The sequence below is a fragment of the Podarcis cretensis genome (assembly GCF_951804945.1).
Source record: "Podarcis cretensis genome assembly, chromosome: 4".
NCBI classification, from domain to species: domain Eukaryota; kingdom Metazoa; phylum Chordata; class Lepidosauria; order Squamata; family Lacertidae; genus Podarcis; species Podarcis cretensis.
In genome coordinates this window covers 103,638,026-103,710,114 of record NC_137173.1, presented here as the reverse complement: position 1 = coordinate 103,710,114, position 72,089 = coordinate 103,638,026, and the positions used below count along the sequence as shown (strand labels likewise).

Sequence of the window (72,089 nt, the reverse complement as noted above, 5' to 3'; positions counted from 1 at the left end):
ACCATGATCCAACAGCCAGTCCAGAGGCAGTGCATTGCTGCTCTTGTGCTAGCATTCCCAACTGGCATTGCAAGACATTGAAGACAGCTGCACCAGAACATGATAAGTCAGTGTGGAACTCTGAAAAAAGGGATATTATGTGAAGGAAGCTCATAATTAGTGGCTCAAATAAAACTTGAGCATAGTGGGATCCAATCATTACTATTTATTTATTTATTTAGTATACTGCCCTTCATCCATGGATCTCTAGGCAGTTAACAGCAGAAATATACAAGATGAAAACAATATATATATCTATATATCTATATATCTCTCTCTCTATATATATACAGTTGTACCTCGGGTTAAGTACTTAATTCGTTCTGGAGGTCTGTACTTAACCTGAAACTGTTCTTAACCTGAAGCACCACTTTAGCTAATGGGGCCTCCTGCTGCTGCTGCGCCGCTGGAGCACAATTTCTGTTCTCATCCTGAAGCAAAGTTCTTAACCTGAAGCACTATTTCTGGGTTGGCAGAGTCTGTAACCTGAAGCGTATGTAATCTGAAGTGCTTTAAATGCTTTAAATGTAACCTGAAGCATATGTAATCTGCAGTGCTTTAAATGAATGGAGCATGTTGTAGACGTGCTCTCTCTTCCAGCCTAGAATGTGGTTGAGTTGTTGCAGGAATCTAAGTCACTGCATGAAACAGAGGCAACACTTTTAAAAAAAAGATAACAAAAGGGGGGAAAGAACCAATTATCAACCTTGTATTAAGGTAGGAGACCCTCAGAAAGGCCTGAATCAATCTTTGGGACATGGGTGTAGCCAAGGAGGGGCAGGGGGGCAGCTGCCCCCAATATATAAAAATCAATAAAACTCTGAGGTTTTGCTTCCCCCTAACAAAAGCCTGCCCCCCCAAAGTCCTGTCTACGCCCATGCTTTAGGAGGCATTTTAGCCCCACTTCAGCCCAGCTTTCATTCATCAGCCTCTGCTTTAGCCAGCCATCTCCTGAGCTCCTTCTCACTCAGCTTCCTATAACATCTTTGATCTGCTTTTCCTTCTCCTCTTGCCTCTGATCCCCTTGGCTTGCTGCCAGGAGCTGGTGGCATCCACTGCCCTCCATAAATCACAGTTCCCTTCAGTCCTACCACACTGACCTCTCATTTCTGTCACAAAAGATGCAATGTTAGCTGATTGTCTGACAGACCCTTCTCAATGAACCGCTAAGATGTTTGTGAACACACCATTAGATCCATGGCTGGCCCTGCCCTGAGGCAAAGTGAGGTGCCCACTGCACAATGCAAATGCTAGGGGTGGCAAATTTTGTCCACAGGCTAAGGCTGAGTGTGATGATCTCAGAGCGGATGCACTCTTGAGAGGCTTGCAGGCGGCAGAGAGGTGATGGGGTCTCTAGCACGACTCACTTGTTTTCCTTTCCTGCTTCATTAGTAGTAAAACTTGGGCAGGACATATCATTAGATTAGATTTACACTGATGATGCAGTTTATTTCATCTCTTTTATAAAAAATAAAATAAAAGAGAAACCAAACACATCAACATCAAGTCAATAATACATAGTTCTCCATTTATAAGCTTTTCAAAAAAAGAAACAGGATAATACTCCCCTGGTGTCTGTATAATAAAATGTAACAGCACAAGCACACCAGACTGGTAACCATTACATGTTTCTTTTAGTGCCACTGTTAAAGAGCTCCTTTCTTTCTTTGTTAAGCAATTTCTATGACATGCTTGTTCCGTGTCCATCCACTTGTTATTGTGGGTTTACAGGGATTTCTAACAAACTCAAAAGCCCCAACAAAGGAAGAGTGCTTGCTACAGTGCTCAAATGCTTGTGGCCTCTACTGCATATAACACAATAACTTCATTCAATGCCAAATCCTAGATATCATTGAATTCTCATTTTTATTTCATATATCACCATCTACCTGAACTGCAAACGCCGCCACCTCAGCATCAGAAATGAGAGACCGTTGCTTGAGCTTTTGTATATGTTTGCTCTAATTCAGAGACAGCTCCCAATAGTACTTAATAGACAATGGTGTGTGTGTGTAAGAGAGACAGAGTAAAACACGGTTCAGAAACTGCAAGGACAAATTTCTAGTGCCTGCATAACTCCATTGAGTTGAGTCTGAATTGTCTCATATTTTGTTCCAAATTTATGTCCAGCTCTGCTATTTTAAAGATTCAGTTGTTCTGCCAGTATTCAACTTTTCACAATCTTGGAAAAGATATTTGTGCCTATTTGTTTATTTTCCCTTCTCTTGCTCTCAGTCTTAATTGATTTCACTAACTCTCAGCAACAACATAGTGTTGCCAAATCAGATTGGCTTTATAAAATGATGACTTTGGCACCTAGTTTTCCTATAAGATTCCAGATTGGCTGGGATTATGTAAGCAAATACTCCCGGAGGGTGAAAGAAGCATCAGTCAGGTGTGTGGACTGCCCCTCAAGCCAGAGGAGTTGGCAGCATTTAGCAGGATTTTTTAAAAAGGTAAACATTCACATAAAGTATTTTTTCAGAAACATTTCACCATTTTCTACATGCAGATACTGTAAAAACTGGGCAATATTCACTGCATTGCTTATTATCTCCTTTCACAAGGGTTTTGCAGTGGAATTCCAAGCAGAAGACTTTTTTTTATAATACAGAGTAGATAGCATATGTGACAAAGCAAGTTTAAAAAATAGATTACTTAAATGGTTATGTCACAATTGAGGAAAAAGCAGTTTTCAACACTGATATTGTACCTGGCTTGCAAGAGATATTTCAGGAGATATAAAAGATTTAAATAATGGATTCTTGGCACATTTAGTTCTAATGTTTCAGTATAAAAAGCCCTTTAAGCTCTCAGCATCAACCAAGGAAGTGTTTCCTAATGGGATAAGTTTGTTTCAGCCAAATTCTGTTTCACCATATTGCAAAATATTTTGGTGAACTCTTCTAAACCTTTAAAAATACTCTTCAGCTTCTACTCAATACAAAACAGGGAGAGGAATGTGAAACCAAACATTTAGATATTCTACAGTTAGTGTCAGGTTGTTCCAAGGAAAAGGCAGGAAATTGACATTTATTAAAATAGTTATAAAAAATTATAGGTGACAGCCAGTGTTTGTCAGAGTAGGCCCATTGACTTGGATATAATCCTACAAGAGGGATATGCTGTGCATTAAGAAATAAGTATACTTTCCCCTCTCTGTACTAGAAGAACCAAGCCATATTGTATCACTTTATAATAAACTGGAATGGGATGATTATTTTAGGTTTATGGTATTTTGGGAGCTGATAGTCCTTAACCACATTTTTAAAATATTGCTGATTCTGTAGAAACTGTCATAGAATTAGCATTTGATTGAGATTAGAAAAAGCAGATTTCCAGAAAGTCACCCTATTTTGTCCAAATTCCAATTGCTCAGTTCTCCTTCATCCCCTTCCAAACCAGGGTAGCTTCAGTAAGTAGTCGCTATCAGCCATCAAGAGCCATCAAACTCTTCAGATTGACGCAGAAGTACTGCTGGCACACGTGATCTCAAATGTGGGGTAGCAGCTAGCTCCACATTTTCCAGTTGGCACTCTTGCATATCATTTGGTGTGTGCCTGAAGAAAATGTGCGGGAATCCAGGTTTTGAATTATGTTGGTACAGTCATCCCTCAGGTTGTGAACGCTGCGGGTTGCGCGTTTTTGGGTTATGTACTGCGCTGAACCCGGAAATACCGGAACGGGTTACTTCCGGGTTTCGGCGCATGCGCAGAAGTGCTGAATCATGTCATGCAAGTGCGCAGATGCGGAGCTGCAGGTTGTGAACGCTGCGGGTTGCGAACGTGCCTCTTGCACGGATCACGTTTGCAACCTGAGGGATGACTGTATATAAATGCCAGTGAGTTTTAGAAATTTTGATTCCATGTCCATCACAGGTCAGTTCTGATAAGAGCCCAGCTTTGTCAAAGTATCATCACTGAAATAAAACCAGTGTTCTATCAGGCAGTGACCAATACCCTTAAAACACACAAGTGTGATTTATGTTCTGCTGTGTCAAAATTGCAGGCTGATTTTGTGACACATACCAGTGACAGCTACAATGAGGATAGATGAGAGCAAAACATATTCCTTTAGAATCACTTTGAATCTTGATTGTTCAGATGAAATGCTAGTTGCAATTTAACCTACCTTTCCATTGGCCTATTTTTCCTTGACAGCTATTTACCCTGATTTTCCCCATTTGATTCTTTCTTTCCCCTTCCTCCCTAATGTGCACTGTCTTTTCTTTAAAATGTATGACTGTGTCATTTCTAACCTTTGTGCCTAACAATTTTAAATGTATTTACTATTATGTGTATTGCTATCATCAGATCTCTCCATTTGAGTGACTACTTCTCAGCAGGTCTATCCAGGGGATTCTCAAAATTATGCCATTGAGTCTTGGTAAGTACAGTAAGGAGAAAAGTTCTGCTTGGGTTTCTGTAAGTACAGTGGTACCTCAGGTTACATATTCTTCAGGTTACATACGCTTCAGGTTACAGACTCCGCTAACCCAGAAATAGTGCTTCAGGTTAAGAACTTTGTTTCAGGATAAGAACAGAAATTGTGCTCCGGCGGCGTGACGGCAGCAGGAGGCCCCATTAGCTAAAGTGGTGCTTCAGGTTCAGAACGGACCTCCGGAACGAATTAAGTACTTAACCCGAGGTACCACTGTACATATCTTTAGGAAAATTTCTAGCTAGGTTGCATTCTGAAATATAGGTACTTTGCCACTATCGTATCTGCTGCAGTAACTCCCAGTCATGAACGCTCAAGGAATTTGGTCTCCTGTGCTTGACCTATCTGCACTATCAAGCTTGACCTTGATGACACAGAGATCTTCATCATGGGTGTGTGCATGTGCATGTTCAGTTTTATCTGAGCACAGATTCACTATATCTAGGACCTCTTACAATATATAAACCTCTCTGCACTTGCTTGTATGGACACACATGTGAATCCATCACAATGATGAATACATTTCAGAATATAACTCTTGCTTAAAGAGTTGGGGGCAGAAAACAACAATCCAGAGGATCTGAACTAAATTTCTGTTGTCCGCTATTACTTGGTTTACAGCCTACTGCTTGTTGTTTCTCTTATTTAATTAAAGATTCTGGTTCAGATAAATGTTGCATGGGAGTGCTATAGTGTGTTTTGCAGTGCAAAGATTGACTCAATCCCATTTTTTATTAAACTAGACAAAAAAAACATGCTTGGTAGCTCTCAGGTTGCTAACTGGATATTGTGATATTTAATGTATGGTGTGCTTAGTTTTGTGTCAACTCAGCCAACAAGATTGCTTTGGCAGATGCACTTTCACAGGGCATCCTTAAAAGCAGGGAGTGGGAAGATTTTGAACTTACATTACCATATCTGTGCTCTTTTGACAATAACATTTGGACAATAATTTCTGTCAGGACACCCTGGACTTTATCAAAGTCCAGAGAAATGTGGTTTTTATTATTGTGTTTCACAGGCAATAGAGAATGCCGGGGGGGGGGGGGAGAGATAATAATTTGAGTTGAGTTTGAGCATCAACCTATTGTGAATTGCATGGCCCCACTTTATAAAGCATCTGAGCATGTATGGAATGCACCTCCCACATTGCTATACTCATCCGGCCTCAACTGTAAATGTTCTGGTGACTACAGTAAAGTGCTGTACAGTATTGGGGTGGCGACGGGGGGGGGTGTCACCCTTGAAGATGGTCCTGAGGCTCCAACTAGAGCAGAATGTGGCTGCTAGCCAAGGCAACCCATGTGACCACGTGTCACAGGTCCTGAAAGCCCTGCTCTGGCTGCCAGCCAGCTCCTCTGCCATTCATGGTATTAGTACTAGCATAGAAACACCTTAATGACTCAGGAGGACTCAAGCACCTAAAAGTGGACCTTCTCCAGAATAAACCACCTCAGCCCTAAAATCATTCAGAGAGGCACTGTTGCCATCCACCCATCAGACAGCCTTCTCAGCTGCAGTTTCCCCATTTGTGGAATGCCCTCCTCAGTGAGGTGTGTCTCTTTTCCCCATTCTTAAATTCTGAGAGAAGTTTAAAATATTCTTGTTTACTCAGGCATTTGATAGCTGAAAGTTTCTGTTCCTGGCGTGGAAATCGATTGACATTTTAAGCTGGGAGAGTGCATTATTATTTTACATGTCTTTTAGATGATTTAAATTGTTTTAAAATCATTTTTAGATTATTTAAGTTGTTTTGAAACAATTTTTAATTGTTTTATCCCTGATGCATTTGCTGCCTTGAGCTCCTTTGGGAGGAAGGGCAGCATAGAATTCTAATAAATAAATACTTGTAAGGTGAAGGAGCAAGAATTCAGGATTTGAGGGTAGAGCTGCCAGGCAGTCTGAGCCCCAGGACCTCTCTTTTTCATTAGAAAAAAAGTCAGTTTATTTTTAGTAAGGTCAGAATAATAAATTTCCACATCAAAACAAAACAAAATGTTAAAGTACATTCAATACAAGAACTATACATGAGTAGGCAGACATAGTCACAATGACCTTCCTCTGTTAAAGATCACCATAACAACATGCTACATTTGATTTAACCACATTAACTCTGATCATTGCTGCAGCTGATGCAAACTGAGTAACTTTTATGGGGTTACAAATTTGCCAATACTGTTTAAAGGAGATTCAGTTTTCTAAAGAAACTAAACATTAGAAACCTGATTCAGCACAGAAGCAACTAGTTCCCCCACAATTTTTGTTTTTATCTGTAAACCACCCTGAGTCCCATCAGGGAAAAAGGTGGAGTATAAATATAGTTGTTATTGTTTTTATTATTATTATTAATAATAATAATAATAATAAGTCCATTGTTTGCATGACCTGCCAGTGCACTGCTGTAAATGCTTTTCTTAACTCGTATAGATTAACAAAACAAAAAACAAAAACCTAGCCTCACAGCCAAAGCAGTCTGTCTGATCAGCTTATACCTTGGCGATAAGTGCAATGTTCACACTACCAACAGATTTGCTTGAACATTAGTGTACCCAAGTTTGCTTTTGGACTGGTATTTTACAGAAGAGAACCCCTGGACCTTCAGATATATTATTGTTATTGTTGTTGTTGTTTCTATGGAATAAGCACAATTCTCCATTTTTCCAGATGCAGGGGTCTCACTCCACTAGCATCAGAATCAGCCTTTTACTGAGTCAGACCACTGGTCCATCTAATGCAGTGCTGTCTGCATCAGGGACAGTCAACACCATGCTCCCTGGATGTTGTTGAGCTTCATCTCCTTTCACCTCTGGCCATTGGCTGTGCTGGCTGCAGCTGATGGGAGCTCTAGTCCAGCACTATTTGGAGAACAGCACACTTGCTACCCCTGGTCTCCATCAGCTGCAGTGGCTCTGTAGGATTTCAGGTTGGAGTCTTTCTGAGCCTTAACTGGAGATGCCAGGGATCAAAGCTGGGAGGTTTTGCAAGCATGTTCTCTTGCATTTAGGCACAGAATTTCTGCTATTGCTTTGGCTCAAAAAAGTGCAGGATCCCTTGCTTCACATGTTTCTGTGCTGTAAGAAATGCCACAGTCCCCAAAAGGAGGCGAGCACTTTATGTAAGTGTACCTTTGAAAAACACGGGTAAAATCAGCAAGAACATTTGACAGAAGAGCTGCCTTGCAGGTCTAGTAGTCATGTCCATTTAGCACAACATCATCCCATCAGTACTCATGCCCATTTTTAACCAAACTATTCCCAGAGGAGATAATTTTCACAGCTAGGTTTAGTGCTTTGCTATCAGCAGTTATGAGATCGATTTACTAGACTGCCATGGAACTGAGATTTCTTACAAAAGAAGTTTAGTTGAAGACTTAGACCATGTTCTCCTGAACTGCAATTTTTATAGGGATTTAAGTTTCCCCTTTTTATCTCCCCAGTATTTTCTCTCTACTTGAAGAACTCAGCTGAATTCTGTATCTTAATTTTAATGGCAAACTCCAACCCTGAGATCACAGAAAAATAGGTTACAATTATTAAAGAGATTTCTGAATCAAAATTGTCTGAATATTTATTTCTGATTGTTCACTGGTTCTGTTATACTCTCATTCTAAAGGGAAAAATTTGCCCTCCCTCTCACTAGGGGTGCCTTGATAACTGTGCGCTGTATTGGAGGTTTATGGATTGTTGACCAAGTAAACTGAAATAGTCATTGCTGAACAGAACTGATTATGAAATAAAATATCATACAATTGACTCTGAGCTTGCACTGAGCACACTGTCACCATCAGAGAAATGTCTAAACTGTACAACTTAGGGTGGTACTTCCACACCACTACTAAGACATGCATGCTGCAGCTCTGTACCTTGTGGCCATATAAACTCATTGTAACCATGGGATTTAGGAGAGGGTAGGGAACACTGGTAAGCAAACACAGTTGACCAGGACTGGGGAACCTCTGGGCTTCCAGATGTTGTTGGACTTCAACTCCCATTAGCTGCAGGCAGCATGGCTGGTGGTGAGAGATGATGGAGTCCAGCTACCACCTGAGTGCCACAGTTCCCCCATAGACCACACAACAGACTATTTACAAAAGCATGCCAACTTTTAGAGACAGCTTCTATCCACTTTATCTGCACATTTTGCTCCATTTTAGCCAATGCATCGTGCCTCCTATGACACAACCTTGCTATGCCTTGTTCCCTTGGTTTGAAACTTGCATTGTGGATGGCCCCCAGCATTTTAACACTCTCTCCAGCATCTAGCATCCGAGAGTGCAAATGCTGATACCAGGAACAGCTGTATCCCAATGTAGGCTATAGCAGGCCCTACCAACATTCTCTTTAGCATAAGAGCTCATTGCCCTGGATTGAAAACTAGCTAAAGATCAGTTGATCATCTTGAATAGTACCTACAAAAGGAACAAAGGCAATGCTGACGCCCAATGCAGAGCTGTAAGTAACAGTCCAATCCTAATTACATGGAAGCTCCTCCAATCAGAGTGAGCCTTATTCCCAAGTAAGGGAATATAGGATTGCCAAGTTAGAAAAGTTCCCTTTACACATTATATGTGTGAAGAGGGCTCTATGCCCTGAAAGAGCCTTGCTGCTCGCTCTGCTCTGTTATTGGGTGTGGTTCACTGACCTCAACCCCAAAGTCCACATATCAAGACCTAGGAATGTAGAGCTTTGCATAAGCTGGAACCCTGAACAAGTGGAAAACCAGTTGCGTGGAAGCCTCCCAGCACACAGAGTTATCCCACAGTCAACATATGTGACGTTTATAACCAACTGATGTCATGACCCATGTAGAATAATAGAACTGAAAAGGACCGAGGAGCAATCTATCGAACTTAGGCCCATTGCTCAACATTTCATAACTGCAGTCTAAATCAGTAACTTAGATGTGTGAACTGAACCATCAGAGTCAAAAACTACAGAGATAACTTCCGAATTATCTCACTTCATTTTGCACACAATTCCTTTTCACTAGAATCAATTCATACTTCCAGCTTTGCATTCTCAGGTGATGGGAAATCAAGGGGCATAGCTGAATGTGTGCACTGGCTCTTGGAAACATCCAAACCTTGTGCTGCTCCAGCAGCTGCTATTCCTACTGGTGTTTCAGTGCCACCCTGCACTCATAAGCCCCACAGCTCTAGCATGTAGGATGGTGTAGAGAGATGACTGACAAATCCAGTTTTCTGCATATTTATATTTGCTTGATTTGTCCAAGACCATAGTAAATATTCTGACAGTTTATCTAAACCTAGCTCTTTGATTTCACAGACTGATGTATAAGAAAATAATATTTATGGAAAGTTACATTGGATTGCATTCACTGACATTTCATATACTGCAAAGTACATTGTAAATGTGTGTGTGTGTGTATACACACACAGAGAGAGAGAGAGAGAGAGAGAGAAAACATGAAACATCTAGGGCTGTAAATACAAAAGAAGGGAGATGTGTATCTCAGAGATGCTGGAAAGGCTGAATGTTCACTATTATGGTAGCCCAACATGTTTCCGCTCAAGAGAACCTATAAAGAAACAGATGAGCCAGGCCCTGAAGAGGCTCCCTTGAACTTAAACATGTTGAGCTAACATAATACCAAACTTTCATCCTTTCGAGCATCTCTGAGATGCATATCCCCCCTTTTTAATGTATACATATCCACATACATAGTGTGTAGGTAGGTAGGCATCTAGGTTCCATAAAATAACAGATAAATATTATGAAAATATAGAGTTTTTATTTGCAGACATATAAACACTTTTGGTACAGTACAGACATATTGTCAGAACTCAAGAAAAGTGTCAGTTCTAAGCAGAGCACTCATTTGCCTTGTTTTACACAGCTAGATTTGATGGAGACATCTGGCATGGAAGTTTTGCAGCTTTTGCAATCATTGTTAAAGGTGTGAATTGCTGATAACCCCTCTGCTGTGTAGCTGCAGAGACAGGCAGGTGTCATTTCTGGGAAGATATGTCACTGGCTTTAGGAAGGAAAGTTATGGGCATGGTCGAAAAGACTAAGCAAATGAAAAGGAAGGGAGCCAAGAGTCAGTAATTAGCTGCTGTTCTCTCACACAAAATACCCATTGAGAGAATAGCAAGAGCCCAAATTTTAAAAAAACAAAGGTTCATATGACCAATAATTTTTGTTTCAATATGAGATATCTAATTCAGAAACATTGCTTTTAAAAAAAATAAAAAATAAAAATTATACAACCAAAGTGATGGAATACTACTGATAGATCATTGAAACTACAAAGCATTATTAACAACAACTAGGGATCACTAGATCAACAACAACAACAACAAAATTAGTTGGGGTGGTGGTAGATGGAACTATAATATTCTGAAATGGAGGGATATTGATCGTGGGCCCCAGTCCAGAGATATTTGCAGGCAGTGGGAACTGCACACAAGGATCTCTCCTGCAGGCCTCAGTAGATGAGAAGGATTGCAAGCTCTGCCTCTGACACCGTTATTCACCTATTTGGAGCAAGAGGGGTGTCTGGAATCAGCAGTTTACTAGTGAGTGGATGAGCGGAATGTAGAATTTCTCCCTGCCACATATTTTGGATTTAAGGTTCAGGGCCCATAAGGACAATGCATGCATGGAAACCATTTTCCACATGCAGATAGTCTTGATGGAGTCGGCATGGTGGTTATCAGACTCTCTTACTCTCACGTAATAGAAATTAATCCTTAGAAATAACTGGCATTTCACTGTTCCTGCACTTTGCTGCACTTAGTCTACAGCCTTGTGCACTCTTACTTGAGGAGAAAGCCTCATTTAGCTCTGGTAACTACGCATAGGAACAGGCTGTTGTACTTTAGATTCTAGTGGCAGGTACTCAAACCTCTTGAAGGCTTGGGGAAATCTTGCACAGAGGCATCCCAAAAGTTTCAAGAAGTGTTATGTCAGGGAAATTGGCAACAGAAACCCTTTTCTGCCCTGTGTACACCAGGACTCATTTGCATCCCAGATGGCATATTTCTTTTATTTGTTCCAAGAGATACTGATCAAAATATTGCTGAAGCAATTTATAATGTTTGTTCTCCATATTGAGGTGAAAGTGAACATCTACTTTCTGTCCATAACCTCACAAGGGGATAATGGGTACCCTCAAGAAATTGCACTTCTTGTTAATGCCGTTCCTATATAGAGGGAGATTTATATATTTAAACATCTGAGGTAATAAAACATTCTGTTTGATTTACCAGTGCATATTTTCTTGTCAACTTCTTGTATATACAATAGAGCATATAATTATTATACCTCAAACCCATACTTTTATTTTGTTTATTTTTCCCCTTTAGAAAAACAATGTTTTAAAATATACTTTTCATTTTCTTTTAAACAGACTCATTTACAGGAATGGCAGATGTTGCCCTCTTGTGGTAAAAAATGACTTAGGAATGAAAAAGAATTTAACAATGAATTTGTCATTGTCTTACCTTTCACTTTATGAATACTGACTTAATTTATGGGTGGGTCTTGTGATGACCAAGTCTACACAGACAAGTTATGAGCTGTTAGCACTATGGTTTCATAAAAAAGCTGTACAATGAATTTGATTTTCTTTTTCTTTTCAATGAAAAAAGCTGTAGACAGCTACAGTATTTACAATTATAATAAGTTATAAATCAGTAGTCCTTCATTGTAGCTACTGCTGACAATCCTGTATCTGGGAACTTTATCACTATTCAGAATTATTAGGTTTTGGTTGAGATTATCCATTTGAAGCCATCAGATATTGGAAATTTCCACAGGCCTTTTCTCCAGCATATGAAGATCAATTGTTCCATTTAATGGGATTTGTACTTCCAAAGTTTCGTCTCCTCTGTGGTACTTTCTTCCTCTCCTTAGGCAGATGTAAATACCCATTCCAGTTACCAGTGTTATTGAACACAAGCTTATGACTGACAGGACCACTAAGGTAGGCATACAAGATGCTGATTCTACTCTTTTGTGTGTGGGTTCTATAGAGATTTGTGGTTCTTTTTCCTCGACGTTAATATCAGGTTCCTTTCTTAAAAGGCTTTCAATGTAGCTCTCGTTGCTCACAGTGTCATTGACAAAGAGGTTCACCATAACTGTGGAATGCAGAGGTTCTGGGTAACCATGATCACTAACCTTAACAAGAAGCCGATAAAGGCCATAGTCGTTTTGCATTAGTGACTCCTCCAGAGTGATGTTGCCTGTCTTGGGGTCAATCTTAAAGGAGTCTGGCCGGGGACCTCTTCTCCCTATGATGCTGTATGCTATGACTGCATTCATGCCGGTATCATTATCTACAGCATAAACTTCTGTGATAGGAGATCCAGGTAGAGTAGAAGGGAGGACTAGGAGGTAAGACATGTTGGACTGCGGAAACAAGACCAAGGGTGGGTTATCATTGATGTCCAGCAAAAGGACAGTTATTTTTGCAGTCGAGGAGAAGGCAGGATCACCTCCATCGACTGCTTCAACCCATAAGATGTATGAGCTCTGCTGTTCCCTGTCTAGAGAGACCTTAGCTCTTAGCACTCCTTTGCCGGTGTCTATAACAAAGATGTCGCTTCCATTTACAACAGAAAGTGCTACCCAGCCATTTTGCCCTATATCTGCATCCGTGACACTTATAACTCCAATTTCCCCAAAGCCTGGAAAATTCTCTGGCACAAAAAAACTAAAATCCTTGTTGATAAATCTTGGACTGTTGTCATTTTTATCCAGTACAGAGATGGTAACTGTGGCTATTGATTCTCGGGCTGGTACTCCAGAATCTACTGCTTTAACTGTGTAGCGGTATTTCTCCCTCTCTTCTCTGTCCAGCTGGGTGGAAACTGTCAAAACTCCTGTGACTTTATCTAAAGCAAAATATGAAGGGGCTTCAGGCCCTAGGAAATAAGACACTTGCCCTCTTTCTCCACTGTCAGCATCAGTTGCATGTAGCTTGGTCAAAAAAGCATTGGGGACATTATTTTCTTCAATTGATAATTCTATCAGTGCTTGAGAAAAAACAGGTGAATTGTCATTATCATCCAGAACCTGCACTTTCACTATTTTATTGACATGGAATCCTTCAGTATTCCATGCGATCACTGATACTTCATAGAACTGCTGAGCCTCATAATCCAATGGTTTTGTAGTCTCCAGCAAGTACTCATTGTGATATGGTTTGTATGGTGTCAACCTGAATGGGCCGTCACCATCCAAATAGCAATCCACTTTGTATTTTTCGTCTGGATCTTTTATGGTAAAAAATGCTATTGGTGTGTTAACAGGCTCTAGTTCCCTCAGGTAAACCACCCCTTCTACTTCATTAGCTATAAAACGAGGAATCACTTCAGGAGGTCTCATTGTGACTTTGATGATGGATATTAACACAGTGATCACTGCAGGGATACAACCGGGACCGTTGGCTAATACGCTCAACCGGTGGAGACGAGGAGTGTCACCATTAATCCTCTTGGAGAGCTTGATAACACCTGTGCTTTCATCAAGGTAAAACAAAGTGCGGGATGACTGAGAAACCTTCTGGCTGTAGGAATATGTGATCTCTGCATTGATTCCCTGATCCACATCCACAGCATGGACAGAGGCTATGGGCAACCCAATACTAGAATTCCCAAAAACTGTGACATTGATCTGGGTCTCATTGAACTGTGGGCAGTTGTCGTTGATGTCACTGATGCCAATAGTGAGGGTGGCACTGCCCACCAGTGGAGGGACTCCTCCATCCTCTGCAGTTATGAGGGTAATATATTTGTCTCTGGCCTCTCTGTCCAAGGCACCCATGACAATCAGGTAAGGCGTTCTTTCCCCACTTTCATTTTCCTCCACATCCAATGTAAAAACCCCAAAGTCATCTTGCAGGTGGTATGTCTGGACCCCGTTGCTCCCCATGTCTGGGTCAACTGCCGGGTGCTCTATAGCTAAACGGGTGTTGACTGGTGAGTTCTCAGGCACAAAGAGGTGGATCTGTGGCATGGGAAAGCACGGGGCATTGTCATTGACATCGTGGATGGCAATCTTCACCTTGACAAGGCGGAAATACTCCTGAGGCAACACCATAACATCCAGCAACAGCAAGCACGACTCAGAAGATGGTACTGGGGAGGAGGAGGAGGAGGCAACCACACTAGAGCCAACATTATCCTCTGTGCATAGCGCCTCCCGGTCAATCTCCTTTGTGGAGGTGCGCAGTTCTCCAGTCTGGTTGTCTAGGTTCACATACTGACCTCCTAATCCCTGGGAGGCAAGGCTGAAGGAGAGAGGGGTTTCCCCCCATTGCTGAGGCTGCTGCTTCCCCTCTACTGTGGCCTCTCCCTCTCCCTCTGATGTTGCCTGGACCTGTAAATCCTGGGCTAGATTCCCGATCAGGAACCCGGAGGGCAGCCCTTCATTGATGCTGTAGAAAAGTTCAGTAGCACGACTATAGCTTGCAAAGCAGTTGAAAGGTCCAAGGAAGAGCAGGAAAATGAATAAGTTCTGAGGAAAGAGATGCATGTGAGGTTAGCGAATGGCATGTCCATCTGAGAGCATCAGTTTAATCACCCCCTCTCCATTTTGCCCCCCAAAAGAGGTCTTTCTGTGCAAGACCTTGCATTGGACCATTATCTTTAGAATTCCCACCGAATTAACAAATCCACCATCTGAGTACATCCTCCTGAAAAATTTCCACCTGCCTCATATTTTTGACCTCTACATCCTCCCAAAACTTAGTGCCAGTCTTCAGTCTAAATAGACTGCCATCTCCTTCTGTCACACACAACCACCAGCCCTGAAACATGAAGTCCCCAAACTCACCATCAATAAATGAAGAGTTGTCATCCCGTTTACCCTTAACTATTAGTTTCCTCAATAAAACAGTCATAAAGAATTCGTTAAAAAGAAGCAGTATATGTATATGCTCAAAACCACATATGTTTGTGCCTATAAATCCCCATGCTGCAGTCTAGTTCACTATACAATGCCATAAAGGGTGGGAGAAACAGAAGCATATTTAAACTTCATCTTCAGTTTCCTCACTATCTCAAATGTATTAGCATTTTTGTCAAGCCATAAACAGATTGTGAGTGAAAACAAAACAGTGGGCAGCCATCTAGGAACAAAAGCATAAACCATCGTTCTCTGCATAAAATGCATCACTGTTTAATTTTGTATTTTTCACTTCCATATATATATATATAGAAGTGAAAAATACAATATACTGTATATATATATAAACATTGCTTTTGATGATGCAAGACTGCAGGTACCATCCTCTCTTCTTCAGATTAGTAATAGAGTTGGCTCCGTTTGTCCAGCCCATCTAGGAACGGCTGTCCTTTGCCAGATATGGTCATCTAAGATGCCTTTGCCACAAATTAACCCTTTCACCTTCCCTACTGGGAGATGACACAAAACCATATGCAGCCACAGCTCATCGCAGCTTACTGTGCACTGACAGAAATGTTAGCCACGGCTGCTTTGACTTCATGGGTCCTTCCCCTGAAGTTAAAGAAACATGTCTTCAACCCAAAGAACAATTTCTTGAGAATAAGATCCACTGAAATAAGCAAGTATGTGTGACTAGGAATGGCCACACATGTGCATCCTCCTCGCTCCCTTTTAAAGCCACAATACTGGAAGAATTTTGTCACACATATGGTCCCTTTCATTCTCTGTTAGAACCATCACACTTCTTGGAGCTTGCAGACCTTAATTTAAGGACTCGGTGAAAGGGGGGGGGGGCCTTTCTGAGTTCCTTTGAGCACACACAGTGGTCCTCCTGGCCTCATCTGCTTTTTCTCATGCACAGCTCTGATTGTATGCCCGCTGACTCTCAAGAAGGGCTCGCTGAGGGTCTTTTACCCAGTGCGCACACACTTCTAAGTAAATCAGCAGAATAGGATCCTGCTGCTGCTGCATCACCACCTCCCAAATAAATGCACAGGATTGCAGCCTTGAGCTGTTGTTATCAATCCTTCTCTCATCACCATCGTGACTTACTGTGGATAGCTACAGGATCGCGCCGTTAAAAGACAGATACAGAACTAGCAGCCTCGCCTCCCGAAACTGTTGCTTCTGCCGCCTCTCTTTTTACACCTGCTCCAGCGCCTCCCGCCCGCTTTTACCATCATTTCTACACTCCTAAAGTGCTACATTCGCCGCGGGCGAAGTTTCCTTGCTGGCTCCCGCCCGACTTCCTGGTCGAGAGGCTCGAAGCGTCCGATCTTGCGCACCTTTCCTCGAAAACGATCCCAAAGAAGTGCAGACAGACACGCAGGGCAGCCTCCGGACCCCCCTTCCTCCCCCCCCCCGCTTAGCGTACCGGCAGGTTCCTCTGCGTGGCGCTGGTGCTGCTCCCAGGGCTGGATCGCTGCCCCATAGCCAGCGGCCGGTGCCTCTTCGCCGGGAGCCAGCGGGATCCTAGGGCCGGGGGCGAGCTGCGCCGCCTCTCATTCCCTCGGCTGCTCATTCCAAATGCGGGCATGGAGGCTCCCCGCGCGGGGAAGGGAGGCGCGCCGGCGACGCGAAGAGAAACCGGGAGAGCCGCCCGCCCGCCCTGCCTCCCTCCCGCGCCGGCTCTGGCGCTCATGCAAATCCCTCCCGGACGCCAGCCAATCGCCTCGCAGGGCGCTCAATTAACCCCTGGCGGGCGGCGGGCGCTCCGCTTCTCCTGCTGCGCCGCAGGCGGGGCGCCCTTCTTTCCGAGGCCGGCTGGCGCTCGCTCCAGAGCCGCCTGGGGAGTCTCCGGCTGCTGAGGTTTGAGCGGCCTCTCCTCCCTCCGCTTCTTGCTTCGAAGCTTTCCGGGCGGGAACCCAAGACGCGAAGAGAGGAGCCCCAAAGGAAGGAGCCATCTGCCGCCCCCCACAGCCACCCGCTTCCCTTAGCGACTTCGGATGAAAGTAGCGCGCCAGAAGACGAGCTCCACGCGTCCAGGCTGCGCTCGAGGGCAGCCCTGGTCCAGCCAGAGGAGGCTTCGGGCTCCGGGCATCTGGAGCGGGGCCTCCTAATTCTTGGGGAGCCCTCGAAACGGGGGCGGGGGAGGGAAGAAGAGGAAGAAAGGAGCCCCGCTGCATCCCAGGCATGGGAGCCCCCCAAATATTGTAAGGGGCTGCCCGCCCCCCCCCCCCCGCAAGTTGATGGGTGTTGCCATTCACATGGTGTGGGGGTGCTGCTTCTTGCGATCGAGTATGTGGGGTGGCGCTTACCTGGCCACCCCCAGTATTTTACTCAAGTTGGTACCCCGGATCCCCTTCTTCGCCTGCCTTCCTTGCTAGCCCCGCTTGCTTGCTTTCCGACTCGTGCGCTCCAACCTGAGCGGGGCTGGGTCGCAGGTTCCTTGTTCAGCCCCGTGGAACAGTGGTAGGGAAGAAGAAGGGGGTTTGTGCCCTGGGCGTAGCCAAGGGGGCTGGGGGAGCAGCTGCCCCCCATCAGTACAAATCAATACAAATTCGAGGTTCTACCCCCTCTAACAAAAGCCTGGTTATGCCCCTGGTCTGTGCCCAAGCTGCCCTCGGAGAATGGGCTCCTCCCCTTTCGTATGCCTCACACTTGGCCTTGCCGTGGCGTCTGCCCGTCTGAGGTTTAGCTGCCCATGAAAAATGCACCTTCCAAGTGCATTGGGACACGTGTTTGTTAAAATTAATTAATTTATCACACTTATTTCCTGCCTTTCCTTCCAAAGGAGCCCAGGGAGGTTGATTATACAGAGCCAAACTTAAATGTCGTCTGTCCCAATCGTATCTGAAGTGGGATATGAGTCTGACACGGATTTACATATAAGCTAAAAAAAGCTATAGCTTAGGGCCTCACTCTCTTGGGGGCCCCCCAAAAAATTGAAGGCAAAAAAACCTGGATGTACATTTCCAAAATATGAGATAAAAAACAAATAAAATAAAACCTACATACAGCAACATTATGTATTAATAATTATTTCACAATTAATATACCTCTTAATTGTATTTCAGTTCAACAATTACTTTGATAAAATACATATTTTGTTATGTGCAAATGGCTTTAGATACCTATTAGGTCCATAAATTACCATATAGCATATATTCAACACAAAAAACAGCAACAATTTGTTGTTGACAAAGGACACCTGGACATAGAAAGGGCCCCATTACCTTCAGTAGCTTAGGGCTTCATCAAACCTAAATCTGGCCCTGGTCAGACATATATTGAATGACCAGACAAGACACATATTGAAAGATGCCATCATGTATAGGCCACACATATCAGAAAGCCAGGTTGGCTATAGCACTCCAAGTGTATGCTTGGAGAGGAACCCAGGTTTTCTACCGTGCACCAGTACCGGGAATAGGGGTGCAAGGGGCTCAAGCCCCCTAAATATTTTGAAGCATGGGGCTCATCCCCCCAATATTGAGGGGGCTGACATCCCCTGCTGCCTCCGGGCACCCTCTGTGCGCCCCAGCCCCCATCCGGAAGCCAGGAGGGGGCTGGGATGAGCGAGGGCAAAGATCGACCTCCGCATGTCCCACCCGGGCCCAGTGCACGCCATGGGGAGAAGTAGGTGGAGCACGGCAGCTGGGCTCTGCTCTCTGCCTCCTCCTCCCTGCCTGATGCCGCATGCGGAGAAGGAGGATAAGCATGGAGCAGCTCCGCTCTCCCCATTCCTCGGTGGAACAAGTCACGTGACATCACATGATGTGTCACATGATGCGGCCCCCCAAATGTGGGGGGCAAGTAGGCGCCCCTGCTACCATGTAGCCCTAAGTGACCACAACGTGTTCACACATATCTGGGATTGAAGGGACAACCTTGAATTTGAGTAGGGGTCTTATAGTACCAACACATTGTAAATTTTGAAGTGAATGGGTCTCATCATGACAGCTTCCAATGTCCTCAAGGAGAGACTCAAAATGTAGGCTGCCATGCTGATGTTCATTCTTTCTCTCTCAAACACGCACACACACACACACACACACACACACACACAGAGAGAGAGATGGCAAAACATAGAATATCCAATTTATTAAGATCAGCATGACATGCTTAGTTTTCTGGGAGTAAACTCAATTTAACTCAGTATTGCTTCTGACTGCATAGGTTCAGCTTGTAAAATACACTGAGATTTAACAAAAGACCTTCAGGCACCTGAAGTATAATCTGTGGCTCTTAATTAGAAATGCAAACTATTTTGCAAAAAAAAAAAAAAAAGTGTTACTATTTAAATTGCTAGTATGAGGTGGGAACCGCATCAGAGAAAAGGAAATAACTTTCCTGTTTCTGTTTGCTTGTATTTCTCATTCTTCAACTTCTTTTATGTTAACCTGTAGCAAACGTGACATGAAGGCTGGCATCCTCAGCCCCACCATGTGGTCGTTCCTGGCAGACGAGCGCAGTGCCTGGAGACGGACATTCAGGTCATGTATCCATAGCAGTGACTAGAGGAGGAATGACTGTTGGGAGGAGTGCAGAGAGAAATGCCATGGTGCACCTCCATTAGGACAAATGGATGCCTTCATCTGCTCCTGCTGCAACAAAACATGTCTCTCCCATATCAGTCTCTACAGCCACAGCAGGCACTGCAACCGTAACAGTTTGACTTCACCACCAAAGATGTTTGCCTCCATTGTCTCCTGAGACAGATGGATGCCAACCAATCAGAAAGCAAACATATTTGGAAACCTCACTGTCACCTATTTCAAGGAGGGCCCACCAACAAGCAGACGCCATAATTACTCCTGCTCAGGGAAAATGTCCCGAAGCTGCCATTTCCTTCCACTACACCAATGCTTTATCATTTCTCTCTCTCTTATTTTTAAAATGGAACAATTCTCCCACACCAATACATTGGTTAGTGGATTTGTTTCCAGCAACTTCACAGCAACTGCCTGCTCCAATTAATGTTCAAGACTTAATGTAGCAAAAGATTAAAGCAAAATAGTTGTCGCTGTTCAAAACTAATGTACAGCCTGTTTCATAATCCAGTGAAGCTGAAGTGCTTGGCTTAACTTCAGTAATGGGCCTGAACTAGCTTTGGGCCAGTTAGTGGATCAGTTCCACTAAAGTTGGGCAACTGGATTCAGACAGCACTTAAAAGAGAGTTGCTTAATTTAATCTGGCTTGTTTTGTGGGTTGCATACATCTATGTGTACAAAGTACAAAGTTGGTGTCCCAAGGTATACTATTCCCTTTAGGTTCCATACAACTATTATGGCTGTTATCACTGTGGGTAGCTCCATCCTCTGTGAAATTGTACAATATCCACTTAAAGTCATTAAAGTTAGTGGGTGCCACTACATCTTACAGTAGGAAGCCCCATAGATTACAGTGGTACTTCGGGTTACAGATGCTTCAGGTTACATATGCTTCAGGTTACAGACTCCGCTAACCCATAAATAGTACCTCAGGTTAAGAACTTTGCTTCAGGATGAGAATAGAAATCACACAGCAGCAGTGCGGTGGCAGCAGGAGGCCCCATTAGCTAAAGTGGTGCTTCAGGTTAAGAACAGTTTCAGGTTAAGAATGGACCTCTGGAACGAATTAAGTACTTAACCTGAGGTACCACTGTAGTTGTATCTTGTTTGAATTTGTTGGCAATTAGTTTGATTTGGTGATCCTGAGCTGTCCTCTTATGAGAGGGGGCAATTATGCATGGATAAACAAAGCTAAATCTAAATCTGCTTGAGATTCCTACACCAGACCAGCTCAGTTGCTGGTGTGGTCATTCTGCAAATATCCAGAGAAGTGTTTAAAGCACACTTTGCCTGCATAGAGCAATAATTTAATGAAACAACAATACTTTGCACTGCTTTTTGAATGTGCAAGCATTTCTCAGTAATTTCCATCCCAAGAATGAATTCCAAAGCTTTACTGCACAAGAGTCTTAAATCTAGGTACAAGAACAAAATGCAAAGTAACATATTGTAGGACACCCTGAAAGGTAGGACACCCTGAAAATCATTGAGCTTTTTTTAAAGGAAACCACCACTGAGCTTTTTTGTTGAGCCAAAAAGACACAATTTTTTAATTGACTTGCCTAAAACATTTCTGAAATTCCCCACAGATGCCATTTCTGCCTTTGATATCCCGGTACTGTCTGGGACGTATGACAGCCCTAGCTAAGGAGTGTGGTTCAATCCGTTACGCAGTTCAGTAAACTTTATTCTCTCAGGTCTCAGAGAGAGCTCTGTTTCTGGGTGCTAAGTCATCAGGTGGTTTAGTTCACTGAAATGGCAAAACACCAACCTTCCACTTTCATCCAGAGTGGAACCTATTGCTGAAGGGAAATTGACCTTTACAGCATTCATAATACAAGGCTCTCAAACAAAGCTTTTTATGTACATTAAACTTAGAACTTTAACAGCTCTATGTGAAACACAAAGTACCTTCAAACTACTTAGCTTTTTCTTGCTATCTCAAATTAGTGGGAGCAGAAGAAGCAAGTGTAGTTTTGTGATTTAATACTACATGTAGGATAAGTATCCTTGGAAATGGACAGCACCTTCTCCTGCAGGACATTCTGAAGTCCGCTCTGCAGTTTGCACAATCCTGCACTGATCCCCATGACTGCCTTGTCAGTTATATAGATGAAGGAAGGGGAAGAGAAGACTCAAGTCTCTGGCACACTGAATGCAGATACCAGATGATCAGCATGAGTGCATCTGAACAGACTCAGTCCATTTCAAATGAGCTTCACATAAAATGCCTTGCCATTGCCATCGCCGTGGGATGCTGCTTGTACATCTGGTACAGTAGTGAATCCAGAGTGGGAAGCTTTCATGTGGACAATCAGAGATTTCTCATTTCGTGTTGACTTTGGTAATGCAAACTGCAAGTTCATCTCAGGGCAAGGAAAAAGGAAGAGACACATCTTGGTGGAGCATTCCTATGGGTTATGCCCACTTCTATAACCTTATCCACTTCTATTAACCTTATAACCTATAGCATCTAGATCAAGGGAAGTAATAGTGCCACTGTATTCTGCTCTGGTCAGACCTCACCTGGAGTACTGTGTCCAGTTCTGGGCACCACAGTTCAAGAAGGACACTGACAAACTGGAACGTGTCCAGAGGAGGGCAACCAAAATGGTCAAAGGCCTGGAAACGATGCCTTATGAGGAACGGCTAAGGGAGCTGGGCATGTTTAGCCTGGAGAAGAGGAGGTTAAGGGGTGATATGATAGCCATGTTCAAATATATAAAAGGATGTCACATAGAGGAGGGAGAAAGGTTGTTTTCTGCTGCTTCAGAGAAGCGGACACGGAGCAATGGTTCCAAACTACAAGAAAGAAGATTCCACCTAAACATTAGGAAGAACTTCCTGACAGTAAGAGCTGTTTGACAGTGGAATTTGCTGCCAAGGAGTGTGGTGGAGTCTTCTTCTTTGGAGGTCTTTAAGCAGAGGCTTGACAACCATATGTCAGGAGTGCTCTGATGGTGTTTCCTGCTTGGCAGGGGGTTGGACTCGATGGCCCTTGTGGTCTATTCCAACTCTATGATTCTATGATTCTATCCCCAAAGTCACAGGGAGAAGTACTTCCCACTTCCCCAATGGAACACTTCCCACTTACGTATATATGAAATTATGTTATGATCTTCAGCCCTGTGTTACCAATGTAAATGCTCAAATGTGCACCGGTGACCTAGGAATATTCATATGCTTTCTCTCACGCACATCAACTTTCTGCCTTATTTCTCATACATTTGGATATTGTCTCCTGTGCAGCCAACCTGGATGGCAGCTAACATTACTGAGGGAACTATCCAGCAAGATCTGCTAGGCCTAGGAGCTACCTATTAATGCCACCAACTGATCAAGAAGGACAAGTGTTTATTGATCTGTGAAGTGCCACAAGATTCTGTTGCTGGTGCCTTGATTGGCATGCCTATTTTTTTCTATGGCACCATTTGTCTTTCTTCCACAAGAATACATCTGCTATTTTTGCTGCTTCTTGTTTCCTCTTCCCTTCTCTAGGCCTTTCTGGTGGAGCTTTTGTAGTACTGGTGTTTAGCTGATTCAGGGCTCCAAATGTCTTTCTTCAAGGAACTGCTACTGTTTTGGAATATAACTTTTTTCAGCCACTGAGGTAACGGTAAATGACCCCTGAATTGTTAAGTCCAGTCGAAATTGACTATGGGGTGCAGCATTCAACTTTGCTTTCAGGCCAAGGGAGCCAGCGTTCATCCGCAGACAGCTTTCCATGTCATTTGGCTAGCATGACTAAACCGCTTCTGGTGCAACGGAACACCATGATGGAAGCCAGAGTGCACGGAAACACCATTTACCTTCCCTCTGCTGTGGAACCTATTTATCTACTTGCACTGGTATGCTTTTGAACTTCTTCGGTGGCAGGAGCTGGGACAGAGCAATGAGAGCTCACCTCATCATGCAGATTCAAACCGCGACCTTTCGATCAGCAAGCCTAAGAAGCTCGGTGGTTTAGACCACAGCGCCACCTGCATCCCATCAATTCACTTCAGCCACTGAAGTTTTTGTTGTTGTTGCAGTGCAAATGCAATTCCCCTTGATACCCGCTACACCCCCACAGTTTGTTAACATAGATATTGCTTTGTCCTACAAATGCCACAGATGCTTATTCAGTTAATGCTGTAACATCACTGGTGGCAAAGAAGTTTGCTTTACCACAGCTATAAACAAAGAAAGTAAAGATGGCAGCATATTATCCTAAACAAAATAAAAGCAACAATTAAACACTAACAAATATATTGTGGCAGAAGCTTTTGTATATTACAGTCCACTTTGTCAGATGCATAACGTATTGTCCTAAGTTAGGGTAGGGTGGATGGGTAGTAAACAAGTGAGGTCAGAGGGAAACGAAATGCTGAAAAATACAGACATTGATAATTATGTGTTGAATGTTTGTGACCAATAACCTGTTGGGTTACTTTGTGCGGTGAGAAGTTCAGCAAAGCTATTAAACTTCCCACAGCGGACAAAGTGTATCAGAGGTTGTTTTATTTAGTAAACACAAAATACACTATACACACATTATACATAGTTTCTTCAAGAAGGCTTCCCTCTCTGAGCCCAGAGAGGGTTTCTAGCTTTCCAATTCCTTGCTTAAAGTTCACAGCAAATCCAAAGCCACTTCAATCTTCTGTTTCTTCTTCGCAAGTCTTTCTAGTTTTACCCCCAGCAATCCTTCTCCACAATTCTCCACAACAGAATGCTGTATTTGGAGCTTCAGATATAGGCTAACACTACATGCCAACCTGCACGGCAACAGAGATAAGATGCTCATGAGTACTCTGCATCTACATCCGGGGGGGGGGCATTTTGTACTAAAATATGGAGAATTAAAGCAATATTGAACATTCCCTACCTAAGTGGTGATAACATAGACATCCTGGCATTGATAAGCCAATTAAAACTTACAATGTGCTAAAAAATACTTTGCCTTGCATCAATCCACATAAGTTGCTTGGGATGTATTTTTTATTTTATACATTTATACTCCAGTTTATAATAATTTATGACTAAAAACATAAAGCAGAAAATGAAATAAGATGTCTAAAAATAGAAGCAAAAATCACAGCTAAATCACTTATCAAATTACGCTTCCAGGTACTAGCTTCTGTGGTGACAGTGGAAGAGACCAATGTTTCCTGCCTAGAACTGGCATTAAAGAGGTGTAACACAGGTAAATGAATTAAATTATGGCTAAATGTATTTAAATTGACAAATGAGATCTGCAGAGGTGACTGCAGGAAGCTAACTCTTAAAGGCTCTGACAGGTGACTGGCCCTCATGTTACTCAGGTGAGCCTGCCCAGGTAGTCATTTTCACCCCCTCTTCTTTTAAGGCACACCCTTCAAACCTGTGGGAGCCTCTTCCCTCTGGGTGCAGCCAGGTAGAGGTGGGCGTAACTGGTATAAAAAGGCTAGTCACGTCATCATCTCTCTCTTACTCCATTTTGCTCTCTTACTCTATTCATCTTGCCGCTGCATCTGTACAAAGATGTACTGTAGCTAGTTCTAGAGTCTGAAGTCAACAGAGTCAGACTCCATTGTCTTATAAATATATACAATTGTACCTGTAACTGCAACCTTAGCCTGCCTCCAGATTGCTGCTGAATGTGAACTGTGAAGACTAGTTTTGTGCTGTTTTTGTTTTAAGTGGGATAAAGGGGGGGGGGGGATGCCAAGAGGAATCCATGCTGCACTGAGGCATCCTGGATTGCTTAATCAAAAAGGGTGTAACCAGCTGAAACAACATCTGCCTGTTTGGTGCAAAGGGGTGTGCTCTGCTGTACTCACAAGTGTGAGTAAGGAAGGATAATACATACTAATATATCCTCTCCTACCTTCCATACACATCCCTAGGCCCCACCCTCTGGTATCAGCATGACTTGCATGCCCTGTCTCCCTCTGACTTGGCCACAACTCCAACCCCACCATTGGGCCAGGTAGTGGCATGGCTGTGTCCCTGGAGAGTAAAGCACATGAGCTGCACATCAGTAGGAGCCCAGTGGCAAGTGCTGATGATATGGGGTGACCAATGCTAGCTCACGGGGGCACAGTATGAGATCCTTTCCTGATCCATCCACCTTGTGCACCTCTTCTTCAAATGGTGGCTTTCATTCTGGCCCTTTCTGATTCTATGCCAAATAATGACATTCTAGCTCTTCCTGTCTCTATGTCATAGAGCATGGGTAGGCAAACTAAGGCCCAGGGGGCCAGATCCGGCCCAGTCGCCTTCTAAATCTGGCCTCCAGACGCTCCAGGAACCAGCATGTTTTTACATGAGTGGAATGTGTCCTTTTATTCAAAATGCATCTCTGGGTTATTTGTGGGGCATAGGAATTCGTTCATTTTTTTCCTTCAAAATATAGTCCGGCCCCCCACAAGGTCTGAAGGACAGTGGACCGGCCCCCTGCTGAAAAAGTTTGCTGACCCCTGTCATAGAGAATATGGACACCACGGGGATTGCAACTTCTGTTGCTGGTTGTGTGTGACACTTGCAGCCCTCCCCCATGGCCTGTTGCCTTATCAATACATGTAAACTAGCAGCAATCACCACAGGGGTTAACGGGACTGACATTTAAAAAATGTTTAATAATTATGTTGCTGTCCCATATAAATTAATGCTCAAAGCAACTGACAATGACAGTAAGACAAAAAATATAGTGGTGCAGTAAATAGGTATAAAAACCATAAGTATATCAAATTCATTTAACATATCTCATGAATCACTTTTATATTCATGTTAGTCAGCTAAGAAATTAGAGCATTCCAACAATTAAGTTTCCCTAACTATATAGAAAACAATTCCCTCCATTACTGAGAACAGTTATTGCCACATGTAAGTAATTAACAAATCTTTCACATATACCCGTATCATTAAAATAGCTGCAGCAGAAAATACATTAATGTCAACATTTTACCATTTTAAGTGAGGCTTGAATTGTATACCCACATACTAGGGAGGATGCCTCACTAAATTCAATGGGTGTTACTTCTCTGCAGACATGCATGGTAAATCCATCAAAAACTATCAAAAATTTCTTGCTCGCACATGTCAATCAAGCTGGCATGTGTCAGACCTTACTCCAGTGAAGTAAAGAGCAGAGGAGAAGGAAGAATGTGATGGTAGCCTGCAGCCAGTAAGTCTCATTGCTCGGAGCTCTGAGGCAGCCAGAAACTTTCATTAGGCATTGTATAATCCAAACTCATTTGGCCTACTAGAAGCTGATTTTGGACAGAACTGAGTTGTGTGTGCTGTTGGGCAATATATTGATATATTGTCCAAAACCAGTTTGAAGTCCATATTGTGATATGAGTTTCATAATTTTTTACTTGGCAATATATCATGAATCATGATGTGTGTGTTATGCAAAAATCATGATGCAGGGGAAACTGTGAAAGCAGCCAATGCCTCTACAGTACATAGTTCCATCCTGATTCCAGACATCATGATATATCAGTACAGTGGTGCCTCGCAAGCTGAAATTAATCTGTTCCACGAGTCTCTTCGTCTTGCGGTTTTTTCGTCTTGTGAAGCACGGCTATTAGCGGCTTAGCGGCTTAGCGGCTATTAATGCCTTAGCGGCTTAAAGAAAAAGGAAACAAATTCGCAAGAACTCGCAAGACGTTTCATCTGGCGAAGCAAGTCCATAGGGAAATTCGTCTTGTGAAGCACCTCAAAAAACAGAAAACTCTTTCGTCTTGCAAGTTTTTCGTCTTGCGAGGCATTCGTCTTGCGGGGCACCACTGTATATCGTGATGTTTATATGATGATATATCACGATGCTGAAAACCAGATACTGCCCAGCCCTAGTTGTGTGTCACACAGAGGCTGAACCTGTACACTGGCCACCTGCAAAACATTACAAATGTTGAAGAAGTTTGTTGTCTCTAACGATTGCTGTAAGATAGAGCATGTGATCCAAGTAGACTAGACATTATGGGGTGGAAAGCCTGAACTTGATTTGAACCAGTGACTTAAACTGATCTTACATCCAGATACCCTGTTCTAACTGAGCATGGACTGGGCTGTATATTTAGGTTTAAAGCCAATAAAATGCAATTAGCTGCAGACTGAACCTGACTATTAAACATCCCTAAAGTGTGTGCTTGATTGAAAGAGTATGTTTGACTTAACCTCGCACTAACACTGAAAAGCCACATTAAAGCCAATCATAAGCTTGTTATTTATTTTAGCCTGTAACATTGCATGCCAAACTTCCTCAGGTTTCATCTCAAGGAGGCAATAAGGCTTTTAAGGGTGATTCTTTTATGTAAAATCAGATACTTGTTCACATTTGTGAGATACCCTGAACTTATAAAAAGTAAGCATTCAGAAAGGTAACGGTCTTGCTCTCCATTTCTGGCCATTTCAAGCTACAGGAGTTTTACCTTTCTCATCTCACTGAAGAGGGATATTGGCTACCTTCTATTCAGTTTAGAATAATGAGTGCTGGTAGTTTGGGAACTCTGGAATTTTTTAGTGAATTACTTTTGTTTTACATTGATATTTTTTGTGTTCTAGGCAAAAAGGTTTGTCCAAGTTGCAGGGTGGAGAGTTCAAATCCCTCTCCATCTCTTCTTATCCACCCCCCCCCCACTCCTCAGGCAGGAAAGGCAGCCTGATTCTACTCCTTGATCCCCCACTACAATGATTGATTCATTGGGTGGCGTGGAGGTGGGCAGCTGTTGTGCTTAACTACCCGGCTGGAGGAGGAGGAGGAGGAGGAGGAGGAGAAGAAGAAGAAGAAGAAGAAGAAGAAGAAGAAGAGTTTGGATTTGATATCCCGCTTTATCACTACCTGAAGGAGTCTGAAAGGGGCTAACATTCTCCTTTCCCTTCCTCCCCCACAACAAACACTCTGTAAGTGGGGCTAAGAGACTTCAAAGAAGTGTGACTGGCCCAAGGTCACCCAGCAGCTGCATGTGGAGGAGTGGATACTCGAACCCGGTTCCCAAGATTACAAGTCTAACACTCTTAACCACTACACCACACTGGCTCTCTAGAGGAGGAGATAAGGAAGGGTTTTCCCTGGCAAGCTAGAATGTGCTCCTCTTTCCTACATGCTCCCCAACCAACTCCTGCTTTTACAGATAGCTCCATCACATATAATCTTGGAAACCGGCTTTGTATAGAGAGATTTGAGTTAAACTTCAGTTGACTTTAAAATGCTACCATTCTTTTCTCTCCCCATGCCCTTTATCTTTGTTCTCTATAAAAAAACAACTCATGTGCTCATGGGCATAGCCAGGATTTATTTGGGGTGTGTGTGTTATGTTGAGGGGGCAGAACTGAGTTACCTCCAACACGGTTGGTCAGTTACCGTATTTTACACTCTATAAGACGCACCAGACCACAAGACGCACTTAGTTTTTGGAGGAGGAAAACAAGAAAAAAAAAAATTCTGAATCCCAGAAGCCAGAACAACAAGAGGGATCGCTGCGCAGCGAAAGCAGTGATCCCTCTTGCTGTTCTGGCTTCTGGGATAGCTGCGCAGCCTGCATTCGCTCCATTAGACGCACACACATTTCCCCTTACTTTTTAGGAGTGAAAAAGTGAGTCTTATAAAGCAAAAAATATGGTAGTTAAATATTTCTATTTATTTACTTGATGGGAGGCAGCTGCCTCCCCGGCTACGCCCATGCATATGTTTCCTTTTCCCACTGTATCCTGTTTCACTTGCTATTCCCCATACTCCAGACTGCTTTTTTCTTGGCTATCATTTGACTCATGTTGATGTGTACTCATTTTTAAAATACACCTGTCTTTTTCTTTTTAAAAAGCAACAACCCTTGGTTCTTCTCCCTTGTATTCTAAAACAGATCTTCCATCTTTACATTTTGCATTTCCTTGTGTACCTAGACTTTTAGATTGTAATCCTGAGGGCAGTAGTTGAATCTTTTGCTTTATAGTAGGTGCAGCATTTAGTTACTGCAAGCACACAAGAAATAAAGTCTAAAACAGTGCCAGGTTAAGAGGTTCTGCAATGGATTTTCTGTGAGCTAGAGGCTCATCCATGCTTTTGCTTGACCCACTTTTTGATTTATTACCCCATGTTTCTCTGTTCCACAGCTGCACCATAGTTTCTTGCAAAAATCCAATCTTGCCAGATCTGCAGAAAATCCAAATAGAGATTGGGCCTGCCGATTTTAGAGGGGCTCGTGAACAGCTTTCTCCAAAGTTTCCATGAATCTGCAGGTAGGGATGGCCAAGTAGGAAACACCATCAGAGCACTCCTGACATATGGTTGTCAAGCCTCTGCTTAAAGACCTCCAAAGAAGGAGACTCCACCACACTCCTTGGCAGCAAATTCCACTGTCAAACAGCTCTTACTGTCAGGAAGTTCTTCCTAATGTTTAGGTGGAATCTTCTTTCTTGTAGTTTGGATCCACTGCTCCATGTCCGCTTCTCTGGAGCAGCAGAAAACAAACTTTCTCCCTCCTCTATGTGACATCCTTTTATATATTTGAACATGGCTATCATATCACCCCTTAACCTCCTCTTCTCCAGGCTAAACATGCCCAGCTCCCTTAGCCGTTCCTCATAAGACATCGTTTCCAGGCCTTTGACCATTTTGGTTGCCCTCCTCTGGACACGTTCCAGTTTGTCAGTGTCCTTCTTGAACTGTGGTGCCCAGAACTGAACACAGTACTCCAGGTGAGGTCTGACCAGAGCAGAATACAGTGGCACTATTACTTCCCTTGATCTAGATGCTATACTCCTATTGATGCAAGGTTTCCTTCCTTCCTTTCCATGCCACCCTCAATGGTCAGTTTTTCATTACAATTTCTATCTATTGAGCAGCACACTTCCAATTATTGTTTGGCTGGAACCAAGGATTTTCCACATGACCCTGTTAAAAGAGCCCAGTCATACTCTGTTCTGATTACATCATATGTTTTCAGAATCACAAAACCTCTCATCTAAAAAATAAAAGGAGAGGCAATGCAAAAGTTTCTCTTGTCAGCTGCAGAAAGAACAGAGTGAAAGAAAAACAGTAGCATATTCTCTGTTCTGAGCAATGCAAAAGTTAATCAAATGAACACAGGAATCTTATCCTCCCCTCTCCAATTTGCTGATAAACTTCTAGTAATTGTGCTGACTGCCCTATAATACTGAGTATTTACATGGAAGCTAATTATGACAATCATTTCAATCTTCTAAAAGAGATAAACTTTGAAGGGGTAAGCTGAGAAATAGCATGTTTTGCCATGTTAGAAACATAATTTCCCAGTTTTAAAATGAAAGTCCTTCAAGTAATCAATGTTTGCATCTGTACTGAATCATAACAAATATATATACTATCAGTGGATACTTTTATCTCTGTGAGTGTACTTTCCCCTCAGAACAAAGTATGTTGCATGATGCCTTCTGTACAACCAGTTTATTTGGATATCAATGATGCCAACTTATCCTGCAACTTGCAAGCTGCATATTTTGAGGTGTTGAAGACAAGGGGTGGTTTGTGTGACTATCAATAGGTTATTGAAAGAAACAGGTCCCAGGGAGACAAGTTTCCATTTGTCAAACACGTTTCCAGATTTCAAACAGATAAGCAGCTATGTGATTTTTAAAAGACATCTGAAGGGAGCCCTCTTCAGGAAAGTTTTTAGTGTTTGATGTTATATTGTGTTTTTACTATTTTTTGTGGGAGCCACCCAGAGTGGCTGGGGCAACCCAATCAGATGGGCAGCAAATAAATAACAAGTTGTTGTTGTTGTTCCTGTTCCTGTTCCTGTTGTTAGCAGTGTTGTTTTTAGTGCAAGAAAAGAGGATTATTTCTTTCTGTGCCCTGTGTCCCATAAGCTGCCCTGCTGCCCTCAAATGTGTTGGAAGATGCTGTCCTGTCACCACTCTTGAGGAAATATTCAGCTGCCAGCCTAGGTGGCTTCTGGACATGGAACGGGAGGAGAGTGCCGTCTTGTGCTTCATCTCACGCAGCATAAAGATTCAGGCTAGCTCTGTTCAGGTGCCAAAATAATGTGACCTGGCTCTTGGTCCTTTGCATCTTGACTGGAGAAGCCCAATTTTCTAATCCTCTTGTGGCCTAGCACTGTTCACATGGGAACCATCTGGGGAGGCTTGTGCTGAGAGTACTGTACTTGAACAGAGACTCTGCGGAAACAGGTCAAGCTGTCTTCCAGGGAAACTTTGACTGTCATTACTATTCTTATTTGTTGAGGAACTACTAAGAGGCTGCCAAGAACCTTCCTAGAACATATTTTGAACAGCACTGCCTTAGCTTGAAAGCAGAGGAACGTTGTTCATTAAACTAGAAGGTGCCTGCGGGTTGATGATTACCATGTTTCTTTTAATTAGGGCATGCATGCAGTCTTATGAATCATGATAGTGCCTGAAGATATGAGAAAATGTGGGAATTACTATACACAAGCATCAGTTTCTAAGATAAGGCAAGTAATTTAAAGAATGGTTTTTTGGGGGTGGGGTGATCCTTCCCTTATTTTGGTGCTTACTTAAGAGAGATTAGAGAGGATCATGACACACATGTAAGGCTTTAAAAAAACCACCACCTGCATCTTAAAAATTCTTGAATAGAAAATGTACTGAAATTAAAATACACAAACTATATGATGATGTCCTAACATAACCAATGATGACAAACACAGAAAAAGCATAACTGAATAGAATAGTTCAACTAAGCTTGCAATCATATACTCACTTACCTGGGATGAAGCCCTATTAAACTCAACAGAACTTAGTTCTCAGTAGACAAATGTGTTCCTTTTTTTTGAAAAAGGTGATGTACTCTGGTGATGTGAAGAAATAAGACACATGCAGAATACAGAATTGGGATTCAAGATGACCTTAACTGATTGGAGAACTAACAAAATGAGTTTCAGTATGGACAAATGCAAGGTTCTGCACTTAGGTGTCAGGCTTCTCTGACATTAGGCAGGAATAACCAGCTGCACAAATTTAGGATGGGGGAAACCTGGCTTACTAGTAGTGTATGTGAAAAGCATCTTAGGGGGCGTAGTGGACCACAAGTTTAACATGAGTTAACAGTGTGATGCAGCAGCATAAAAAGCTAATGCTATTCTAGACTGCATCAACAGAAGTATAGTGCCCAGGTAAAGGGAAGTAATAGTACCACTCTATTCTGCCTTGGGGACGCAGGTGGCGCTGTGGGTTAAAGCCTCAGCGCCTAGGACTTGCCGATCGAAAGGTCGGCGGTTCGAATCCCTGCGGCGGGGTGCGCTCCCGCTGCTCGGTCCCAGCGCCTGCCAACCTAGCAGTTCGAAAGCACCTCCGGGTGCAAGTAGATAAATAGGGACCGCTTACCAGCGGGAAGGTAAACGGCGTTTCCGTGTGCGGCTCTGGCTCGCCAGAGCAGCGATGTCACGCTGGCCACGTGACCCGGAAGTGTCTCCGGACAGCGCTAGCCCCTGGCCTCTTAAGTGAGATGGGCGCACAACCCCAGAGTCTGTCAAGACTGGCCCGTACGGGCAGGGGTACCTTTACCTTTACCTTTATTCTGCCTTAGTCAGATTACTCCTGGCATCCTGTGTCCAATTCTGGGCACCACAATTTAAGAAGGCTATTGAGAAGCTTCATGGATCCCCTTCATGGATCACTGCCTTGCTGTGGCGAAGGGGCTTGAATAACTCAGAGAAGCTATGAGCTATGCCGAGCAGGGCCACCCAAGATGGACAGGTCATAGTGGAGAGTTTTGACCAAACGTGATCCACCTGGAGCAGGAACCGGCAAGCCACTCCAGTATCCCTGCCAAGAAAACTCCATGGACAAAGACAACAGGCATATGAAAGTTATGACGCTGGAAGATGAGCCCCTCAGGTCGGAAGGTATCCAACATGCTACTGAGGAAGAGTGGAGGACAAGTACAAGTAGATCCAGAGCTGATGAAGCGGCTGGGCCAAAGCCGAAAGGACGCTCAGTTGCGGATATGCCTGGAAGCGAAAGGAAAGTCCAATGCTGTAAAGAAAAATATTGCATAGGAACCTGGAATGTAAGAACCATGAACATGGGTAAGTTGGATGTGGTCAAAAATGAGATGGCAAGAATAAATATTGACATCCTGGGCATCAGTGAACTAAAATGGACGGGAATGGGCGAATTCAGTTCGGATGACCAAATAATAATAATAATAATAATAATAATAATAATAATAAATTTTATTTATATCCCGCCCTCCCCAGCCAAGGCTGGGCTCAGGGCGGCTAACAACAATCAAAATAATCCAACGTTCTAAAAGCATTTCATTATAAAACTTAATTAAAATAAAATTGATGGCAACCATTAAGCAAAATTCTGTGCAGATTGCCAGAGGAGGGGGTCAGGCTGAGCCCTGACCAAAGGCCTGGTGGAACAGCTCTGTCTTGCAGGCCCTGCGGAAAGATGTCTACTACTGTGGGCAAGAATCCCGTAAAAGAAATGGAGTGGCCCTCATAGTCAACAAAAGAGTGACGAAAGCTGTACTGGGATGCAATCTCAAAAATGATAGAATGATCTCGATACGAATCCAAGGCAGACCTTTTAACATCACAGTAATCCAAGTTTATGCACCAACCACTGGTGCTGAAGAAACTGAAATTGAGCAATTCTATGAAGACTTACAACACCTTATAGAAATGACACCAAAGAAGGATGTTCTTCTCATTATAGGGGATTGGAATGCTAAAGTAGGGAGTCAAGAGATAAAAGGAACAACTGGCAAGTTTGGCCTTGGAGTTCAAAACGAAGCAGGGCAAAGGCTAATAGAGTTCTGCCAAGAGAACAAGCTGGTCATCACAAACACGCTTTTCCAATAACACAAGAGACGACTCTACACATGGACATCACCAGATGGGCAGCATCGAAATCAGATTGATTATATTCTCTGCAGCCAAAGATGGAGAAGCTCTATACAGTCAGCAAAAACAAGACCTGGAGCTGACTGTGGCTCAGATCATCAGCTTCTTATAGCAAAATTCAAGCTTAAACTGAAGAAAGTAGGAAAAACCACTGGGCCGGTAAGATACAATCTAAGTCAAATCCCTTATGAATACACAGTGGAAGTGAGGAACAGGTTTAAGGATTTAGATTTGGTGGACAGAGTGCCTGAAGAACTATGGATGGAGGCTCGTAACATTATACAGGAGGCAGCAACTAAAACCATCCCAATGAAAAGGAAAGGCAAGAAAGCAAAGTGGCTGTCCAACGAGGCCTTACAAATAGCGGGGGAGAGAAGGCAAGCAAAATGCGAGGGAGATAGTGAAAGATACAGGAAATTGAATGCAGATTTCCAAAGAATAGCAAGGAGAGACAAGAAGGCCTTCTTAAACGAGCAATGCAAAGAAATAGAGGAAAACAATAGAATGGGAAAAACGAGAGATCTGTTCAAGAAAATTGGAGATATGAAAGGAACATTTCGTACAAAGATTACCATAATAAAAGACAAAAGTGAAAAGGACCTAACAGAAGCAGAAGACATCAAGAAGAGGTGGCAAGAATACACAGAGGAACTATACTAGAAAGAAATGGATGTCTCGTATACCCCAGGTAGTGTGGTTGCTGACCTTGAGCCAGACATCCTGGAGAGTGAAGTCAAATGGGCCTTAGAAAGCACTGCAAATAACAAGGCCAGTGGAAGTGATGGTATTCCAGCTGAACTATTTAAAATTTTAAAAGATGATGCTGTTAAGGTGCTACACTCAATATGCCAGCAAATTTGGAAAACTCAGCAGTGGCCAGAGGATTGGAGAAGATCAGTCCACATACCAATCCCCAAGAAGGGCAGTGTCAAAGAATGCTCTAACTACCGCACAATTGCACTCATTTCACACGCTAGCAAGGTTATGCTTAAAATTCTACAAGGCAGGCTTAAGCAGCATGTGGACCAAGAACTCCCAGAAGTGCAAGCTGGATTTCAAAGGGGCAAAGGAACCAGAGATCAAATTGCAAACATGCGCTGGATTATGGAGAAAGCTAGAGAGTTCCAGAAAGACACCTACTTCTGCTTCATTGACTATGCAAAAGCCTTTGACTGTGTCGACCACAGAAAACTATGGCAAGTTCTTAAAGAAATAGGAGTGCCTGATCACCTCATCTGTCTCCTGAGAAATCTCTATGTGGGACAAGAAGCTGCAGTTAGAACTGGATATGGAACAACTGATTGGTTCCAAATTGGGAAAGGTGTTTGGCAAGGCTGTATATTGTCTCCCTGCTTATTTAACTTATATGCAGAATTCGTCATGCGAAAGGCTGGGCTGGATGAATCCCAAGCCGGAATTAAGATCACCGGAAGAAATATCAACAACCTCAGATATGCAGATGATACAACCTTGATGGCAGAAAGTGAAGAGGAGTTAAAGAACCTTTTAATGAGGGTGAAAGAGGAGAGCGCAAAATATGGTCTGAAGCTCAACATCAAAAAAACGAAGATCATGGCCACTGGGCCCATCACCTCCTGGCAAATAGAAGGGGAAGAAATGGAGGCAGTGAGAGATTTTACTTTCTTGGGCTGCATGATCACTGCAGATGGTGACAGCAATCACGAAATTAAAAGACGCCTGCTCCTTGGGAGAAAGGCGATGGCAAACCTAGACAGCATCTTAAAAAGCAGAGACATCACCTTGCCAACAAAGGTCTGTATAGTTAAAGCCATGGTTTTCCCAGTAGTGATGTATGGAAGTGAGAGCTGAACCATAAAGAAGGCTGATCGCCGAAGAATTGATGCTTTTGAATTATGGTGCTGGAGGAGACTCTTGAGAGTCCCATGGACTGCAAGAAGATCAAACGTATCCATTCTTAAGGAAATCAGCTCTGAGTGGTCACTGGAAAGACAGATCATGAAGCTGAGGCTCCAATACTTTGGCCACCTCATGAGAAGAGAAGACTCCCTGGAAAAGACCCTGATGTTGGGAAAGATGGAGGGCACAAGGAGAAGGGGACGACAGAGGACGAGATGGTGGGACAGTGTTCTCAAAGCCACAAACATGAGTCTGACCAAACTGCGGGAGGCAGTGGAAGACAGGAGTGCCTGGCTTGCTCTGGTCCAGGGGGTCACGAAGAGTTGGACATGACTAAACGACTCAACAACAACAACAACATTGAGAAGCTGAAACATGTTCAGAGGAGGGCAACCTAGTTTATCAAGTCTAGAAACCAAGCCTTATGAGGAATGGTTGAGGGAGTTGGGTATGTTTACCATGAAAAAGAGGAGACAGAGAGGCCATATGATAGGCATCTTCAAATATCTCATGGGCTGTCACATGATAGAGCAAGCTTGTTTTCTCCTGCTCCAGAGGGTAGGACCCAAGCCAATGGCTTCAAGTTACATGAAATAAGATTCTGGCTAAACGCCAGGAAGAACTTTCTGACGATAAGAGGATTTGCTACCTGGATTTGCTATCTGGATAGTCAGCTGGGAAGAATGGACAGAAGAGAAGTAGCACACACACACACACACACACACACACACACACGTCATTAGACTGTATTGAAAATGTTAACTGCAGAACAATCTCCCCTGCCAAACCCCAACAACAAAAATAGAAGTACAGTGATAAAACTGGAAGGTAATTAGCAAAATAAGGCCCAAGTGATATGGTACACAAAGCAAAGATAGATGCATCTCTGACTACACCGCTTAACAGCTTTTTAATGCTATGGAAACACTGCGTGTTTCTGCTTTTCCATTAAAAATTTAACCAGAAAATGAATAGGATGGACTGAGTCCCATCCCTCCTGAGAACTGAGATGGACTGGACTTTAATGGGTCTGTCCATCCCTAGGAGCAGGCACCTTAAAGCGGGAACTGTCCCCCAGTAAATAGGGATATTTTTAACGTGTTAGCACTTTCTTATGAAAAATCAAAATTACTCTCACTGCAATGGAGAGCAAATGTGATTCAGCTGGGAAATGGTTAAATTTTTAAAGGCTTCTCTTGCGACTCTTATCGTGTTAGCACAGGGTGAGAGACCCCTTCTAAGAGCTTACTTTTCTTATGCACATTGCCTGCAAGTGTCAGAGACTCATGAATATGGAAATGTTTGTGAATAAGGCTTTCATTGACATTAATCCCTGACTTTGGAGCTGCAGTTGCAAGACTCTTGAGGCAAGAAATCAGATTTCCACAATGGGCAGTCTCTCATTAGCCGTGAAACACTCAATTTTATTTTATTTTTGAAAAATCTGATCGGTGTTTTGTTTTGATCACAGAGATACATCTAACTGAGAAATCCACTGCAGCTTGCTGAGTGACTGCTCAGTCCTATTGACTGTCTAGTTAAAAGCAACTATGAGTGGACAGACATTTGATAATACAGTGGTACCTCTGGTTACAAACTTAATTCATTCCGGAGGTCCCTTCTTAACCTGAAACTGTTCTTAACCTGAGGTAACACTTTAGCTAATGGGGCCTCCTGCTGCAGCCGCACAATTTCTGTTCTCATCCTGAAGTAAAGTTCTTAACTCGAGGTACTACTTCTGGGTTAGCGGAGTCTGTAACCTGAAGTGTCTGTAACCCGAGGTACCACTGTATGGAAATGGAGTAGGCTACTTCTGTTTGTTTTTTGACTGTATACCTTTAGTACACCATAAAATGTCTAGTCACTTGGTGGCTCAGGCAATGAATTATGATATTAGGTATTTCAAAAGTCAAAGCTCATATCTACCCAGTGGCGTAGCGTGGGTTGTCAGCACCCGGGGCAAGGCAAGTAATTTGCGCCCCCTAACCCATGGATTTGCGCCCCCTAACCCTAACCCCCAGATGTTGCGCCCGGTGCGGCCGGCCCCCCCGCACCCCCACGCTACGCCACTGTATCTACCACAATCAGTTAGGTCAGTGTTTCCCAACCTTGGGCCTCCAGCTGTTTTTCATTTTTTTTTTTATAATAATTTTTATTAATTTTCCACACAAATAGTAAAGAACAATATAAAACAGTACAACTTCAAGCTCATCAGTTCATTCCCTTCTTTCTTTGACTTCCCCATACCTCCCCATCCCTGCATCCTTGTTTAATAATGAAAGGGAATTAAGATAATGGACCTAAGGGTTGCTAAAGAATTATTAAACAAGGGCCTCCAGCTGTTTTTCAGACTACAATTCCCATCATCCCTGACCACTGGTCTTGCTAGCTAAGGTTGATGGGAGTTGTAGTCCAAAAACAGCTGGAGGCCCAAGGTTGGGAAACACTGAGTTAGGTGGCCATAAATAAGCTGCTGTCACTGTGACAATTATGGAGAGATTGCATATGAATTGCTGTATAAATGCTAACATCTCTTCTGTTATTCTTAGCCCATGGAAACGGGACCCATGGTCTTCTAGATGTGGTCGTAGTCAATCTCCAACCAGCATAGCCAAGGCCGGGGAGCTGTGATTCAAAACCATATGGAGTGCATGAACTTGAGATTTTTATCTGTCTATAGCAGCAGGTGAGCTCCTGTTGCTCTGTCCCAGCTCCTGCCAACCTGGCAGTTTGAAAGCATGCCAGCGCAAGTAGATAAATAGGTACCACTGTGGTGGGAAGGGAAATGGTGTTTCCATGTGCTTTGGTTTCCATCACGGTGTCCTGTTGCGCCAGAAGCAGTTTAGTCCTGCTGGCCACATGACCTGGAAAGCTGTCTGTGGACAAACACCCTTGGCCTGAAAGCAAGATGAGAGCCGCAACCCCACAGTCGCCTTTGACTGGACTTAACCATCCAGGGATCCTTTACCTTTTTTACCATACTGGTCCCGCTAGCTAGGGATGATGGGTGCTGTAGTCCAAAGACATCTGGGGACCCAAGGTTGAGAAAGGCTGTTCTGTAGCCTCTGTCAAAGCAACCCTTTCTGTCTATTCCATGAGGTCCTAGAGGAGAGCATAGAGGTCTTTTGATTTAAACATACCATCAGTTGCTCATTTGTGGATGCTGCAACAAAGCAATCCACAAGCAGTGGCATAGGAAGGGGTGTGCGGGGTGTGTGGGCCGCCCAGGTGTCATTACTGAGGGGGGTCACAAAATGGCAGCTCCCAGGCTGCTTCCTGGTGGGGGGGGGAGCTGCGCTGCTTTGCCAGCAGCCTTCCCCCCTCCCCCCTTCATTTTGACTGCTCCGGGGAGGCCTGGGAGGCTCCCCCCCCCAGGAAGCAGCCCAGGAGCATGGGGCAAAGGTGCGCCACCTGACCACGACTCCCAAGCCTCCCCTCAGCTGTCAAAACATGAGGCAGGCAGAGCCAAGCTGTTCAACACTGGAAAGAACTTCCTCAGGAGGAGGTGGCCTCTCCTTCCTTGGAGGTCTTAAACAGAGGCTGGATGGCCATCGGTCAGGGATGGTCTAGTTGAGATGCCTGCATTGCCCCAGGGGGGTTGCTAGATGACCCTCAGGGGTCCCTGCCAATTCTACAAATGTCTGGTGCAGGTTTGTGCAGATTTTTAGGTAACAAGTTGGATGCAAGGGGTGCCTAGGACTGCAGCCCATCTTATGCACCGCTGGCTCGGGAAAAGGTCCCACTGATCATGATGAGACTCGAAGGTGAGTAGATTGCTGCTGTTCAGTCTTGCTTTTTAAATAAATGTTTTCCTTTTCAGATAATATAGAGCATGGTGAAATCACAATAAATAAAACGTCCCCTTCAGTAGTTTCAAGCACTGCTACAGGTTCCACATACTATCTGTACTACATTGTTTGGTGAGGCAGCACCTGCACTTTGGAACTCCCAGCCTTTTACAAAACAGTCTTTGCTAGACTGTTTTCAGGCACCTGCTAAAAGCATTCTTGTTTAGGCAAGCATACACAGATGCTTAGGAAATTGAAGTAATTTTAATCTGTTTAAATATTTTAGTAGGGTTGTTAATTTTTCTTGATTTTACTGCTGTGGTTTTTTTTGTTCTGGTAAACCACTTTGCAGGTTGTTTTTTAAAATAATTTTTATTAAATAAACAAACAATAAATATAAATAAAATAACACAAGCCAAAACACAATCCATCCTGTAGATTTAAGTATCTTTCCACAGTCGCCTACTTGTTATCAGAGACCCAGAATCCACATTCCTTTGTAAGAGAATATGAAATAAAGTCAAACCATTTTTGCAGGCAAATAATAATGATAATAATAATATCAATGTTTGTGGCGGTGACAAGAAAATTTCAACACATGGTACCACCTGACCGTGCTACGCCACCGTCCACAAGTCTTGTAAATATGCCACTGAACATTCAGTGACGGAATGTTTTTGGGGGGTTTTGGAGTAGACTGTGGCTGAAGTGGGTAAAAGCAGGGAGTGTAAAAATAGAAATGACCAATATAGGATTCTTGGGGCGGGGAAAATATTTCACCAATAGATTCCATGAGTCCTCCACCCATCACACCTCCAGGATTTTGAACCAGTCAGCTCTGCAGGGTTGAGACCCTTAAAGCCAGATATTTTTCTTAAGAAATAAAAATAAGCCAGATCTAGAAATGCTTGCTCAGCATAATCCCTTACTTGTCAAAACATTTTCCTAATCAAGTACTGAATAAAATCAGCATTAGGATTTAGTCCAAATTGCTTATTTCATTTGAATAAGTGATTGACTGGGTTCCTGGGTGATTTATGCAGCTTGTCCAACTGCACAGGGAGGAAGAGGGTAAGGGAAGGGGAATCCATCATTTTCTCCTTCAAAAGACCATCAGTCTTTCTCATTTCTCTTTTCACATATGGGGTCATCTAAAAATTGGCAGTGTTTCTGAGCCAGTGGCATTTTTTGGGGTGCTTTGAGTGCTAAGACCTTCTTTGTGGCACATTATCTCAGGGGTGGGAAGCCATTTGTATCTGGCCTGACTCCTGTTAAATTGAAGCCAATATATAGTGAAACGGATTAATAGTCAGCAGAAAGATGTGAAGCTGCTTTAATCCTGAGTAAGGCCACAGGTCCATCTAGTCCAATGCTCCCTACTTGAATTGGAAGTGGCTTTCCAAGGTATTAGGCCAAGGTCTTTCATAGCCCATCAACTGGACACCATTTTTACTGGAATTGACAGGCATTTATCTCAGGTTTTTGAGAACATAAGAAGAGATCTACTAGATCACTCTGTAGGCCCATTTGGTTCAGCCTTCTCTTTTCATAGTGGCCAAGCAGATGCCTGTGGGAAGCCCAAAAGCAGGACCTGAGTGAAACAGCACTCTGCACACCTGAAACTCCCAGCAATGGATATTCAGAGGCCTTCCACAGACAAGGCATGTGTTGTACAACTGAGCTATTGCACTGTCCCCACAAGGGAAGGTTCATGGACCGGTTAGTTGTACGCTTTACCAACAGCAGGCTGGTGTTGTGCATGCTGACTCCCCACCTGTAATCTCTGGAGTCATCAGTGCTAACACATTGCCATTACATAGTCGTTTGGTCCTTATAAGCCTCTCTATTAGGATGATTCTGGGTTATTGGGTGGCAGGGGCAGCGGGGGGGGGGGGGGGATAGCTAGGACAGTGGTAGTATTTTTCCAAGGCGTCTTTATTGGATAAACAACCATTTAATAGCATGAATTTTAATGCTGATTTTTTGGCATTTAACAAGAGCTTCTATACTTTGTGCTGCTATTGATTATTTGTTCATTTGTTAAAAATGTGTATCTCGCTTTTCCAACAAGTAGAATGGTGTGATGTTATCTAAAACTGAAGTGTAGGAGAAAAAATTCCATTTTTATATAATATCATTTCTCTCCTACATGTGGATCCGTTTCAAAAGAAAAGAGTTTCCACTCTTTTGTTCTGTGATTGAAAATCAATCTCTTACCTCCCCCATGGAGTTGTAAAGTTTAGTTGTGATCCCCCCCCACCCCCCTTGTGCTGTCCTGAGATCAATGCTCTGCTGGTAATATTGAGTACAGAACATCTCTATCATCAAGCTGGCAATGATTTCCTCCACTCTCCATAATTCCCAGTGTGCTGAGGTGCTTGCTATAACGGAGGGGGTTGTTTGATATTTCATGAAGTTTAAAATCAACATGCAGCTGGTGAGGTTATTTTAAGCTCTAAAGTATGATGACACATTATGATTTTCAAGGATTGCATTCCATTGCTTTTAAATCATGTGACTAGATCCAAACTTTAGCCGGTTCTTGAGAATGAGTAGAAAGTACTTTGCACCAGAGATGGGCAAATCTGTCCTTGCTTATTTCTTTCACTTTTCTCACCTTAAGTGTCATTCATGACATTTCTGCATCCATTTGCATTTTTTTAAAGGCTTCACAAAAAAATTGTCAGCATTTTAGCACACGTTTCTCATAATATGCTCATTTTTGCAAGCCTAACCCCCAATATAAATCATTTGTATATGTTATTTTCATGAATATATATACACTTCCCTAATATATCCATTGCTCTACAGATTTTTGGGTTAGAGAACTGCAGTCCAAAATTTGAGGAAGTGCAAATTTTGAAAAATAGCTACATTTTGATGCAAGTATTGTTCTGGGAAGTGCAAATTAGGTAGATGTGCATGAAAATGTGAACTGAAATTAAATTTCCCCCATCCCTATTTTTGTAGTTATTTAACAAGTACTGAATTACTTCTCCATTCATTTTCAGACATTCTAATAATGCTCAGCTCAGATTGAAGTTGCACATTCCAGAGTGCATACGCTCCAAGCGCCCTGATCAGAGGCGAAGCTAGCTTCTCCGGCACCCGGAGTGGCGCACATGCTGTGTGTGAGGGCGGGGGGAGCGTTCCAGGGGGGCGGTGTGGCAATGTTACCCCCCCTCAGGGATGACACCTGGGGCGGACCACGCCTACCGCACCCACCTTCCTCCACCAGTGGCCCTGTTAATACTCGGATAATCACAACCCCCTCTTAAGCCATCATGGCTTGCTCTTTCCCACAGAGTCCCAAATTCCCAAGGGGCCCTCCGTTCGGTACAGTGTTCCAACTTGACTGGCAGTTCAAATGTGTGAGTCTCTCCAATAAATTTCTTAGATCTAAGCCTCCAGCTCTGTTTCCTTCACCATATGGTTTCACTTCCTGTCTTTATGAAAACGGATCCGGGTCACTTGAATGTCCCTTTTTTCTTCTGTGTTGTTGTTTTGTTGTTGTTGTTGTTGTTACACCACCCATCTGGGTGGGTTTCCCCTGCTACCCTGGGCGATTTCCAGCACATAAAAACATAAAACATTAAACATCAAAAAACATCAAACATTAAAAACTTCCTGATACAGGGCTGCCTTGAGATGTCTTTCAAGACAGTTAATGTCTGGTTTGGGGGTTAGTCTCCCCACTTTTACCTCCTTCTTCATGGATTCCTTCTCACTCCCTAACATTCTATCTATCCAATCCCTTGTCTTCTCTGCTCCAATTTCTATTTATTTCCTCTTTAGGTCATTCATCTTGCTATGGTGTCTTCCCATTCTATGTAGCTATTAGTTATTTCTTCCAGCTTTACCCCTCATTAATTACTTGGGCATCTTAGATGTTCCTAAGATGCCTGTCAGCAAAGCATCCATCATCCTGTTCATTCATCTATCTTTTGCAAAGAGCTCACCCACATTCAATTTCTCTTGTTTTCCAGCTTTTCTTTCTAAGATTTATATTTACTTCCCTTCAAGCCTAATCATCCAGTTAGTAGTAAGCATTAGAAGAAGAGATAGATACCCCAATATTTCTACCTAAGCACTCACTAAAACATGGACAGTGTATATCTTGCAGCCTACTAAGTACAGGTTCCACTTAATGTGCCTTATTCAGGCATTCAGAAGACTGCATGAAAGCACAAACGGGGGGTGGTGTGGGGTGCCTCATGCTAGCCCGCCTCCTAATCAGCTCTGCCCTCCACTCCTGATTTTTCTGCACTGGGTGTGAAGATCAAATGAATGAGTGTTCAGTTCGTTCCCATGCTCCAGAATGCTGCACAACCAGAGTTCCTGATTATAGGAATAAATCTAGGCATGCTCAGCAGAACATGTTTAGATTCCCCCTTTCAGGTATTCCTGCTCATTGCAGGAATGTTGTGGGTAGTATAAGCATCAGCACAGCACATGGGATGCTGTGGACAGGGCCAGTAGAGTGCCTCCACACCCCCAGCACATATTATTATTATTATTATTATTATTAATGAGAGCCAGTGTGGTGTAGTGGTTAAGAGCGGTAGTCACGTAATCTGGGGAACCGGGTTCGCGTCTCCGCTCCTCCACATGCAGCTGCTGGGTGACCTTGGGCCAGTCACACTTCTTTGAAGTCTCTCAGCCCCACTCACCTCACAGAGTGTTTGTTGTGGGGGAGGAAGGGAAAGGAGAATGTTAGCCGCTTTGAGACTCCTTAAAGAGAGTGAAAGGCGGGATATCAAATCCAAACTCTTCTTCTTCTTCTTCTTCTTCTTCTTAACCTGCCCTTTGCCCTAATGTCCCAGGGTGGGTTACAGCATTAAAATACAATATTAAAAATCACAAAAGTAAAGTGAGCCCTTAAAATTGAATAATAAAAGTAATTTATTATTTCTACTCCACCCATCTCCACCCAGGCACCCAACAAAAGATTAAAAATAGACACCTCAAGTGTTAAAAGCTAGGGTAAAGCACTCATATGTTTTTTGAGTACCTGAATGGAGTTATACAGTAAGTTCTATTGAAACTAAAAGAAACAAAAATCATGGGACACAGGTTTGTATATATGTTCCACAGTTGGAAAGTTTGAATAGGTTTTCAGAGGATAAAGGGAATGTGAGTTGTGTAGAAGTCATCAAGCTTTCTGCTAAAGTTTCCAGTGAAAAGTCCTAATTAACGAGATAAGGGTTTTATGTTGGTAATACCTACTTCGAAACATTAATGAGAATGCATGTTCACAGTTCTGGTGAAATGTTCCTGCTGGTTTATCCCTCTTCTTTAAATATGAGTCACACAGAGTGTCATCTTAACTGTTGGTTTAGATCACTTAGCAGGTGTGAAATAACACCTACATGGTTCATTCTGCAACTTTTGAAGATGGTGGTGATGATGATGATAATAACAACGTTGTAGCAACCTGGTTGTGGAACTCTTCCAGATGTTGTTGGATTACAACTCTTGTCAGCCTTACCAGCATGGCCAAAGATGAGATGATGGCAGCTGCAGTCCAATAATATCTGGAGGGCCACAGCATTTCTACCCCTGAATTATACTTTAGAGCTATACAAGTTGAGTGGTGTGTGTGAAGAGTAGGGAAGGGGAGGGAGAATGCAAAGAGCCAACTACATAAAATAAGCCCTGGTCTTTAGCAGCAGTTTGCACACATCAACACCTTCTTATGGCATCTCCCTCCACTACCAGGATCAGCTCCATGGTTAAGCACTGTGACATGCCCACTTCAAGCGGTACATTATGCAATATCATCAAAAGACAGCAAGAATAGTCAATTATCTAGTTGATTTTATTATTGCACCCCTAACCTCCCCCCCAAAAAAAACATTCCCCAAGGTGGTTAACACAGCAATTCTAAACAATACACATGTGAATATATATGAAAAACCAAGCACATTCAGCAAACAGCCTATGTGTAAAATCAAATAAAATCAATTTTAAATTAACTTAAACCTGACCTAAAACTTACCAGCAGTTGAGAGTATCCTAAAAGCAATTATCCCCCTTTGCCTTCAAAAATATAACCAAATAAAATTGTGTTTACCTGTTGTTGTGGGTTGCCATTTAGATTTTCTGCCTCAGGCACCAAAATGTCTTGGGCTGTCTCTAAGTAGTACTGTGTGTATGTGGGGGAAGTGAATGTCTGTTCATGACAGAATGTAATAATGCATCATTCATAAGAGAATCAATAGCATCAAATCAAGATACTTCAGAGCTAGTCCAGAAGGCAGCCAGGGACATTCAGACATTAAGCGCTTCCATTTGCTGGCATTAAAATCAAAGAGGAGCTACAGTTGTTAGAGATATGAATGAGAAATCCAAGTCTGGCAGCAGGAGAAAGAGAAACAGGGAAAAGGAAATCATAGAATTCTATCCTATCAAACCAGTCTGTTTTGACATTTTCTTTTAACATCCTTATTACTGTGTGTTGGTAAGGGGTCTCCCAAAGCTCTTATTTCCCATCCTGCCCATAGAAGCCGTGACTCTTCTCCACCTCTTTCTGCATCAATTAACATTTCAGTCAACAAAAGTAGACAATGTGATATTTGAAGAGCCAATATTTTGAGATGAAAGGGAAGTCAAAAGTGAAAATCAAGCCACAAAATGTTTATTTTGTATTGAAAGATGGGTAGATGTTAGAGGGAGGAGCAGAGAGCCATCCCAGTGTCTAGATATGATGTGCTTATTAAACAAAGGAATGGGTTGTTCCAGTTTTATAGGTGACACTTTTGCGCTTCAAAGACCTAAGACTTAATTTTGATCCATATCATACAAACAGATGACGATCTCTTATACTGCTTCAGACCACTGGTCCACCAGACTGTTTTCCCACTCTGGCTGGTGATAACTTTCTGGCGTCTGACGTATCTTTCCTGGCCCTGCTGCCAGTGATTCTGTTTGGATAAAGATACTGCTCAGTATGTAGAATCAGAAATATTGTTCTTCTTGAGAAATTAATTATATGTCTTCTGAAATATGATATGTGGCAATTGTTCTGCCTGCTTTCTTTCTAACAAGGCATCTCATAGCAGGAAGTGGGGGGGGGGGATTTCTTCCACCTAACAATAAGTGGTAGCTTTTGTTAATTCAAGTATGAGTTATTGTCCTTCTGTAACTCAAAAAATCACCTACCTTGAGGTTTTGGTAACACGCCAATTTATTTAAGTTTATCACTTAATAAACTGATAACTTAAAATGTAGATGATTAATCACCTAGCAATTCTTTAATTGGTTGAGAGTCCTACCACATGCTGACAGGGTCCTACAATGCCAGAAGCATTTTGCATAATCTTTATGCATTCCTAGACCTGCCAAAACACCTCCTTTAAAGTAAATTGGATGTTGGGCAACTTCCTACTTGAAATGAAGGAGTAGACCTCAGTGGTTTAGAACAAGTTGCCTGAGTTTGTTGGCAAATGAAAGACACATATGTGTAACATTCTTGCAACAGTGTGTGAGCTTCATTCCCAGAGTCACTGCTTTTCTGTAGGAACCATAACTCCATTTGGAAATTGGGAGCCCATTTGTTTGTAATGTGAACAAATGTGAATTGTAATGTGAACAAGCATGTGAACACTCAAGTATCATAGAACAAACACAAAGTGACAATTCTGTTTTTTGGATTTAAATGCCATTTCAATCACTACACCCATTTTCAAAAAGGGCAGGAAGAAAGGTTTATTTGATTGTTATTTTTAAGAGTTTTCTTTTACCTTTCGTACATCACATTGAAGTGGAACAGACTCCCTCAGAAGGTGGTGGACTCTCCTTCCTTGGAGGTTCTTAAGCAGAGGTTGGATAGCCATCTGTCTTGTATTATCTAGTCATGGACTTTGAAGATGCTCAAACTCAGGGAGAAAGGGAGAAACGTGCTAAGAGGAAGGCACATTTGGCAAACCCTCACCGTGATCAACTCCCACCTGGAAACCTATGTCCCCAGTGTAGAAGGATGTGTGGATCCAGAATTGGCCTCCACAGTCACGGACTCACTGTTAAGACTGTGTTCATGGAAGACAATCTTACTTGGTTACGAGTGATAAGTCAAAAAAGAAGAATATCTTAACAGGTCTCTGAAGTCTAATTCTATACAATATATGTCACATTCTAATTCTATATAAAACATGTCTTAAAATGGATTATCTGGATGAATCAAGTTATTTTCCCCTAGTTCTCTCTGTACCTTAGGGAGGAAATGTTTGAGGAGTTAATGGAGATCATTTGGGGTTTATCTGAGAAACAGGTACTTCCAAGGACTTCTAAGGAGCTGTTATTTTTCCCAAAGTCCTAAAAAAGCAGTAGTAATTTTCAACAGAGCTTGATGTTTATTCTCTGTCCCAGCTTCTTACCAAAAAACAAGCAAACATTAAAACTGGAGGAATATACAACATTGATTTTTTTTTATGGATGTTGTAAGCAAACTTGTCTAAAAATTTTAACTCCTAGTTTGACCACAGATTACTTTTTGTGCCATATGTTGAGCCTAAAATCACTACCTTTACAAATGAGCAAATTTATTCTGTTATTCCTGTTTAAGTTCAAAATACTTTACTGCCCTTTTAAGGACATTGTATTCAATGCAAAATATTATTCATTATCCCCCTACAAAACACCAACAGTGTAAATGTTGGTATCTTTAGTTATGCGTGTGCTGAATGACTAAAAAGGTATCAAGATTTCTGTCAAGATAGAGCAGGCTTTGAACTGAATGTCACAACTGAATGTCTGTGAATGACAGAAGCACATATTTTTCAATGCAAGTAATTGATGCTTATTAACATTAAATCAGAAAGCTTTACTGTGCATCATTGCAGACTCATAGAATAGTGAGAGTGAAGTTATTGTGGCTTGATAATACAGGCAACCATAAAAAAGACTTGACACTCAAATCAAAATAGTTTCTCAGTGATCTGGATTCTTTTTATTCATAAAAAAACTTTTCATGACAAAGAACAAAGCCCAAATGGATTCCAATTGTGAACAAGCTGTGAAACCCTTTTACAATGGTACCTCGGGTTAAGAACTTAATTCGTTCTGGAGGTCCGTTCTTAACCTGAAACTGTTCTTAACCTGAGGTACCACTTTAGCTAATGGGGTCTCCCGCTGCCACTGTGCTGCTGCCACACAATTTCTGTTCTCATCCTGAAGCAAAGTTCTTAACCCGAGGTACTATTTCTGGGTTAGAGGAGTCTGTAACCTGAAGTGTCTGTAACCTAAAGTTTCTGTAACTCGAGGTACCACTGTACAATGTAATTACTTTACATGTGTCAAAATTACCTGTAAAGAAACCTGTATTGTGTTGTGTTAATGGGACCTGAACTCCAGCCCCAATCATGATGGTTTTAGAACTGGGGAGGCCAATAGCTCAGTTTTAGTGCTCATAGCCAGTTCCCCGTATTTTGGGGCAAGGTGAATCAGAGCCGCCTATGAGAACTCAGCAAGGACCTGTTATCCTAGCAAAGGCCAAGAGAAACTGGGAAGTTTATATTCTCTCCATCAGCTCTTCTCCCTTCCTTGCCATCAGCAGGGTTACAATGCACACTGGGCACTCTTCCTGACTAAGCCCCTAATAATGAAGCCTTCTGGCTGCCACTTGAGAACTCCTCTGTTGGCTCTGGGCTTCTTGCCCAGTGCCTGGAAGAATAAAGATGAAGTATGACAGTCTGTGATCAGGGTTGGGGTGTGGGGAGTGGGGAAGCTATCCTTGGGGCTGGGTCACCTACCTATACAACAAGTGACAACAAGTTCTTCAGAGTCCTCAGTTGTCCTACATGCCATATGGGAGCAAACTCCTATTTTGTGTGAATGAGTTCACATCAGGGTGGACTCATACTAGGCTGGACTCTAACATGGAGAGTGCAATTTCTTTCATGCAGAACATTTCTTGCTGTCCCCAATTAAAAAAATACTGGATGGCAGAATTGCACACTATTGTCTCCATGAAGCCCTTCTGCTACCAGAACAGTCAGCTTTCTAGGTTCATAAACAGAATAAAAGTGTGCTAAAACATGGTGTTTTGAGATGAGGCAGTGAGAGGAAGAGTACATCCTCTCTTCTCCCATGGCTCAGCCAGATTCCTCTCTAAGCCACCAGTTGGGCTGAATGGGTGAGCAATGGTGGGGTTGCAAACTTGCTTGGTTTAAGAGAGACTGGGCAGTCTGCAAATAAGTCCATTTCCCACAACCCAAGAGCATCTTTGGTTTATGCATGGGTTGGGAGGGTCAGATGGCAGCTCATCTCTTCTGATGTTGCAATGCCAGCATTCAATGAACAAATTCTGTGGAATCCCTGACACTGGGGGCTGATACTGTGTCAGAACTAGATTGAAAAGGTAAAGGTAAAGGACCCCGACAGTTAAATCCAGTCATGAACGACTCTGGGGTTGCAGCGCTCATCTCATTTTACTGGTCAAGGGAGCCTACGTTTGTCCGCAGACAGCTTCTGGGTCATGTGGCCAGCATGACTAAGCTGCTTCTGGTGAAACCAGAGCAGCACACAGAAATGCCATTTACCTTCCCACCAGAGCGGTACCTATTTATCTACTTGCACTTTGACGTGCTTTCAAACTGCTAGGTTGGCAGGAGCAGGGACCGAGCAACGGGATCTCACCCCGTTGTGGGGATTCGAACCGCCAACCTTCTGATCGGCAAGCCGTAGGCTCTGTGGTTTAACCCACAGCACCACCCGTGTCATATATATATATATATATATATATATATATATATAGTGAAAATCACATTCCAATGAACACAAGTATGATGGCTCAAAAATCCTGCAGCCACCCAGGTATTTGTAGCAAAAGTTATTTCACAACTCACATATGGCTTCCAGGTATGCAATTATATAAACACCACTCCTTTTGAAATTTTACAGATTAAATTTTATTGCTCTTTGCTGGGGATTCCATCCTGTGTGCCCAATGTAGCAGTTCACCTGAAAGTTGGACAAATCCCAGTAAAGGACCCCGACAGTTAAATCCAGTCATGAACGACTCTGGGGTTGCAGCGCTCATCTCATTTTACTGGTCGAGGGAGCCTACGTTTGTCCGCAGACAGCTTCTGGGTCATGTGGCCAGCATGACTAAGCCGCTTCTGGTGAAACCAGAGCAGCACACAGAAATGCCATTTACCTTCCCACCAGAGCGGTACCTATTTATCTACTTGCACTTTGACGTGCTTTCAAACTGCTAGGTTGGCAGGAGCAGAGACCGAGCAACGGGAGCTCACCCCGTCACGGGGATTCAAACCGCTGACCTTCTGATTGGCAAGCCCTAGGCTCTGTGGTTTAGACCACAGCGCCACCCGCATCCCCAGAACTAGATTATAGGTTCACAAAAGAGACCTGATGGATCAAAACAAAGGCGCATCTTGTCCAGCATCCTGTTCTCACAATGGCTAACCATTGTGTAGTCTAGGCTAGGCTAGATGGACACATATTCCAAGCTGGCATAAATCAGTCTCTGGTGTCCTTATGTGCAGCCTATTCCACTTTGACCCATTGTCTTCAGTGGGATCCACATATAGGTAAGCCAGTTTCTTTTGACATAGTCCTACTTCCTCAGCTGAATACTTCCACCCTGCAAGCAGTTTCTTTGGTGCGAAGCATCCTCTGTTGGTGGCACTTCTACAGATAGATTTGTGTAGCTGCTGCTTTGAATGTCAACCTATACGGCTAAATGGAGTGTTCCACATCCAAATCTGTCTCATTAAAGCACATGCAACTCTTGTTAACCCCTGTAGATCAACCAGTTACTGAGTGTGCTATCCTGCTAGAAGTCCGAGAGCAGAAGAGGCAACCTGTCAGGCCCTGGTCTAAGGGGCCAGAGCACCCATGTTGCTTGTTACCTTCAAATGTTGTTTGAATATCTCCAAAGGGTTGAGGTTGATAGTCAGGTCAATCTAAAATTATTTTAATGGAAGATGCAAGCAGCCCTCAGAAACATTGGTTTCTTCTGTTTGCTGTAGTAAATAGAGAAAGAGTGATTTCCTTGAATTCTGATGGCACAGTCCAAAAAACACACCAACCAACACAATTTAAGCTTTGATTTAATAATATAGAATTGCTCCCTTTTTCAGTGAAATGGCTTGGAGATATGAAGTATTACTTAGTCAATATTACTGTCTCATTTATAAATGACTAAGTGGAGTTATGCTTAAAGGAATTTTTATGTGTTTCTAAAAACAAATATATGCAACATTGTGAAATTAAGACTGCAATCTTTTCACATGTTTACTTGGGATTAAGTCCTATTGGACTCAGTAGAATTGGCTTCTAGATAAATATGCATAGGCTTGAGTCTCTTTGAGGAGCATCGCTGACTTTGGAAAAATGGTTGAGAATTGGAAAAATTGCAACTATTGCCACTGGATACCAGTCCTAATTCAATCTTTGTAATAAAATTAAAAAAAATAAAAACATATGTGTTTAAGATCATGAATGATGTGGAGAAAGTGAGTAGAGAGGGGTGTTGTTGTTTGTTTACTTCTCTCATAATTCTAAAACTTGAGGTCCAATGAAGTGCGCGCTCTCTCTCTCTCTGATAAATTTCAAACTGATCCATTTTTATGTTTGCTGATGATTTTTTCTTTATTATGACAATAGTCAGAAACAGAGTTGTTTTTATTGACTGAATAGGTCACCTGTAACCTTTAAGAGAGTTTAATTTGGTGTCCTGTCTGTGCACATGACCTGGCCACGCTATGTGAATCGACATGATGTTTTTAAGGATAGGTAGCTAAATGTTCAAATACTGAAGAGATACAGACAAGTTGCAACTCATTCTGTATCATGGTAGAAATAGGTTATTAAAAATATATACCTGCAAATTATTATATTTGACTGATTGGCTGCTGACAAAGGATCGTTTGGGATCAAGGGTGGTCTAGAAATATAACAGTAAAAATAACAACCCAACAGTAATAATAATGCTCATTAGAACAGGAAAACTTAGATGACCTCAGCTTTATGTCACCAAGCACATGCTTTAATTTTACCTGTTACCTAACCTCAGTCACACGGGAGCCTGGTTTTTCCATGCCATTCCAGTATGCTTGGATCAGGGGCACAATGGCCTTGCCACCTGGAAGCGATAGTGCCAGCAACAGCCCTGCTGAGTACCAGGGTGCTGGCAACTACCTGAGGATGATGAATGGTGATGCTAGGCCTGGTAGCCACCTAAATTTACCCCCTCAGTTGAATGTGAGAGTTGGTCTAATGCTTCAAAAGGCAAGCAACAACCTTTTCCTCCCCTTCAAGAAAGTAATGCAGCACTTCTTACTTCAATTCAAAAAACTCCTCTCATGGGGAAGCTAAACTGCTCATAACCACCTTTGGAAACAAATGCTTTCTGTGAAGGTAGAAAATAAAGTGTGAATTTTCAAATGAGCTTTGCCATTTATGTCATGCATCACACACATTCTGCACAGAACCTTGATACAACATGATGTTTATGTCTCCTGAAAGTAAGTATACTTGCACTTAGGAGGTTTGTGGATCATTGGCATTTAGCGCTTAATGTCAGCTCTTGCTTGTAGAGTTAATAAATACAAACACATTCTCAATAGACATGAATATTCAAGCATTAAGTAGGTGAACTTTATCTGTTTCTGCCATTAGTGTATGTCTCTTGATAAATTAGGCAAACGATATCATACTATTGGAGGGTACAGGATATTTTTAATGGAGAGCAGCAGTGCAGACGTAATTTTCCTGAGGGCATCTTTTCTGAGCCATCAAATTCAAAGCTAGAATTTGATGGCTCAGAAAAGAAATACGGACATATACAGCTACAGAGAACATGTACATAGGTTAAAATTAAACTATATAAGTTAGAGTATGGTAAATAATGCAGATATAAAACAATTAAAATATGTAGGTTAAGACCTTAACTGCTAATTTAAAATATGCATGTTAAGACATTGGGCATTAGATTCATTCAGAGCTTATCTCCTTAGTTTTATAGCAACAGCATGGAACTTGGCCACTTTTAAGGTAATTTCTGGTTCCCTGTCCTCTATTAGATATTTTAAGTAGTGGTCATCAGATCAGCTTGGGGTTTGTTGCATAATTGGAGTGATAAATAACGAATGTACAGTATGTTCCTATAGTAATGAGAATATAATAGGACATGAGGAACACTTTAAACTTCCTTCAAACTGCATGGGCGTATTCGCTCTGAATATAGTTTACCTTCAAATCTGCCCTGCAGTGATGCAGATGGTAGGACACAGAATCTGGCAAGGGTAAAAGATCTTCTAAATTTGAGTATATCTACCTTGGATAAATACCCACTGAAGTAAAGCCCCACCCATTCTCTTTGATTTCTGGGTACCTGGTCATTTCACACACATGGCATTGCAATTCAACACCCCAAATATGTTGCTTAATTGTGGATTTGACTTTCTCATATCCAGAGGTTATCACAGTCTAAGGTGGGAACCCTTGGCTTCTCAGTTTCTCTTGCAGTGAGGACTTCCAGTTTGTTAGATGTGTATCTATTAGAGTTAAAGGGGCCAGACCTACTGAGAAGAAAATCAATTTTAGCCAATAGTGGATCTTCAGAATCTGTATACGAGACATAACTGGGATTTGTCCAACTTTCAGGTGAACTGTTACATTGGGCACACAGGATGGAATCCCCAGCAAAGAGCAATAAAATTTAATCTGTAAAATTTCAAAAGGAGTGGTGTTTATATAATTGCATACCTGGGAGCCATATGTGAGTTGTGAAATAACTTTTGCTACAAATACCTGGGTGGCTGCAGGATTTTTGAGCCATCATACTTATGTTCATTGGAATGTGATTTTCACTATATATATATATATATATATATATATATATATATATATATGACACGGGTGGTGCTGTGGGTTAAACCACAGAGCCTACAACTTGCCGATCAGAAGGTTGGCGGTTCGAATCCCCACAACGGGGTGAGATCCCGTTGCTCGGTCCCTGCTCCTGCCAACCTAGCAGTTCGAAAGCACATCAAAGTGCAAGTAGATAAATAGGTACCGCTCTGGTGGGAAGGTAAACGGCGTTTCCGTGCGCTGCTCTGGTTCACCAGAAGCGGCTTCATCATGCTGGCCACATGACCCGGAAGCTGTACACTGGCTTCCTCGGCCAATAAAGCGAGATGAGCGCCGCAACCCCAGAGTCGGCCATGACTGGACCTAATGGTCAGGGGTCTATCTATCTATCTATCTATCTATCTATCTATCTATCATCTATCTATCATCTACCAGGAAAAATATTTAAACCAGCAATGGTTTAAAGACAGAGTGGGAAGAGCAAATAGTGAGCCTCTTCCCACTCTGTCTTTAAACCACTAAAAGATGTTTAACAAACAGTAGATTAAATGAATAAAACTGACCGGGGGGGGGGGGAGGTTCAAAAAGGCTGTAGGGACAACAGAATATAGAGTGTTGGCTGCATGAGGCTTTGGCTTATTTCTCTGTTTGGTGTTGTTGCTGCTCCCTCAAGAGGAGACCCCACACTATTCTCTGCAGTGTAGAAAGCAGATGTTAGGTATCTTTGTCACATGCTAGTGTCTGAAACCAGATTGGAAGAAGGAGAGAGACGAGTGTGGCTCATCCTCCAAGAACTTCAGAAATCCTTTTGTGGGGATAAAATGGAAACATTCCAAAAAGCATGCCGTAAGGATAGATGGAGTTATAGACTGGCCCGAGATCACCCCGTAGGCTTCGTGGCTGACTAATGATTTGGTTCTGTGGGCAATGTCCAATATTATGTCCACTAGTATTCTAGACACCCAGACTTGTTCAGAGTCAACTACTTGCTTTGCTTGCATTGCTTTCAGCGGGATGGTATGTTGTGGGGAACTCTGTTTGAATGACTCTCTAACTGCAAACCACACCATGAGTGTTTGTCTCTTGCAGCAGAACCCCTTTCCTGCTACAGTACTTTGAAAAACTGCATTCATAGTATTATATAGTATGGGTGCAGAGTAAGTCTCAAGAAGAGACAATACTGGGCTAAATTGGATCAGTAATCGAACTTAGTATACGGAACTCCTTATGTAAGAGAAAGCAACAGTTTTAAAATGTAGTCTTGCTGTTCATAGAGCTAATATCTGAGCTGTAGTAGGAAAAGAGGGAAGGTGAACTCAGGCCCTATGCCACCCTGACCCCCATATGCAACTCCCAGCAGCCTTGTTCCTCTGCTTTGGAGACCAGGTTAAGACAGTCTTTAAGGCATCTCTTTATCTAAACCCTCCATTTCTCACTGAGTCTAGTTCTTCCATTAAATTGGCCTTATGACCCACAATTACAAACTGAAACTTGGGCAGAACATCTTAGATAATCACATGGAAGGGTGATGGTGCTTTGTTCATGGGGCTATTTGTATGAACTTTGTTTTCCCCTCACAGAAATGGCTTTTTTTCAAATGACTGGTTACGGACAGCTTGCCTAAAATCCTAGCAAGCTTCCATTCCTAAACTAGATTTTTTTAAAAAAGAAACCCCAAATGTGAATTGCCTACTGCCATTTCAGCAACAAAGAAGACATCATTTTTATTATAGTAAGTGGCTATTTATAGATTGTGTGTGAGAAAGAATAAATTTAATTATGCATTTCTACTATTGAGGAAAACTGAAAGAACTAGGAGGGGAAAATCAGAGCAGTTCTTCAGCATTATCTTGTATCATTTGAGTCTTTGGTATAATATAAATAGTAGTATCAGAAATTTAAGTGGATGTGACTTAATTACCGGTACTTGATATAGTTTGATAGGACTCCTGCACAGGCATAAAGGGATGTTTTCCTTTAACCTACCAAAGACACATTTTCTGAACCATTTCTTCAGAGTTGGATAGGTAGTTTATATAAAAGTCAAAAATCCTAAAGAGAGTGAAAAACTGTGGGTTGCCGATTAGTCCTCTTTCCTTAGGATCCCACTCCTATATTTAACTGAGAGTAGTAAGTCATTTTTGTCCCACACTAACCCATGTCAGACTCAAAAGAATTATTTTTTTACATGCTTACTTAATGCCTTCTGCAGATATACTTTTAACTTGCTTTTATCATGTTTTGTCTCTAAAAGTCCTAGGTGAGTGAACAACTTTGCATGATTTTCACTGAATTTGTCATCTGAAAATGTTGAACTAGGTTGATATATTTCCAAAGGCCACTCAAGTGAAAAACAACATCTTAGAGAGTTGCGTGCTGAGTTACCCCAAAATACCCCTACCCCAATAACTCACACATCACTCATAAATTTTTGTTTAAGGTTTTTGGCATAATATTGGCCACAACTTTATTAAACATACAAATTGTGAGTGGTTGCTTAGGCATTGGTTATGACTATCTGTCCCCCCCACCTTGGGGGACAGCACTGACTCCCGGATTCCAGCAAAAGCCAGTGTGGAGGAACAAGATCAGGGATAAATGGAGCTGCGGCACAGACCCTCAGCTTCTCCCCACATGCTCCCAGGGGCTTACGCGGCCCAAACCTGATTCCAGGGGTTTGGACGAAAGGATGGTAAGCCCCTGAATTCCTTTAACGGAATTCCCGTGCAGCAGCAGCATTGGAGGGGCAGGCACAGCCAATCCATACCCCTCCACCAACCAATTTAAATCAATGCCTAACCGCCAACCTTACAAATTGTGACAATTCGCTCTGCTGTTTTTTAAATGTGAAATTACTCTTCCCAGTAAATTTCATGTCACTCAATTGTCACATATGAATGAGTAATATAATGACTAGTTTACAGCACAGAATTGGCAGAAAGCAAGTCACAGGTATTAATCATACCTCATAATGTTTGCCAGTGCAGGCTGACCTGCAGGCTGCTTGTGAGAGTTATCCTGTTACTCAAAAAAGAAACGCATGTCTTTTGGCAGGGTTTGCCATGCAAGAGACGAACCAGAAGCTCCATGTGAGGAAGCTGGTTTTATAATCTCCTTTATGACGCGGGTGGCGCTGTGGTCTAAACCATTGAGCCTTGGGCTTGCTGATCAAAAGATTGGCAGTTTGAATCCCCGCAACGGGGTGAGTCCTGTTGCTCTGTCCCAGCTCCTGCCAACCTAGCAGTTCGAAAGCATGCCAAAAAGTGCAAGTAGATAAATAGGTACCGATCTGGCAGGAAGGTAAATGGCATTTCTGTGCGCTGCTCTGGTGATGATGGTCCATTGTGCCAGAAGCGGCTTAGTCATGCTGGCCACATGACCCGCAAAAACTGTCTGCGGACAAACGAGATGAGCGCCGCAACCCCAGAGTCATTCGTGACTGGACTTAACTGTTATGGGTCCCTTTACCTTTTTACCTCCATTCGCCAAGGAGAAACCCTCTCTTGCATATTTGGGTTAACTGCAGCTGTTGCTTTATGAAGGAAAATGCCATTTCCAGCGAAGGGAGTCAACAGACTGGCCACGAGTAAATGACCATTTACAGACTGATGTAGGTTTGAGCCATGTGCAGTACCTAAAATGGGTAATAAATGTGGTGTCCTCCAGATTTTGGGGGCTACAATTAGTTGACTATAATCAAAAACATATTGAAGAAATTAAGAAATCAGGAGCTTTTGAAGTTGACCAATTGTAACTTTGGGATGTGATAACATTTGCTAATCTTTTTGATACACTTTTACTTCTGTGAAATATGCAGTGACTTTTCACTTTAGGTAAAGCTTTGTAGCAAAATATGGATCCTTTGCTTCTTCCAAGAAGCTTATTTTTTGTCAGTGCTCTGTTGATAGCTTCAAAATTTCCTCTTCTTCCCCCTACTCCCAAACAGGAAGTGATAACTTTATTGGCAACTCCAATGGAGGGATCATAGAGCAAAACAGACTAACTGGCACTACAATATAAAGTATCACCACATTATTGCATGGGACTTGTGGCTAGGAAGAGTGCTCATAAGAGTCTCTTCAGAAAGAGATGTGTGATCTCACTGCAATGAGAATTATACAAGGGCCTTATATACAAAGCTCTTTCTGTCATGTTTCACCAGGAAGCTTTCAAAGGAAAATATGCTCTAAACAAGGTGCCAAGCTGTTCAACACATTGCCAAACACATTGCACTCAGGATACTGTCTCTGTTCGTCCAGTCTGAACCAAAATTCAAGGTAATTCTTGGTTCTTGATATCTTAGTAACGATTGAACTAGAAACTTGGCAATTCATCCCAAAGGTCATGACCGCCCCCAGCTGTAGATGTGTTAATGGAGATTCCTCAAAATAGCATCACCATTTGTGCACTATGATCTCAGTGCCTTCCTGAGTCTTCATGCCAGGACTCTAACGGCAGTTTCTTTGGAGTGCCTTCACAACCACTATGAAGGAGTCTGTAGGATATCTGAGGATATTCATGAATATGAACAGCTTTTCATGGATGAAAATAACTTGATGTGAATCCAGCCAGAATCAACACATCTGCTACAAACACTATAAACTGAAGCTAAGCACTGTGAATGTGTTTTAGAGAAGACAACTGACTCAAAAGAAGATTCAAGGCTATATTTTGTTGTTGCTAAATTTGCAATTAGCATATGTTTTTCTTACCTCTCAATGCTTGCCTTGTTGGGAAATTATCCAATTCCACTTTTGAACTCATTAATGCCTCTCAGTTCAACTGTGCTATTTTTGACCCTCATCCAGTTTTCCATTCTCTTGTCTGTTTTATTTCTATTTTTTTGATCTTGTCTGTTGAATATTTTTGCATGCTTAGGTGTGAATCAGCTTTATTTTTCCCCCCTGATGGCATTAAATGGTTCCAGTAAGGTCATCAGTCATGAAAGACAACTTCAGTTACTTATGTTTCCATTGGTGCCTGCCTCGAAACATATATATCACAAAATGTAACCCCTCAACAATTTCCTTTTAAATGCAGCCTCTATTTCAGGACTCCTCTTTGCCCCACCTAAAAGAGAGCTATTATTAAACCGTTGCAAAAATGTGATACTTTGCAAAGATGTGATACTACTTAAGATCCACAGAAGATCTCCAACCCACAGAATGGGTTGGAGAATGTATTCTAACCTGCTAATGGAATGCCTCTTCATAGCCAATACCTCAAAAGAGGTTGAAAGGTAACTAATCTTTGACAACTTTTATCTAACTCCTTTGCTCGAACTGTCAAGCAAAGGTTCAGCCATCGTACCAACATCCAGCACTGACCAAAAGGAGAAATTTCTGGGGAACCCCAGAGAAATCTGCCTTATACTAGTATTGTTTATTCTTTTTAAATTTATGATTTCTTCCTCACCTTTCTATACTGAAGCGTATTCTTCTTTCATCTTATTTCTCCCAAATGCTTCTAGGCTCCACCATGTGCTGGTGGTGTGTCAAGAGCTAGAGGAGGAAGAGACATTTGTGGGAAAGAATCTGGCAACTGTCTGTCACTTATCCTTTCAGTCTTTGAAAGGGGAAAAGTTGTGCTTGCCTAGGTGGGATGTGCACAACTGTTGGTTGGTTTTTCTTTTGGGGACCCAGCACTGAAAGGAGAAAAGTCGTGACCTACCCCTGACAGCTGCTCCTATTGCTCTCTTCCCCACCACCTGGGAAGTCCAAGAGTGGACTTCACTGAAGGTCCCAGGGGATGGCCAGAGCCACCATTGGCCCACCATGGAGGTGCTCAGGTGGGTGCTGTTTGGGGGATTCCGGAGAGAACATTGTCCAGGCCTCCCTTGAATCTGACACCTGGCCTGGAATAATCTATAATTTAAAATTCAGTTTAAATATGTTTTAAATAAATGTTTCCAGAAACTGAGTTACCAGATACTGGATTTCAGATAAGGGATTATCTTCTCATTTGATTATTTACTCTTATATGGTTGGTAGGAAATAAAAACTTCAGTCTGTATATTTATCGCTCTTCTAATACATTTTGGCAGTGCTTTCTTTCCTTAAAAAAAATGTTTAGGGGTACTCTCATTTTGACTCAAGAAAATCACAATTGTATAGTTCAAACTGGGAAAAATAAATACAGTAAACAGACAAAAGTACAAAGATTCACAAAATGTTTAGGGGTATGTGTCCTCCTGCGTCCCCCTAAAGATTTTGTGAATCTTTGTACTTTTGTCCATTTACTGTATTTAAAGCACTGCATTTTGGTAACAAGCCATGTTTTTATACCAAAACATCCAGTTCTATAGATGCACCTGCACAAAGAACAGCTTCGACTAACATTGTTACAAATCCATATCGCCACAAATATCCCATCTGGCTTTACTTTGGCTTCTTCTGGTTCATTTTAATGGTACGTCCCAAAAGTTGGCATTTTGGATGCTGGAAGTTTGTGTGCCTGTTTTTGTTAAATTATAAACTGTTTGTATTCCCCCCAATGTTATTTATTGATTTAACATTCTGTAAGAATCGAACTACTGGTTTTACAGAATATTTATCAGATAACTTTTCTGCTGTTTGCCTTTAATCTTATTTATCAGTTTTTAAATGTTTGCTGTATTGCACTTCCTTTGAATAGTCAGTGAGGCACAAATGACACTGAAATTTAAATTAAAGGCATGATCCAGTGCATGAAATATGAAAAACACAACTTACCTTGTACAATGAAGGAAACAGGAAAAAAGATCTTGCATGTTTATAGACACCACCAAATAAAATAATATTTTAAATGGATTTGCTACACATATTACTGTGATTTAATATATTTAATAAATGAGTCCCAAACAGTGGAGAAATCTGAACAATGAGCATCACTTCTAGCCACTCAAATATTACCTGTTAATTACTCTGATAGCAATGAACAGAATTGTTTTGAGCCAGTTATCTAGAGTACAGCATGAAGAGTCTGTCCAGTGTTGAGCGATTACTAATCAAGCGGCTACCTAAATATGTATAATTATCTGTTTAAAGATAAGATCCATATTACCTTTATCAAAAATAGACAAAATACACTGTTTAGAGTACAGAATAACATTTTTACCTGTAAGTGTACTACAGCCCTGCCAGAGGTGGATTTCGGAGAGTGTGACTGGTTCGGTTGCACTGGGCGCAGTCTTGGGGGCACTGCAGCAGATGCCACAACTATTACATAGAACAGAGCATGAGAGGCAGAGAGGGGCCAAATTTTGCCATCGCACAGGGCGCCCCAAGGTCTGCCACTTTTAGCGACTGGGCAGAGGATAAGGAAGATAGTATAGATTTACAACAGGGGTTTGAGGGAGGTCACAGAGGCAGATGAGGGGGAAAGTTGGGAAATCATGGGAGAGCCAGGACAACACCCGGCTGACACATTCTCATTAGAAAGCATTCCACACCCTCCATCTCCCAGAACCTGGCGGGCCTTAACAGTAGGAGAGCAAAGAGCTCAAAGACAGAGGGCACCTAGCAGCACCTGTAGAGGAGATGATGACAATGACAAATGAGGAAGTGGAAGAGAAGGGCAGGGCAGAGATTCAATTGAGGCAACGCCATTATCCAAGAGACTGGGTTCTATAGCCTCTCTCTGTAAAGTTTGAAACACAAAAGGACTGTAATAAACTTTCCCTTGTCTTTATACTTTCCTGGGCGACCAGCCAGGAGCCGCTGACAACCACTGGCCCCACCAGTGCAAGGGAGATCCAGTTCTTGCAATGTGAGCCAAAGGATTGATGGAGGTTGATCTTTTAAGTCACTCATTTGACATACTGGGAGTGTTTTAGTTGGGAGGAGAGCAGAGCTCCAGACAAATGTTGCTTCCTTAATAGAAGAGTGCATGCATCTACTTGGTTGAGAGTATTTGCTGCTGTAATTTCAGTTTGTGTGGAGTGATGGCAGGGCCAAATATTTTGACTTTTTGTCTCATGTGAATTGTGTGTGCCATAGCAGCATATGTTGCAAAATTGCTCTTGTCTGGAGGCAAGCTGAGCTGGAAATGGGTCCCCAAGTAAGAAGTTTAAAAACAAGTGGACTAAATAAGTGAATTTCACTCACTGACAGGTGCTAATTTTATTGCATTGTGGAATGCCCACTAAACTCATGATTAGTGTCTTTAGGTTTTTGCTGGTGGTACCCAGATTCCTAACTGGCATCCCCACAACTGGCTTTTCTTTTTTCTTAGGCAGCTGCGTCTTTCTTTAGCCTTTGATGACCTAGAAGCATATGGTAGCTCTGTATTTCTACCAAGTACCAACAATCCTGAAGCAACTCAGTGAGCCATTCTTACTAAGTAAATTGCAGTATTCCTAAAGCTGATTTAAGCTGCATTAGGAGGCAAACCGATTTCCCTGCTCGCTTCTGTGAAACTAGCACTCCAGATATGGATGTAAGCCAACAGCTTCAACATTTTGAGGGAGGGGGAGCAGCAAATATATAAACCACCTGCTGAGTGATAATTATTATATTTTTCTGCTGGCACTGGCTAACTGTTGAGAAAAAGAGTAGTGGTGGGATTGTTTTTAAAGATCAGAATTGCACTGGCTTTGATTAGGCATGAAAAGCTTTCCTTATCCCTTGGCATTCATAAATCTCCAAGGTCTCTTTACCCTAAAGAAGGACACAGTGTGCTGGTTTTTGAGGAAGGCTTTCTTTTCTTCATGCTTTGTGATTAATTCTCCTCTCCTCTAGCTTGTCTTGTGCTTGTAGCAAAGTTTGCTATCCACTGCTGTGATAAGGAAGTGAGGATGGGAACTAACTCGAGACATTTCTGCCACACAGCAAGTGTTGGTAGGAGGGCTGCCAGCTCTTACCCTAAAGGTAGTTTCTCTAATGACTTTAAGGTAGTTCTTGCCATAGATTTGGAACTTTGTGCACACATGAAAATTGGATGTGCATCTTTTTAAATTACTCAGAAGTAACAATGGGTAAAGACTCAGGATTTTTTTTAAAAAAGAGGTATGAGATATTTTCATGACAATATATTTGCAAACAAGCTACCAAGAGTAAGTGCATCATTTTGCTACACAGTAACATTCATTTTTTGGGGCTTATGCTGGTTTACCAGACTCAAGTTCAGTCAGTTGGATCTTGGCCAATCCAAGGATGAGGGTGCTAAGCCAGAATAGCCCAGCTGCACCAGGAACTTCCCAGCTCAGCCAGAGATCTGCTGGATCCTAATCCACTCATCTTGGTGGATATTCCTTTAGGAGTGCTTCACTAAATTGAGGTCCAGCCCAGACACTGAGGTCCAGCTCCGAGGGTCTTCTGATGGTTCCCTCCCTGCAAGGTTACAGGGAACCAGGCAGAGGGCCTTCTCGGTAGTGGTGCCCTCCCTGTGGAACACCCTTCCTTCAGATGTCAAGGAAATAAATAGCTACCTGACTTTTAGAAGACATCTGAAGGCAGCCCTGTTTAGGGAAGTTTTTAATGTCTGATGTTTTAGTATGTTTTTAATATTCTATTGGGAGCTGCCTAGGGTGGCTTGCGAAATCCAGCCAGATGGATGGGATATAAATAAGTTGTTGTTGTTGTCTTCTTTTCCCTCTGCCAGCAGAGGGAGGCCTGCTGCTGAATGGAGTTTTGCTTAACTTACCCTGGCTTTCTTTTATGCCAGCTTCTTGTGTATAGGATTGCTTCCATAATCATTGCAGTTTCCCCAAAAGTCTGTCTTTGGACTAAGGAATCAGACAGAACTTCAGACTTTATTCTTACTTCAACAGACTGTAGGACAGGAATCTCAAAACACACACACACACACACACACACACACACACACACTTCTACCCAAATCAAAATGTTAAAAGAAAACCGGCCTGAAAATATTTTGCAAATACAGTACGTACATGAAAGGAAGTCTTGCAAGGCAAAATCTGGAGGGGGGGGGATGACAAAAAAGGCTAGGAGAGATTTTAGTGTGGACTGTATTATAAAATGCACCGTATTTTTCACTCTATAAGACGCACCAGACCACAAGACGCACCTAGTTTTTGGAGGAGGAAAACAAGAAAAAAAAATATTCTTAATCCCAGAAGCCAGAACAGCAAGAGGGATCACTGTGCAGAGAAAGCAGTGATCCCTCTTGCTGTTCTGACTTCTGGGATAGCTGCACAGCCTGCATTCACTCCATAAGACGCACACACATTTCCCCTTACTTTTTTGGAGGGAAAAAGTGAGTCTTATAGAGCAAAAAATACAGTACCTTCTGTTACATGTGCTATTCCAGTACCAATATTTTCATTTCAAAAATAATAATGAACTGAATGCTGCCCCCAATATGGATGTATGGATTGTAATTTATATATAAATGTAACAAATAATAAAGATAGTAGTAATAAATAAAAATATTTTGGGAGACAAAATGGTCCAGCACATCTGAATGTCATGGCTGCAAAAAAATAATGTTCCAAATGAAGCCAACCTGTATCTCGTGTGGGCAGAATTTTTAATACTGATAGGAACCAGTCATTGTTTACTTGTGCCAAGGAGGAAACAAAGCCCTCTCCCGGCTTCCTCTACTTTGGATGGAGCCATGTGATTGCATTGTGTTTCTTTCTCCTTTCTCTGTGTGTGGCATGCTGCCTTTTCTGCTGAAGAGCCTGGCGTGCTGAAGTGCCAGAATGTATAATCCTTCAGACAGTGCTGTAATTTTGTTTCTGAATGAAACTGACAGACAATAGGTTCCCAGTGAGGGATATCCAGAGATTTCTAAGCTTTTAATGTACATCTGTCCTTGGGTGACACAGAAAGGGAAACTAGCTGCAGCTAGAAAGAAAAGGGGTTTTTGTGCTTTCCCAATGTGTGAGTAGGATCCAATACTTTATATACATGTTACTATTAATTACATGGTTGTTTCCTCCTCTATGGTCACTGCCATATTCCTCTAGAGAATGAACTGAGACATGTTCTCCAGGTCAGTAGCAAATCAGGGCCTGAGAATCCAGCTCACTGCCAAATACCTGAAAAATGGTGGCAATAGGGCATGATTTTGAAGAGAAGAGGTGTCAGACAAAGGAATACAGGGAGCAGACCATTGATTCATCTACCTCAACCTTGTCTACGCTGACTGGCATTGGGTCTGCAGGGTTTCAGATGGGACATGGCCAGGCTCACCTGGAGATTCCAGGGACTGATGCTTAACTCTTCTCTGCCAGCTGCCTCCCCCCATTGGATTCACACACTTGCTCCAGCTTGGAGAAAGTGGCCAGAGAAGATGGGACAAGGGACAAGCGTAAGTGTGGGAATTTCTAAACACTTGCTATCATCACTATCTTATCTCTCACTTCTTCGCTCCTCTCGCTGAATTGTGCTTGGAGATGCTGACGGGCTGGGATTTGCATTTTGCAGTGTGCACTGGAGCTGTTTGTGGTTTGTAAATCTATCCAGTGAGCAGAGCCTAGATGGAACCATTAAACCTTCTTCCAGGCTCACAGGTCAAAGGGTGTGTGACTATTTTTTCTTTTTTTTAAAAAAGGAACACTTGTTGTGGGCGGGGGGGGGGGGGTCACAAAACTTTCAGTATCACAGTGGGGTTACTATGGAAGAAGCCAGTAACATATATCTATATAAATATCTATATATCTATGTATCTAGATAAACTGGAGTGGGGAGATGAATTGGCACCCAGGGAAAAGAATCTTGTGGGGCTGTATGCTGGCCATGAGTTAGCCACCTGTGTTCTAAGGCAATCTACCAGCAGTGGGGAAACAAGTCCACATTTCTATCTATAAAATAAGTGGTTTTGGAACATGCCCATGCCCAAATGAATAATGATTGCATCACAAAAAGTTTAATAGATAAAGTACCTTTTTAGTGGCTGAAAAAAAGTAAACTTCTGACGATTAAGTTCTCAGATGTTTACCAACTGAATGTATGGAATAGACAAAATCTGACAAAGGAACTGGATTAAAGTAAAATTGACCAGCAATCATGTCTTGGTGAGAGACAAGTGGTTCCTTTTTGGACCCAGGTAGTCAATAAATGAAACACCAGCCTGATCTTAAACAGGACTTATGTGCTAAGCAAGAACACAAAGCAAAGCACAAAACGCAGAGATCTTGGGGCCCTTGAGAGTTGCTGGGAAGGTCCCTCCAGAACAGCAGCACATCCTCCCACTCTTGCTGTCAAATTTGATGTTGAAATCTCCATCTTAGCAAAGGCACTACACTACAGAGCTTTATACTATTGCGAGTGTAGTATATTTAAATATTGAAAGTAAACACACACACACAAACACTTAGAGGCAGATGGAGAGCATTGCTTATATTCTAAACTATCAACTCATTTGCCAGCTGTAGCCAATGAGACCTCCAACACAGAATTGTGTTGGGACTCTCTCTTGGAAAGAGTCATTTCTATGACTGATGGGCACAGTCATTGTCAGCGGGAGAATCCTTTGTTTTATGGTTCCTCACATCAAATCAGACACTGGTAGATGCATTTCATATATTCAACACTGCTGTGTTGTTGTGGGAGATAGAGTTCATAGTACTGACCTTACAGCATGTTTTTTTATCAGTACAGACTACAGATCATGATTCTCAAGCACATAACCCTCCATCAAAGTCTGTGCCTGCAATAAATTTGCAATAATTGAAATCATGCAGTTCTTAAGCTTGGCCTGTAGAGTGCCTTTGTATCCATCCATAAGTGGGTTGACCTTTGAGATTTCAGCTTACAACAGAACATCATCTCAGATATATAGGAAACTTGGATACAAACTACATGCCTCCAAAGGTGGCAAGCCCCAATAAACATGCTCTTGTTGCCAAGGATTTAACATTTTTCTGAAATGCTATATCACAGCTAGATCTGAGGTACCGAAGTTGGAAGCCATCCAGGTGAGCAATATTGCCCCAGTAAGCATTACAATGAGTGGTGGATCTTTGTTGAGCAGAGTGTGTTGCTCTGCACTTCAACCTGGTGAACAGAACAGCAAAGAAGAGAGTTGATTTGTTTCCCCGCCTCGAAGTCTTATGCAAGTACAGTATAGGACTACAAATATGAGCTATCTGCTTCACTTGTTGATGCTCCTATGTGAAATAGTCAGAGCATCTGATATCACCGTAGGATGCTGCCCAATTAATCTTCCCCATGCTTAAACAATAACTATACATTCCATTCTGCTTTTGTTTCCTCCCTCCCTCCTTGTCTTTTTGTCTGTTATATATTGAATTTTTGTTTTGTTTTGTAAGTTTGTGCTTCTGGTTGAATCACATGTTATAGTTGCTGGCTGCTGATAAACAGGTAAAATTATTGCTGAGGGTAGGGGTACTTTAAGGGAGGAGTGGGTTGGGGATATTGACTGGTGTCGATAATAATAATGAGTAATGACTCATTAAGGTAAAGGTAAAGGTACCCCTGCCTGCACGGGCCAGTCTTGACAGACTCTGGGGTTGTGCGCCCATCTCACTTAAGAGGCCAGGGGCCAGCGCTGTCCGGAGACACTTCCGGGTCACGTGGCCAGCGTGACATCGCTGCTCTGGCAAGCCAGAGCCGCACACGGAAACACCGTTTACCTTCCCGCTGGTAAGCGGTCCCTATTTATCTACTTGCACCCGGAGGTGCTTTCGAACTGCTAGGTTGGCAGGCGCTGGGACCGAGCAGCGGGAGCGCACCCCGCCGCAGGGATTCAAACCGCCGACCTTTCGATCGGCAAGCCCTAGGCGCTGAGGCTTTTACCCACAGCGCCACCTGCGTCCCGATGACTCATTACTCTGTATTTAAAAAAGAATAAAACTTTAAATAAACCATTGATTAGCCTGCCCATTAGTCTCTCCACACACACACCCAGCATGGGCTCTGGTTTTGGTGACAATTCTTTGCTTGAGGTTTTAAGCAGTCTAATTGTACGCAGGTTTGATTACAATACTTCCTGCAGAATTTTATATTCTATCCTCTACATTTTCTTCATGCATTTATTACAGCTAAAAATGCACACAGTGGGAAGAAGTGAGCATGTGCAATGAGCAAACCTTGACAGGTTTCCTGGCTTCTGTCCAGTCCCAAAGGGGACATTTATAGCTTTTTAAAATCTACCCACATCACTGATAAAAGTCCATTTTAAGAACAGGGTGGGGGTGGGGAATTTACCATTGTTCTGTTGCTGGTTTTGTTATGTCCAGTTAAAATATCAGTCTTGAGTTCTGTTCTGTTCTTTACTTAAAAAAACCCCATTGGAAACCTTATTCAAAAAACAAATACTGACATTTGTTAACCTGCCTGGCTATTCCACAGTTCCTCACACCTCTTTAGAATGATTTGAAAGGCAGAATAGCTCTTAAATTGCAATTAAAATCTCAGATGAAAACTCCTGGGGTCAACTAAACAGCAAATCATAATCACAATCACAGTTCTGAAGCCAATTCTGGTAGAGTCCCAGGACTCAGCTAGACGGTAAAGAAAAAGCTATTTATATGTGTCAGCATAGCCCTTGAGCCGGTGTCACCAACTGGACTCATCCACTTCAGCCCCGACTGGGCTAGGCGAGCTGGGTAGCACTTCTGGAGACCACCTTCTGCACAGGAACAGGTCAAAGTGCTGTGGACTCACAGCTTAGAGTTGACAGTCGTTGCACAGCAGAGTACAGCAGAGTATAGCAGAGCATAAACGACTCGGAGAGCAGCTCTGTAGAATGTCTTCTTTATTCTATCTACAACTATTATACACAACTATATACAGAGCTAAATGAGGGGTAAACGTAAATGAATGAACTGCACTGAGTGTCTGCAGCTGCTCTTAGCAGCAACCTTATCTCTACACACAATCTCTCTCTATCACTCAGTCTCTCTCTCTCCGACACACTGACTGACTGACTCTTTGATGTGGTGCTGGAGCAGAATAAGTAGAGAGCAGAACACCGCCCCTCCTCTCTGGAAAATCACCAGACTCATCAGGAGATTCTTGGATATGGGAGGGGTGAAATCTCCTCAATATGCACTGTCCAGATCCAGCCCTGGACACATCAAAGAAGCATTTCAGTTTAAAGTGTTGTAAATTAAAACAGGGAAAGCAGGTAGAGAAAAACGGGACTCCACATCACCATCTGGTAGCACAATGTTATATCACATATACAACGCATACGTATCATTTTTTCATTACCAGTCTAGCTGAGTCCTAGATCCAGACCCAAAATAAGTTTGTAGAAAACAATTGTTCAGTTCATTACTGTGAATATTCAAAGGAGGCTTGTGTGGGCTACAGAGGGGGAATGTTTCATGAAAAGTGTGGGCAGAGGCTTTTTTTTTTTAGGGCTACCAATGGATTATTCATTTTTATTAACTAATCATCTTTCTTTTAAGTGGTAATTTATTTATAGATTGAGTTTAAAAGAATGTGCAAAAAGGTGGTTTTTTATTTAATGAACAACCACTACCAAACTTTGTTATAAGAAGGGGACATGTGTCCTAATGGCTGAACTGTATTTTAAAAACACCCTGATTGATCTCATATGTGAAATTCAAGAAGACCACATACACTTTAGACACTTCCCCATATGAGCCCTTAATCTTGTTACAATACTTGATATACCACAATATATTTTCCCTATGATTTTGCAATATGTGGTAAGGCTTCTCAGGCATTTTGTACCATTTTGTGAATCATCTAGGTCCCCGGTTTTCCTTCTGCAAACACTAGAGTTCATTATTCATTAAATGGGACTTTCCCACCTCTCCTTTCTTCTGCGGCATATGATTTGGGGTGGGGGTTGCAGTGATGTTGTATTATATTTTAATTATTTTTGTTGGAGCCACTGGGGCAACTCAGTCAGATTGGCAGCACAGAAATCATAGAACTGTAGAGTTGGAAGGGACACCAGGGTCCTCTAGTCCACCCCTGCAATGCAGGAATCTCAGCTAGATTATCCATGACAGATGGACATCCAAGCTCTGCTTCAAAACCTCCTGGGTAGGAGAGTCCATGACCTCCTGGGGCAGACTGTTCCACTGTCAAACAGCTCTTACTATCAGAAAGTTTTTCCATATGTCACGGTCAGAATCTCCTTTCCTAGAATGTGTGCAGAGGAGGTCAACCAAGATGACCAAGGGCCTGGAAACCAAGCCTTTTGAGGAATGCTGGAGGGTGTTGGGTATGCTTATGCTGGATAGGAGAAGACAGAGAGGAGATGTGACAGCCACCTTCAAATATCTCAAGGGCTGTCACATGGAGGATGGAACGAGCTTGTTTTCTCCTGCTCCAGAGGGTAGGACCCAGACCACTGGCTTTAAGTGGTCTTTAAGTGGCTTTAATGAGATTTGAACTATACATAAGGAAGAACTTTCTGAGCTGTTTGACAGAGAACATTCTCCCTCCGATGTTGGTTTTAAGTAGAGATTGGATGGTCCTCTGTCATGGATGCTTTAGCTGAGATTCTAGGATTGCAGGGCATTGTACCAGATGGCCTTTGGGGTCCCTTCCAACTCTACAATTCTATGATTTATGCTTCTATGATTCTTTGAATGATGAAGTGCAGGCAAGACTGCCATGTTCATTATGGCTGTTTTATGTTTGCACTCATGAAAATGGATCATCTGACTTGTTCTTCAAGAGCAGGACATGACATTTCACACACTACTATTACACTACCTCCTCAGAGCAGGTTTCAACTGTGGGGTGCAAGACTACTTACGGTGAATAAATCATCTCTTTGCTGTGAACAGTAATATGTGCATTAATGAGGGGGAGGGGGAAGGCCGTCAACAATGGCCTTCAAAATGTGTATGCCAGGAGTGGGGCAGTGCAAGTGCTATTATGTACTGTGTATTTTGGGTCTATGGACCGCATTAAAATTGTGTGTGTATTATGTCATCTTTTCCCT

The 72,089-nt window shown here is 42.5% G+C and overlaps 1 protein-coding gene and 1 long non-coding RNA gene across 3 annotated transcripts; one reads left to right on the top strand and one right to left on the bottom strand.

Moving 5' to 3' along the window:
- Nucleotides 1-10,208: 10,208 nt before the first annotated feature.
- PCDH20 (protocadherin 20) lies at nt 10,209-16,952 on the bottom strand. Its single transcript, XM_079974622.1, has 2 exons — nt 16,789-16,952; nt 10,209-14,963 (listed from the first exon to the last, which is right to left on the bottom strand). The coding sequence occupies exons 1-2, from the start codon at nt 16,948-16,950 to the stop codon at nt 12,237-12,239; spliced, it is 2,889 nt and encodes a 962-aa protein (XP_079830748.1). The 5' UTR covers nt 16,951-16,952; the 3' UTR covers nt 10,209-12,236.
- Nucleotides 16,953-36,989: 20,037 nt separating this feature from the next.
- Nucleotides 36,990-44,909, top strand: LOC307214396. Of its 2 annotated transcripts, none has more exons than XR_013838035.1 (3): nt 36,990-38,563; nt 39,080-39,320; nt 42,589-44,909. It is a non-coding gene; the product is annotated as an uncharacterized lncRNA (long non-coding RNA). The 2 variants fall into 2 exon arrangements; XR_013838036.1 differs by lacking the exon at nt 36,990-38,563 and adding an exon at nt 38,697-38,716.
- The last annotated feature ends 27,180 nt before the right edge of the window (nt 44,910-72,089 follow it).

Bases quoted from the DNA above. Each gene is read 5' to 3' on its own strand.
- PCDH20 (XM_079974622.1), bottom strand. From the start codon at position 16,950: ATGCCCGCATTTGGAATGAGCAGCCGAGGGAATGAGAGGCGGCGCAGC. The intron at 14,964-16,788 runs GTACGCTAAGCG...CTCTTTCCTCAG, and splicing joins CCACGCAGAGGAACCTGCCG to AACTTATTCATTTTCCTGCT.